At 38.9% G+C, this 72,089-nt stretch overlaps 3 protein-coding genes across 3 annotated transcripts; all 3 read left to right on the top strand.

Annotated features, from left to right (window-relative positions):
* Nucleotides 1-2,661: 2,661 nt before the first annotated feature.
* On the top strand, nucleotides 2,662-3,691 carry LOC112853447 (olfactory receptor 2B8-like). Its single transcript, XM_025916983.2, has one exon. It carries the CDS (start codon nucleotides 2,753-2,755, stop codon nucleotides 3,689-3,691), a length of 939 nt encoding a protein of 312 aa, XP_025772768.1. The 5' UTR covers nucleotides 2,662-2,752.
* Nucleotides 3,692-24,394: 20,703 nt separating this feature from the next.
* LOC147580585 (olfactory receptor 2B8-like) lies at nucleotides 24,395-25,336 on the top strand. The gene has a single exon (XM_086705985.1). It carries the CDS (start codon nucleotides 24,395-24,397, stop codon nucleotides 25,334-25,336), a length of 942 nt encoding a protein of 313 aa, XP_086562111.1.
* A 12,859-nt stretch (nucleotides 25,337-38,195) lies between these two features.
* Nucleotides 38,196-39,331, top strand: LOC112853452 (olfactory receptor 2B8-like). The gene has a single exon (XM_025916987.2). It carries the CDS (start codon nucleotides 38,393-38,395, stop codon nucleotides 39,329-39,331), a length of 939 nt encoding a protein of 312 aa, XP_025772772.2. The 5' UTR covers nucleotides 38,196-38,392.
* The last annotated feature ends 32,758 nt before the right edge of the window (nucleotides 39,332-72,089 follow it).

The following is a 72,089-nucleotide window of genomic DNA, read 5'->3' on the forward strand; positions in this document are numbered from 1 at the left end:
CTTTGTGGCTAAGTTGGTTAAGCCTCCGACACTTGATTTTGGCTCAGGTAATGGTCTCAGAGGTGTGAGGTTGGGCTCTGTGCTGACAGTGAGGAGCTTGCTTGGGATTATCTTTCTGGGTCTCTCCATCTCTCCCTCTACATCTCACTCTGTCCCTCCCCTGCTTGTGCTCACTCTCTCTCACACAAAATAATAAATAAACTGAAAAAATTAAAGCAATAAAAATGTGTCAGCAATGTGTTTCAGATGGATGTATGTATATTTGTGCACGTGTGCATGAGAACAAACCATGGTTTGTTTTTATTTGCTCTTCTGAGAACGTGTGAGTGTGGGGATATTCCCCGTTGTTGCACATTTAGACTGTCCCTGATACATTTATAATTAATTCTATTAAGAAATTGTTGGTGCATAGATTTTGTTTTGTGGATACCACTGGTCACATCTTCATAGGAAATCAAAGGAGGTATAAAACAGTGTGAGTTACCGCATCCTTTATTCCATTGCTATCAACATTTATTTTATGCCAGATTTGTACCCGTTTCTTTCACACATTGGTTTGAAAGAAACTTGCGTCATATATTAAATCTCTTGGAAGAGTTAAAAATGTGCTGGATGCCTACCCTTCTGAATATGATAGAACTGAAATACTCGTGTCCTGATGTCTCGTTCGTTGGTATGTTACTATGCTCATTCAGTACTGCGCAGCTGGATGGAAATGGTCATCAGACGAGCCTTAGAGCCTTAGAGCTGGCATTGTGTTTGATCTAGAGTGACTGTCTCTGCAGGCTACCTTCCAGAATGGTGATCATTCATATAATATACATGGGTGTTGGAGAGTTTGTATACTACCGATATATCCTTTCCTTTAGGCCTTTTCTTGTACTACATTAAGGTTAGCATTATAGCTCTGCGACTTGTCATGGCTTTGAGAATGTATCTGTGTTTATCTCTATATATTTACCCAAGTAATTATTTTATCCTAGGAAGTGATGCAAATCATTACATTTTGTACATAGATTACCCATTTGGATAATGCTCTAAAAAGTTCTGATTAGAATGGTGATATGGAGTAATCCTACCTCTTTGAGGAATTTTATGAAGGTTGGTGTAATTACTCTAATGGAGTAATGTGTGAAACACAAATCTGCAGAAGGAAGAGTTAAGTGTTGGTCCCTGGATTTTAGAGTTCTGATTCCAAAGGACTCTGCACAGCCGATGAATTTTTAGAGTTCCTGTTAAATTGACATGGTAATTTTAAGCATCTTTGGGGTTAACGTTAAGCACTGTTTGAATGGTGTTGTTCTCAGGTTTTCTTTCATTGAGTATTTGTTTTACTACCACACACACACACACAGAAACCTGACATTTGTTTGTATGCAGAACTAGTAGCAATGTGTTGAATGTAACTGAATTCTTTGTAGAAATATATTCCAGGGCATAGATTCGTATAACTGAATTTATTTTCGAGATCATGTTGTATCATGACCTGTGCCATGTGTGGTGTGTGTGTTCCAGTTGTGTGCAATTATGAGATACATATGAAAAATAATGAATCTGGGGTGCCTGGGTGGCTCAGTCGGTGAAGGGTCTGACTTCGGCTCTGGTCAAGATCTCACTGTTCGTGAGTTCAAGCTCCATGTTGGGCTCTGTGCTGACAGCTAGGAGCCTGGAGCCTGGTTCAGTTCTGTGTCTTCTTCTCTCCCCCATTTCCCCACTTGCACTCTGCCTTTGTCTCTCTCTCAAAGATAAATAAACATTAGAAAAAATTTTAAAAATGCTGACTATCACTCTGTGTGCATCAATTTCCTATTCTTTCTGATTTCCCTCCCTCTTTTCCCTTATCCCCATTTTCTCTGAAATGCACACATATTTTTATTTTATTTAATTTATTTTATTGATTTTAAATTCTCTTTTTTATTTTTTTGAATTTACATCCAAATTAGTTAGCATATAGTGCAACAATGATTTCAGGAGTAGATTCCTTAAGCCCCTTACCCATTTAGCCCTTCCCCCTCCCACAATCCCTCCAGCAACCCTGTTTGTTCTCTGTATTTAAGAGTCTCTTATGTTTTGTCCCCCTCCCTGTTTTTATATTATTTTTGCTTCCCTTCCCTTATGTTCATCTGTTTTGTCTCTTAAAGTCCTCATATGAGTGAAGTCATATGATTTTTGTCTTTCTCTGACTAATTTCATTTAGCATAATACCCCCCAGTTCCATCCACGTAGTTGCAAATGGCACGATTTCTTTTTTTTTGATTGCTGAGTAATACTCCGTTGTGTGTGTGTGTGTGTGTGTGTGTGTGTGTGTGTGTGTATATATATATATATATATATACACAATTCTTTACCCATTCATCCATTGGTGGACATATGGGCTCTTTCCATACTTTGGCTATTGTTGATAGTGCTGCTATAAACATGGGGTGCACACACATATTTTTATAGTACTTTCAGCCTCCTAGGCTGAGAATGAATTACATTTTGTACCTATGACTGATGCAGACACAGGTCAATTATTTGATTTTTCTTACATTAAATATTATAATTTTCTTTTGTGACAATATAGAATTAATAGGTATGACCTATGACAATTTCATGAGTTCATGATTTATTCAAAGAGTTACTTGTACAATGCCATGCCCTGTCTTATAACATGCTAAATTCACATCCTGCCAACATTTTATTGCTTTGAAGATTGTTTTTAAAAATTGCTAAATACTTGCTGTTGACAGGAAACATGTGGTAAGAAAGGATGGACCCGAAAAATGGAAGTTCTTTCACTGGCTTTATCCTGCTGGGTTTCTCTGACCGGCCTCAGCTGGAGCGAGTCCTCTTTGTGGTTCTTCTGATCTTCTATCTGCTCACCCTGCTGGGAAACACAACCATCATTGCGTTGTCCCGCCTGGACCCACACCTGCAGACTCCCATGTACTTTTTCCTGTCCAACCTAAGCTTTCTGGACCTGTGTTACACGACCAGCACTATTCCTCAACTGCTGGTTCATCTCAGGGGAGCAGACAAGTCTATCTCCTTTGCTGGCTGTGTAGCTCAGCTGTTCATTGCTCTAGGGTTGGGATGCACAGAATGCATTCTGTTAGGGGTGATGGCATTTGACCGCTACGCAGCCATCTGCAGGCCCCTGCACTACACAGTGATCATGCACCCCCGTCTCTGTGCCCTGATGGCCTCTGCATCATGGTTCACGGGTTTTGCCTACTCCTCATTGCAGACGGTGCTCATTTTTCTTGTACCACTTTGTGGGAAGAATAAAATAGACCACTTCTTTTGTGAGGTCCCCCCATTGCTCAAGCTTGCCTGTGTTGACACCACTGTGTATGAGTCTGAGATCTTATTTTTCAGTATGATCTTTCTTTTCATACCTGTGGCATTAATCACATTCTCCTATGGTCAAATCATCAGAGCAGTGTTAGGAATAAAGTCAGCCGCAGGACAGAGGAAAGTGTTTGGCACATGTGGGTCCCACCTCACCGTGGTCTCCCTGTTCTATGGCACGGCCATCTATGCTTACCTGCAGCCCAGCAACAACCACTCCCAGGATCAGGGCAAGTTCATTTCTCTCTTCTACACCATTGTCACCCCCACAGTCAACCCCTTCATATATACCCTGCGGAACAAAGATGTGACGGGTGCAATGAAGAAGGTGTTCTGTTGGGACTATGACTCCAGATGACTGGGGTGAAGACTCTTTGATGGAACACTTTGAAAGTCAGAGGCTTTATGATTGTGTGTCCTTTACGTGTCGTCCAACATTTCCCCTGACAACTCTCAAGGGAATTTCCTTACCTCATTCTTGTTTTTAAGTAACATTTTCTGTTTTAAAACTTTTAAAAAAAAGTTTATTTATTGAGAGAGAGAAAGAGAGAGAGAGAGAGAAAGAGAGAGGAAGAGAGAGTGGAGGAGGAACAGAGACAGAGGGAGAGAAAGAGAGAGAATCCCAGTCAGGGTCTGCATTGTTAGTAGAAAACCTGATGCAGGGCTTAAACTCATGAAGTGTGAGATCATGATCAGAGCCAAAATCAAGTGTTGAATGCTGAACAAATTGAGCTAACCCAGTTTCCCCCTTACCTCATTCTTTTATGCAATGAATGTTCAAAATCCAAGCTCACGGATTCATTGCAAGCTCCAGAGAGGCTGATTTAGTGTCCCAGTGCATCTCCATCATATTAACATTTTAAAAATCTGCACAGGTTTTTCTTATTTCATCCCCTTTTGCGTGTACTATTCTAATTGCCAAAGACATTTAGGTCCATAGCATAAAAGGCGTAGTTAAAATAAGAATAGGAACCACAAAAACAGTGTAAGAAATATTAACATTTTAGCACTTTCTAGCAATTTCCGGAGGCATATCACTTATTCTTGCATTTGATCATGGCTCTGTTAGAAGGTCTGTAAGTTGACTGTATCACAGCTTCTTCACAGAATTGGTGGGCAACCACGGGATAGATGAAATTTAGCTCAGAGGAAATCCTGGGAACACCAATCCTGACACAGTCATTCAGATATTAGGCCCCAGTGTGACCATACCTGTGTGACAGTAATTTTACATAGACTTCATGGCATAGGGGGCGATGGCATGATGCACTCATCCCAGGGACAATGGGAGCATCAGGTAGCAATACAGCAGGCGGTGCTTATGTGTAATGTGTGTAATGCTGTGCGATGTGAGGTGTGCACCTCGCTTGAATTTATGATGAGCCACGTCATTCATTAAAAATGACTTTTGAGTGGGCACCTGGGTGGCTCAGTCGGTTGGGTGTCTGACTTCTGTCCAGGTCATTATCTCATGGTTCGTGGGTTCAAGCCCTGCTTGGGCTTTGTTCTGTCAGCTCAGCCTGGAGCCTGCTTCAGATTCTGTGTCTCCCTCCCCTGCTCATATGATCTCTCTCTCTCTCAAAAATGAATAAACATTAAAAAAATGAGTTTTGAACACATCGAATGACAAAAGTACTGTTTTATATTCTACTTTTTTTTAAACCTACAGTAATGCAGCAAATGTTTCAAAGGTAAAATATATTTAGATCCTTTCTTCATACCAATTTACAAATTGATCCAGGCATGAAGTGATTAAGGCTTTTGTATCTCACATCTGCCAAAGATTCCATACAATTTGAATGCAGGGATATATTATAAAAATATGAAAAATGACCTCCATTTTCCAGGAAATCCCATGTTCTTTGGAGCTTGTTTAGATTCACCAGGAGAAAATTTAAGGAATGAATAGAATGTATATTAAGTGTTAAAAATCTCAATATGTCTAAGCTTTACATATAGCCATCGCATTATGAAATAACATACAGTTCTGAATGATGAATAATAAATATAAACATCTCATAACAAGTGAATGTGACATTGTAGCCTTTAGATCTTAATTAAAGCTCAGTTTGCATATAAATATGTTTTGTGTTATGGATCTGAGTTTTTGTACATATTATTGTCATGAACAGTACATTTTTTGTGGTTCCAAACAAATTTTAGGATTGTTTGCTCTAGCTTTGAGGAAAATGCTGGTGCAATTGTGATTGGGATTGCACTGAATGTGTAGATTGCTTTAGGTAGTATTGACATTTTAACAATATTTATTCTTCCAATCCATGAGCATGGAATGTTTTTCCATTTCTTTTTATCTTCTTCAATAACTTGGTTATTGATGATATGCTGCCATATAAACATTGGGGTGCATGTGTCCCCCTAGAATCAGCGTTTTTGTATCTTTTGGATACATACCTAGTAATGCAATGGCTGGGACATAAGGTCTATTTTTAATTTTTTTGAGGAACCTACATACTGTTTTCGAGTGGCTGCACCAGTTTGTATTCCCACCAATAGTGTAACAGGGTCGCCTTTCTCCCCATTCTTGTCAACAACTGTTGTTTTCTGAGTTGTTCACTTTAGCCATTCTGACAGGGGTGAGGTGGTATCTCATTGTGGTTTGGATTTGTATTTCCTTGATGAGATGTTGAGCATCTTTTCATGTGTCTATTAGTCATCTGATTGTCTTCTTTGGAAAGGTGTCTATTCAGGTCTTCTGCCAATTTCTTTTCTGGATTATTTGTTTCTTGGGTTTATTATTTGAGTTTGATAAGTTCTTTAGAGATTTTGTATACTATCCTTTTATCTGATATGTCATGTGAAAATATCCCTTCCAGTTTTCAGAAGCTTTTTAATTTTGTTTATTGTTTCCTTTGCTGTGCAGAAGCGTTTTATCTTGATGAGGCCCCAATAGTTCATTTTTGCTTTTGTTTCCCTTGACTCCAGAGACGTGTCTAGTAAGAAGTTCCAGCCGAGTTCAAAGGGGTTGCTGTTTGTGTTCCCCTCTAGGATTTTGACGGTCCCTGCCTTACATTTTGGTGTTTCATCCATTTTGAGTTTATTTTTTAGCATGGTGTAAGAAAGTGGTCCAGGGTCATTCTTCTGCATGTCACTGTCCAGTTTTCCCAACACCATTTGTTGAAGAGAATGTCTTTTTTCCATTGGATATTCTTTCCTGCTTTGTCAAATATTAGTTGGCCATACACTTGTGGGTCCATTTCTGGTTTTCTGTTTTGTTCCATTGATCTACATTTCTGTTCATTATGGCAGTACCATACTGTACTCACGACTACAACTTTGTAATATAGCTTGAGTCTATAATCATGATACCTCCAGCTTTGCTTTTCTTTCTCAGGATTGCTTTGACACATCTGAGTCTTTATGGTTCCATAGCAATTTTAGGATTGTTCTAGCTCTGTGAAAAATGCTGGTGATATATTTATAGGGGTTGCATTAAATGTGTATGTTGCTTTTGGTGGTGTGGATATTTAACAATATTTGTTCTTCCAATCTATGAGCATGAAACGTTGTTCCCTTTCTTTGTGTCTTTCTTTCATTTCTTTCGTAAGTGTTCTATAGTTTTCAGGGTACAGATCTTTTACCTCTTTAGTTAGGTTTATTCCTAGGTTATCTTATGGTTTTTGGTGCAATTGTAAATGGGATCCATTCCTTGATTTCTTTTTCTGCTACTTCCTTATTGGTGTGTAGAAATGCAACAGATTCTTGTATGTTGATTTTCTATGCTGTGACTTTCCTGAATTCAGGATTAGTTCCACTAGCTTTTGTTGGAGTGTTTTTCAGGTTTCTACATAGAATATCATGTCATCTGCAAATAGTGAACTTTTGACTCCTCCCTTGCTGATCTGTATACCCTTTATTTCTTTTTGTTGTATGTTGCTGAGGCTAAAAGTTCCTGTCCTGTGTTAACTCGTAATGTTGGGACTGAGTATCCTTGTCTTATTCCTGTCTGTAGAAGAATGGCTCTCAGTTTTACCCCATAAAGGATGATATTAGCTGTGGGTCTTTCATATATGGCCTTCATAATGTTGAGGTATGTCCCATCTATTCCTATGTGGTTGATGGTTTTTATTAAGAATGGATGCTGGTGCTTTCAACAATAGGTAAACTATGGAAAGAGCCTAAATGTCCATCAACTGAGGAATGGATAAAGAAGATATGGTGTATATATACAATGGAATACTACTTGGCAATGAGAAAGAATGAAATCCTGATATTTGCCGCAATGTGGATGGAACTGGAGTGTATTATCCTAAGTGAAATAAGTCAGTCAGAGAAAGATATATGTTTTCACTCCTATGTGGAAGTTGAGAAACTTAACAGAAGACCATGGGGGAAGGGAATGGGAAAAAATAGGTACAAATAGAGAGATATGGAGGCAAACTGTAAGAGACTCTTAAGTACAGAGAACAAACTGAGGGTAATGGCGGGGGATGGTTGGGGGAGAGAGGAAAATTGGTGATGGGCATTGAGGAGGGCACTTGTGGGATAAGCAGTGGGTAAGTGATGAATCACGGGAATCTATCCCCCATATCAAGAGCACACTACACACAGTATATTAGCCAACTTGACAATAGATTATATTAAACAGAAGATGTGGGTATATATATATATATATATATATATATATATATATATATGCCATGGAATATTACTCAGCCATCAAAAAGAGTAAAATCTTGCCATTTGCAATGATGTGGATAGAGCTAGAATGTATTCTGCTAAGTGAAATAAGTCAATCAGAGAAAGACAAATACCATATGATATTACTCATATGTGGAATTTAAGACACAAAACAGATGAACATATGGGAAGTGTTGGGAGAGAGAAGACGGGAAATTAATCACAAGACACTCTTAATGATAGGGAACAAACTGAGGGTTGGTGGAGAGAGTTGGGTGGGAGATGGGCTAGATGGGTGATGGGTACTAAGGAGGGCACTTGTTTTGATGAGCACTGGGTGTTGTATGAAAGTGATGAATCACTAAATTCTATTACTGAAACCAGTATTGCACTGTATGTTCACTAACTAAAATTTAAATTAAAAAAATGTGGATGCATGTACGAAGTATAAAGCTAAGTGAAATAAAGACAGAGAAAAACATATAACATTTGATTTCACTCATATGTGGAATTTAATAAACAAAACAAAAGAACAAAATAAAAAGAGGCAAATCAAAAGAAACCCGACTGTTAAATATTAAGAATAAACTGATAGTTACCAAGGGGTAGGTGGGTGGGGGGAGGGTGAAATAGGTGAAGGGGATTGAGTACACTTACCATGAGGAACACTGAGTAATGTATAGAATTGTTGAATAGTAATCTTGTATACCTGAAAGTCATACCACACTGTATGTTAATTACTGGAATTAAAATTTGCATGTAAAAGTAAATAAAATAAATATAGTTTTCCTCATCCCCCATCAAAAAAAGGATGGATGCTGTATTTTGTCAAATGTGTTTCTGCATCGGTTGACGGGATCATATGGTTCCTATCCTTTCTTTGATTAGTGTAGTATATCGTGTTGATTGACATGTGCATAGTGGATGGCTATGCAAATAGTGAACCAGCCCTGCAGCCCAGGAATAAATCACACTTGATCTTGGTGAATAATTCCTTTAATTTACTGTTGAATTCGTTTTGCTATATCTATCTGGTTGAGAATTTTTGCATCCAGGTCATCAGGGATACTGACCTGTTATTCTCCTTCTTAGGGGACAGGGGGTTCTTTGTCTGCTTTTGGAATCAAGGTAATGCTGGCTTCATGGGATGAGATTGGAAGCCCTCCTTCAATTTCTGTTTTTTTACAACAGTTTGAGAAGAATAGGTATTAACTGTTCCTTAAATGTCTGGTAGAATTCCCCTGGGAGGCCATCTGACCCAGGACTCTTGTTTGTTGGGAGATTTATGATTACGAATTCCATTTCTTTGCTGGTTATGGTCTGTTAAAATTTTCTATGTGTTCCCATTTCTGTTTTGGTAGTTTGTGAGTTTCTAGGAATTTGTCAGTATCTTCCTGAAGGCCAGTTTGTTGGCATATCATTTTTTATGGCATTCTCTTATAATTGTATTTCTACAATGTTGGTTGTGATCTCTCATCTTTAATTCATGATTTATTTATTTGGTTCCTCTGTCTTCTTTTTGATAAGTCTGGCTTGAGGTTTGTCAATTTTGTTTATTCTTCCAAAGAACCAGCTCTTAGTTTCAGTGAGCTGGTCTACTGTGTTTTGTTTGTTTCTTTCGATATCATTTATTTCTGCTCTAATCTTTATTATTTCCCTTCTGCTGGCCTTAGGCTTTTTTAAATTTTAACATTTTTATTTTTAAATATATATTAATTTACATTCAAGTTAGTTATCCTATAGTGCAACAATGATTTCACGAGTCGATTCCTTAATGCCCCTTACCCATTTAGCCCATCCCCCTCCCGAAATCCTCCAGTAACCCTCTGTTTGTTCTCCATATTTAAGTGTCTCTTATGTTATGTCCCCCTCCCTGTTTTTATATTATTTTTGCTTCCTTTCCCTTATGTTCATCTGTTTTGTATCTTAAAGTACTCATATGAGTGAAATTATATGATATTCGTGTTTCACTGACTGACTAATTTCACTTAGAATAAAACCATCTAGTTGCATCCACATAGGTGTAAATGGCAAAATTTCATTCTTTTTTTTTTAAAACTTTTTTTTTTTTTCAACGTTTTTTTTTTTATTTATTTATGGGACAGACAGAGACAGAGCATGAACGGGGGAGGGGCAGAGAGAGGGAGACACAGAATCGGAAACAGGCTCCAGGCTCCGAGCCATCAGCCCAGAGCCTGATGTGGGGCTCGAACTCACAGACCGTGAGATCGTGACCTGGCTGAAGTCGGACGCTTAACTGACTGTGCCACCCAGGCGCCCCAAAATTTCATTCTTTTTGATGGCTGAGTAGTACTCCATTGTGTGTGTGCATGTGTGTGTGCATGTGTGTATATATATATATATACATACATACACACACACACACCACATCTTCTTTATTCATTCTTCCATCGATGGACATTTGGACTCTTTCCATACTTTGGCTATTGTTGATAGCTCTGCTATGAACATTGGGGTGCATGTGTCCCTTTGAAACAGCATACCTGTATGCCTTGGGTAAATACCTAATAGAGCAATTGCTGGGTCATAGGGTAGTTCAATTTCAATTTTTTGAAGAACCTCCATACTGTTTTCCAGAGTAGCTGCACCAGTTTGCATTCCCACTAGCAATGCAACAGAAATCCCCTTTCTCCACATCCTTGCTAACATCTGTCATTGCCTGAGTTGTTAATGTTAACCATTCTGACAGGCGTGAGGTGGTATCTCATTGTGGTTTTGATTTGTATCTCCCTGATGATGAGTGTTGTTGAATATTTTCTAATGTGTCAATTGACCATCTGGTTGTCTTCTTTGAAGAAGTGTCTATTCATGTCTGTTGCTCATTTCTTCACTGTATTATTTGTTTTTTGGGCGTTGAGTTTGATAAGTTCTTTACAGAACTTTGGATACTAACCCTTTATCTGATATGTCGTTTCTTCCTCCATTCCCTTGGTTGCCTTTTAGTTTTGCTGATTGTTTCCTTCACTGTGCAGAAGGTTTTTATTTTGATGAGGTCCCAGTAGTTCATTTTTGTTTTTGTTTCCCTAGCCTACAGAGATGTGTTGGGTAAGAATTTGCTGTGGCCAAGGTCGAGGAGGTTTTTACTGCTTTCCCTCTAGGATTTTGATGGCTTCCTGTCTTACATTTAGGACTTTCCTCCATTTTGAGTTTATTTTTGTGTGTGGTGTAAGAAAGTGGTCCAGGTTCATTTTTCTGCATGTTGCTGTCCAGTTTTCCCAGCACCACTTGCTGAAGAGACTGTCTTTATTCCATTGGATATTCTTCCCTGCTTTGTCAAAGATTAGTTGCCCATAGGTTTGTGGGTCCATTTCTGGGTTCTTTATTCTGATCCATTGATCTGAGTGTCTGTTTTTGTGCCAGTACCGTACTGTCTTGAAAATTAAAGCTTTGTAATCAGCTTGAAGTCTGGGATTGTGATGCCTCCAGTTTTGGTTTTCTTTTCAAGATTGCTTTGGCTATTCGGGGTCTTTTCTGGTTCCATACAAATTTTAGAATTGTTTTTTCTAGCTCTGTGAAGAATGCTGTTGTTATTTTGATAGGTATTGCATCGAATACATAGATAGCTTTGGGTAGTATTGACATTTTAGCAATATTTTTTCTTCTTATCCAGGAGTATGGAATATTTTTCCATTTTTTGGTGTCTTGAATTTCTTTCATAATCTTTCCATAGTTTTCAGCATATGGATTTTTCACCTCTTTGGTTAGGTTTATTCCTAGGTATTTTATGGTTTTTGGTGTAATTGTAAATGGGATCGATTCCTTGATTTCTCTTTCTGTCGCTTCATTGATGGTGTATAGGAATGCAACCGATTTCTGTGCATTGATTTTATATCCTGCAACTTTGCTGAATTCATGGGTCAGTTGTAGCAGTTTTTTGGTGGAATCTTTTGGGTTTTCCATATAAAGTATCATGTCACCTGCAAAGAGTGAAAGTTTGATCTCCATCTGGCCAATTTGGATGCCTTTTATTTCTTTGTGTTGTCTGATTGCTGAGGCTAAGACTTCCAATACTCTGTTGAATAACAGTGGTGAGAGTGGACATCTCTGTCTTGTTCCTGCCCTTAGGGAGAAAGCTTTCAGTTTTCCCCCATTGAAGATATTAGCATTGGGTCCTTCATATATGGCTTTTATGATCTCAAGGTATGCTCCTTCTATCCCTACTTTCTTGAGGGTTTTTGTCAAGAAAGGATGCTGTATTTTGTCAAATGCTTGCTTGGCATCCATTGAGAGGATCATATGGTTCTTGTCCTTTCTTTTATTGATGTGATGAATCACACTGATTGTTTTGTGGATATTGAACTAGCCTGCATCCCAGGTATAAATCCCACTTGGTCGCAGTGAATAATTTTTTAAATGTATTGTTGGATCCACTTGGCTCCTATCTTGTTGAGGATTTTTGCGTCCATGTTCATCAGGGAAATTTGTCTATACTTGTCCTTTTTAGTGGGGTCTTTGTCTGGTTGTGGAATTAAGGTAATGCTGGCTTCATAGAAAGAGTTTGGACGTTTTCCTTCAATTTCTATTTTTTGGTACAGTTTCAAGAGAATAGGTGTTAACTCTTCCTTAAATATTTGGTATAATTCTCCTGGAAAGCCATCTGGCCCTGGACTCTTGTTTTTTTGGGAGTTTTTGATTAATAATTCGATTTCTTTACTGGTTATGTGTCTGTTCAAACTTTCTGTTTCTTCCTGTGTCAGTTTTAGTGGTTTATATGTTTGTAGGAATTTGTCCACTACTTCTAGATTGCCCATTTTATTGGCATATAATTGTTCATAATATTCTCTTATTATTGTTTTTATTTCTGTTGTGTTGGTTGTGATCTCTCCTCTTTCATTCTTGACTTTATTTGTTTGGGTCATTTCCTTTTTCTTCTTGATCAAACTGGCTATAGGTTGATCAATTTTGTTAATTCTTTCAAAGAACCAACTTCTGGTGTCATTGATCTGTTCTATGGTTTTTTTTCTTTTGGTTTCAATAGCATCTGTTTCTGCTCTGATCTTTATTATTTCCCATCTTCTGCTGGTTTAGGGTTTCTGTTCTTTTTCCAGCTCTTTAACGTGTACGATTAGGTTGTGTATCTGAGACCTGTCTTCCTTCTTTAGGAAGGCCTTGTTTCCTATATACTTCCCTCTTATGTCTGCCTTTCTCTGTTCCAGAGATTTTGAGCTGTGGTGTTATCATTTTCATTGTCTTCCGTGTACTTGTTAATTTCCTCTTTAACTTCTTGGTTAGCCCATTCATTCTTTAGTAGGATGTTCTTTAGTCTCTAAGTGTTTGTTATCTTTCCAAATTTGTTCTTGTGGTTGAATTCAAGTTTCACAGTGTTGTGGTCTGAAAATACACACGGTATGATCTTGATCTTTTTGTACTAGTTGATGACTGATTTGTGTTTTAGTATGTGATCTATTCTGGAGAGCTTTCCATGTGCACTAGAGAAGAATATATATTCCACTGCTTGAGGATGAAATGTTCTGAATATATCTCTCTAGTCCATCTCTTCCAATGTGTCATTCAAAGCTATTGTTTTCTTGTTGATTTTCTGTTTATATGATCTGTCCATTGTTGTAAGAGGGGTGTTGAAGTCCCCTACTATTATGTTATTATTATCAATGAGTTTCTTTATGTTTGTGATTAACTGATATATATTTTTGGGTGCTATCATATTTGGAGCATAACTATTTACAATTGTTAAGTCTTCTTGGTGGATAGACCCCTTAATTATGATATATGTCCTACTTCATTTTTTGTTGCAGCCTTTATTTTAATGTATAGATTGTCTGATGTAAGTATGGTTACTCCAGCTTTCTTTTGTTGACCATTAGCATGATAGATGGTTCTCCATCCCCTTACCTTTAATCTGAATGTGTCTTTAGGTCTAAAGTGGGTCTCTTGTAAACAGCATATAGATGGATCTTGTCTTCTTATCCATAATGTTTCCCTCTGTCTTTTGATTGAAGCATTTAGTCCATTGACATTTAGAGTGAGTACTGAAAGGTATGAATTTATTGTCATTATGTTGCTTGTAGAGTTGGAGTTTATGGTGGTGTTCTCTGGTACTTTCTAGTCTTTGTTGCTTTTGGCCTCCCACCCCCTCCATCTTTTCTCCCCTCAGAGAGTCCCCCTGAAAGTTTCTTGCAGGGCTGGTTTAGTGACCATGAATTCCTTTAATTTTTGTTTGTCTGGGAAACTTTTTATTTCTCCTTCTATTTTGAATGACGGCCTTGCTGGATAAAGAATTCTTGGCTGCATATTTTTCTGATTCAGCACACTGAATATATCCTGCCACTCATTTCTGGCCTGTCAAGTTTCTGTGGATCCGTCTTCTGCAAACATGATCTGTGTTCCCTTGCAGGTTAAGGACTTTTTTTTATTTCCCTTGCTGCTTTCATGATTCTCTCCTTGCCTGGGTATTTTGTGAACTTGACTATGATATGCCTTGTTGATGCTCGGTTTTTGTTGCATCTAATAGGAGTCCTCTGTGCTTCCTGGATTTTGGTGACTGTGTCTTTCCTCAGGTTAGGAAAGTTTTCTGCTATGATTTGGGGAAGGGTTATCACATAACTCTTCTACCCCTTTTTTTTCTCTCTTCATTTTCTGGGACCCCTATGATTTTGATGTTCCTTTTTAATGAGTCATTGATTTTATAATTCTTAAATTGTGCTCTTTTGCCATAGTCTTCCTCTTTTTTTCTGCTTCATTATTCTCCATAAGTTTGTCCTCTATATTGGTGATACTCTGGTCTGACTAATCCATCCTTACTGCCTTGGCATCTATTCAAGACTGCAGCTCAGTTAGAGCATTTTTGATTTCATCCTGACTAGCTTGTACGTCTTTTACCTATGCAGAGAGGGATTCTAATCTGTTTTCAACCCTAGCTAGTATTCTTACTATTGTGATTCTAAATTGTGGTTCAGACATCTTGCTTGTACCTGTGTTGATTAAGTTCCTGGCTGTCGTTTCTTCCTGCTCTTTCACTTGGGGTGAATTCATTCCCCCCCCCCATCATTTTGAAGGGAGAAAAGGAACTAGTAAGGTAAAGAAAAATTAAAATTAAAATTAAAAATTAAAAACAACACACACAGACACAAAAATCCAATAAATGATGCTTGATCCTATGTGTGTTTTGGTCTGGTTGTTGAAAGGAGCTTGATAGATTAGAGAAAAAGGGGAAGGAAGAAAAAGGAAAACATTTGAAAATTTGAAAAAATGAATACAATGAAATAGAATAAAATGAAATGATGGAAGTAAAATAGAATTTGAAAAATTTACAAAAATGTACAAAATATAGTAGAAAAAGCTAAGTAAAATATTTTTAATAAAACTTCAAAATAAAAATAAAATTTTCTGTTTCTGTGTTCAAGAAAAAGAAATCAAAAAGAGAAAAAAAAAAAGGAAGAAAATTGAATAGATGGACCAGCCAATAGACTGAAATACGATTGAAATTATATCGTTTTCCCCTAGAAGTCAGACTATGAAGTAATTTGTAGTCCATAAACTAAGCTGGCAGAGATATTTGTGTTCCTGAAGAGGGAGGTTGCTCAAATTGGATGGGGTTTATTGTAATGGCTCTGTTCTACACTAGATGGTGCTACTTAGCTGACTGGGGTGGATTCTTTTGGCACCTGTAGGTACGTATGCACATGCATGGGAGGGGTGAAAATGGCATCACCCAGCTACCCAGCCTCTGATATCGGAACTCTGTTCTCCTGGATCAGCAATCACACACCCGTCCTTTGTCTCTGGCTTCCATCCACTCCTGGCTTCTACACTGTCCGTGAACAAGCTGTCAGGCTGCCAGGTGACACCTTCCTCTTGAGTTTTATCTTGACCTGCTCAGATCCTCTCTGGGAGGGGCTTGCTGAGCAATGGTCAGGTGCTGGCCCACCCCCAAGAATGTTTGTGAGACCGCGCTGCTGCCAATGCCCAGAGACTGCCTCTGGGTGCCAGCCCACCCCAGAAAATGTTCCCGTGATTGTGTAGCAGCAGCGTTTCAGGGATTATGAAAAATCACAACACACATCTGGCACCAGGCTTCACCCTTAAGGACCTTGTTCTAGTACCAGCAAATGTGGTTGTTCTCCCAGAGTCCACTGGGACCAGGTGGCTGCACAGCCTCTACCGAATGTCCTTCCAGCTGGGGGACTGCTTCTCCCCATGTGGCTCAGACCCGACTCTGCTCCTGGGGATTCGCCCTTCCCACCAGAGCACCTCCAGGTATCGAGCTGTGGAGTTTCAGACTCTGTGCCCCACCGTGTTTATAGAGTCTTAATGGAATTTAAACCGTCTCCTTTCTCCTTTCTCCCTTTTTAGTTCAGTTGCTCGGCTGTTTCCACTTTCTCTCCAGTTGCTTTGGGGGGTGTTTTTCCTGTACTCTGCCCTCAACTCCGTCCTCTCTCCACACACAAAAATGGCTCCCTGCCCTTCGCAGCTTCTCTCTCCCCCAGTTCACTTCTCTGCGTTGTGTACCTGCCAAGTTCTGTGGTTCAGGTGGTGCAGATTGTTGTGTTAATCCTCAAATCAGTTTTTCAGGTGTGTAGTTGATTTAATGTTGATCTGGCTGCATTTCAGAGACGCGAGATGCCAAAAAAACCTTCCATGCTGTTCTACCATTTGGCTCCTGGCCTTAGGTTTTATGCTGTTCTTTTTCTAGCTTCTTTAGGTACAAGGTTAGATTGTGTATTTGGGACTTTTCTTCCTCTTGAGTGAGGCCTGAGAAGAAAAGCATAATAGCAGGGTTGTAATTCTTTCCCTCCTCAGGATGCCCAGAGTGTCAGTTCTCCACATAACTATCAGGATGGGATCCTCCTGGAATGTGAATAACTGAGAAAATCCAAGCCTAAGAATCTTTTTAGAAGGAGATAGTTTATCCCTCAGAATATGCTAAAGGAAACTGGAAGTTACGGATCTTTGAGAAACAGCAACAAAGTACCCATCAACTTCCCTCCATTTTTCTTATTGATTATTTGTAAGTCTCCTGATGAACTCATAATCAATTTGAACTTAAATACAAAGACTAGTTTAATTTAAATAAACCATGTACTTGGGGCGCCTGGGTGGCGCAGTCGGTTAAGCGTCCGACTTCAGCCAGGTCACGATCTCGCGGTCCGTGAGTTCGAGCCCCGTGTCAGGCTCTGGGCTGATGGCTCAGAGCCTGGAGCCTGTTTCCAATTCTGTGTCTCCCTCTCTCTCTGCCCCTCCCCCATTCATGCTCTGTCTCTCTCTGTCCCAAAAATAAATAAACGTTGAAAAAAAAAATAAATAAACCATGTACATTTTATTAACAACAAGATAATATTTTAAATTATTTGAGGACACCATTAAAACCAATGGCTATTAACTGTACAGTGTTTCAAAGGATTTGAGGTTTTTCTCCCCCATCCACATTAGAAGTTTGGTAGAATTTGGTGGCCCTCATTTATATTCACACTAAAGATTAGAATGTGCCTAATTATTAGCTCTGTGATTCCATAAAATTGGTTATGAATGAAATTAAATGAAGAACGTATTTACATATTTACATTTAATATTAAGCAAGTGAATGCATTCTTTTTTTTCACTTTAGCAATAATTTATTACAGCCAGCATGAGTTACTTGGTAAATATGCTCTCATATGTTTTTATTTTTTATTTATTTAGTTTTTAATGAAATTTATTGTCAAATTGGTTTCCATACAACACCCAGGGCTCATCCCAACAGGTGCCCTCCTCAATACCCATCATTCACCCTCTCCTCCCTCCCACCCCCCATCAACCCTCAGTTGATTCTCAGTTTTTAAGAGTCTCTTATGCTTTGGCTCTCTCCCTCTCTAACTTCTTTTTTTTTCTTCCCCTCCCCCATAGACTTCTGTTAAGTTTCTCAGGGTCCACATAAGAGTGAAAACATATGGTATCTGTCCTTCTTTGTATGACTTACTTCACTTAGTATAACACTCTCCGCTTCCATCCATGTTGCTACAAAAGGCCATATTTCTTTCTTTCTCATTGCCACATAGTATTCCATTGTGTATGTAAACCACGATTTCTTTATCCATTCATCAGCTGATGAACATTTAGGCTCTTTCCATAATTTGGCTATTGTTGAGAGTGCTGCCATAAACATTGGGGTACAAGTGCCCCTATGCATCAGTACTCCTGTATCCCTTGGGCAAATTCCTAGCAGTGCTACTGCTGGGTCATAGGGTAGGTCTATTTTTAATTTTGTGAGGAACCTCCACACTGTTTTCCAGAGTGGCTTCACCAGTTTGCATTCCCACCAACAGTGCAAGAGGGTTCCCATTTCTCCACATCCTCTCCAGCATCTATAGTCTCCTGATTTGTTCATTTTAGCCGCTCTGACTGGTGTGAGGTGATATGAGTGTGGTTTTGATTTGTATTTCCATGATGAGGAGCGACGTTGAGCATTTTTTCATGTGCCTGTTGGTCATCTGGATGTCTTCTTTAGAGAAGTGTCTATTCATGTTTTCTGCCCCTTTCTTCACTGGGTTATTTGTTTTTCAGGTGTGGAGTTTGGTGAGCTCTTTATAGATTTTGGATACTAGCCTTTTGTCCGAGATGTCATTTGCAAATATCTTTTCCCATTCCGTTGGTTGCCTTTTAGTTTTGTTGGTTGTTTCCTTTGCTGTGCAGAAGCTTTTTAGGTATGTATCTTTTTGTAATGTTTATGTATTTATTTTTGAGAGAGAGTGTGTGACTGGGGGAAGGGCAGAGAGAGAGGAAGACAGAATCCCAAGCAGGCTCCACACTGTGTGCAGAACCCAATGTGGGGCTCAAACTCACAAACTGTGAGATCATGACCTGAGCCCAAATCAAGAGTTGGACTCCTAACTGACTGAGCCACCCAGAAGCCCCTCATTATTTTATTCTTACGGTGTGTTTATGAGATGGAAACATGGTTTGTTTCTATTCCCTTTTCTGACCAGGTGTGAGTTAGGGGATATTCAGGTTGTATATATAGAGAAAATGTTATTAGGTAAAATAAAAATAAACAGAATATACAAAACAAAAAAATGCCATTTTCTATACTAATTACCATCAAAAAAGAACATAATTGAAGTGACATCTCACAAAATACTATTTGACAGTAATAAGTGAGAGAACAGGCATCCAATGTGAGAGGTTGTTGCACATTGAGACTGTATAAAATACCATATTAATTCACTGTATTAGGAATGATTTTGTGCTAGACTTCAAAAGTCTTAGGGGCATTAAAAATGTCCCCATTAAATGGATAAAGAAATTGTGGTTTATATACACAATGGAGTACTATGTGGCAATGAGAAATAATGAAATATGGCCCTTTGTAACAACATGGATGGAACTGGAGAGTGTTATGCTAAGTGAAATAAGCCATACAGAGAAAGACAGATACCATATGTTTTCACTCTTAAGTGGATCCTGAGAAATTTAACAGAAACCCATGGGGTAGCAAAAGGAAAAAACAACAACAACAAAAAAGAGGTTAGAGTGGGAGAGAGCCAAAGCATAAGAGACTCTTAAAAACTGAGAACAAACTGAGAGCTGATGGGGGGTGGGAGGGAGGGGAGGGTGGGTGATGGGTATTGAGGAGGGCACCTTTTGGGATGAGCATTGGGTGTTGTATGGAAACCAATTTGACAATAAATTAAAAAAAAATAAAATGGATCAATATAAAAAATTAAAAAATAAATGGATCAATATAAAACAAAAAAAAAAAAAGTCCCCATAAACTGGTACTTTTAAGCATCTGTGGGTCAAAAGGGAAGCACTGTCACTCAACGGTGGTGTTTTCAGCGTGTCTCTGATTGATTTTTACTTGTTTTACTACCATAACAGCAACAGCAACAACAACAAGGAAGAAGAAGAAAGACCTGGTGTAGCTTTCACAAATACAATCCTTTAGTTACAGAGGCAATGTTGCCGAAATGTTTATTTGCAGAACTAGTAGTGAGATTTTGAATGTAACTGAATTCTTCGAATAAGTGTATTCTAGGTCATAAACCCTTATATCTGAATGCATTTTGGAGATTCTGTTGTACTATATTTTAAAACACGTAAGATGTGTGCAAATCCAGTGGTGTGGAATCATGAGGTACGTATTTCTAAGAACGTCTCTCCCTCTCTGCTCCTCTTTCTGATGGCTCTAGCTCTTTTCCCTCATTCCCTGATTTCACGAATAGAATTTCATGATTCATCACCTACTTATAACTTATAACCCAGTGCTCACCCCAACAAGTCCCCTCCTTTATGCCCATCAGCCATCTAGCCATCCCCTGCCCACCTCCCATTCCGGCAACCCTCAGTTTGCTCTCTGTATTTTAAGTCACTTATGGTTTGCCTCCCTCTCTGTTTTTATCTTAGTTTTCCTTCCTATGTTCATCTGTTGTGTTCCTTAAATTCCACATATGAGTGAAATCATAGTATTTTTCTTTGACCAGCTTATTGTGCTTAGCATAATGCTCTCTATTTCTATCCGTGTTCTTGCATATGGCAAGATTTCATTCTTGTTGATCTCTGAGTAATATTCCATTGTATATATATATTCCACATCTCCTTTATCCATTCATCAGTTGGTGGACATTTGGGCTCTCTCTACACCCTGGCTATTGTCGATAGTGCTGCTATACACATTGGGGTGCATGTGCCCTTTGGAATCAGCACTTTTGGAGAGCATTTGGATAGATGCCCTCATAAGGTAATTCTATTTTTAATTTTTTGAGGAATCTCCAATTGTTTTCCAGGGTGGCTGCAAACAGTTTGCATTTCCTCCAGTGGTGCAAAAGAGTTCCTCTTCCTCCACATCGTCGCCAACATCTGTTGTTGCCTGAGTTGTTAATTTTAGCCATTCTCACGGTCGTGAGATGTATCTCATTGTGGATTGGATTTGTACTTCCCTGATGATGTGTGATGTTGAGCATCTTTTCATGTGTCTCTGAGCCATATGGATGTCTTCCTTGGAAAAGCGTCTATTCCTGTCTTCTGCCCGTTTCTTCACTGGATCATTTGATTTTGGAGTGTTGAGTTTCCTACGTTCTTTATAGATTTTGGATACTAACCCTTTATCTGATCTGTCATTTGCAAATATCTTCTCCCATTCCATCTGTTGCCTTTTAGTTTTGATGATTGTTTCCCTTGCTGTGCAGGACCTTTTTGTCTTGATGAGGTCCCAATAGTTCATTTTTGCTTTGGTTTCCCTTGCCTCTGGAGACATGTCCAGAAAGAAGTTGCTGTGGCCAAAATCAGAGAGGTTTTGCCTGCGTTCTCCTTGAGGATTTTGATGGCTTCCTGTCTTAAGTGTAGGTCTTTCATCCATTTAGAGTTCATTTTTGTGTGTGGTGTAAGAAAGTGGTCCAGTTTCATTTTTCTGCATGTCTCTGTGTAGTTTTCCCAACACCATTTGCTGAAGAGACTGTCTTTATTCCATTGCATCTTCTTTCCTACTTTGTCAAAGATTCGGTGGCCATATCTAATGGTTTGTGGGTCTCTTTCTGGGTTCTCTCTTCTGTTCTGTGGATATATGTGTTTGTATTCATGCCGGTGCCATACTGTCTTGTTGAATACAGTTTGGTAATACAGCTCAAGGTCCAGAATTGTGATGCTTCCACTTTTGGGTTTTTTTTTCAACATGACTTTGGCAATTCAGGGTGTTTGTGGTTCTATACAAACTTTAGAATTGTTTGTTCTAGTTCTGTCAGGAATACTGGTGTTATTTGAGAGGGATTGCATTAAATGCGTAGGTTTCTTTGGGTAGTATCGACATTTTAGTGATATTTGTTCTTCCTACCCAGGAGCCTAGAATGTTTTCCATTTCTTTGTGTCTTCTTCAATTTTGTTCATAAGCTTTCTACAGTTTTCAGCATATAGATCTTTCACCTCTTTGGCTAGGTTTATTCCTAGGTATTTTAAGGGGTTTGGTGCAATTGTAAATAACATTTACTTCTTTATTTCTCTTTCTGCTCCTTCATTATTGGTGTATAGAAATGCAACCGATTTCTGTACATTGATTTTATATCCTGTGACTTTGCTGAACTCATGTATCAGTTCTAGCCGTTTTTTGGTGGAATCTGTTGGGTTTTCCATGTAGAGTATCATGTCATCTGCGACGAGTAAACTCTTGACTTCCTCCTTGCCTATTTGAATGCCCTTTATTTCTTTTTGTTGTCTGATTGCTGAGGCTAGGACTTCCAACACTATGCTGAATAAGAGTGGAGAGAGTGGACATCCCCACCGTGTTCCTGACCTTAGGGGAAAAGCCCTCAGTTTCTCCCCATTGGGGATCATAGTAACTGTGAGTTTTTTGCATATGGCCTCTATGATCTTGAGGTCTATTCCTTCAATCCTTACTTTCTTTTTCTGCATGTATTGTGAGGATCATAGGGTTCTTATCCTTCTTGTATTAATGTGATGTATCACATTGATTTATTTGTGGGCAGTGAACCAGCCCTGCATCCCAGGTATAAATCCCACGTGATAGTGGTGCAGAATTCTTTTAATGTATTGTTGGATCCAGTTTGCTGGTATCTTTTTGAGAACTTTTGCATCCATGTTCATTAGGGAAATTGGTCTGTAATTCTCCTTTTTAGTGGGGCCTTTATCTGGTTTTGGAATCAAGGTACTGCTTACCTCATAGAATGAGTTTGGAAGTTTTCCTTCCATTTCTATTTTTTGGAGCAGCTTCAAAAAAGTAGGTGTTAACTCTTCCTTAAATGTTTGCTAGAATTCCCTAGGAAAGCCATCCCACCCTAGACTTGTTTGGGAAGATTTTTGATTACTGATTCAAGTGTTTTACAGATTATGGGTGTGTTCACATTTTCTATTTCCTCCTGGTTCAGTTTTGGTAGTTCATAGGTTCCTAGGAATTTGTCCATTTCTTCCAGATTGCCCATTATATTGGGGTATAATTGCTCATCATATTCTCTTATTATTGTTTGTATTTATGCTGTGTTGGTTGTGACCGCTCCTCTTTCATTCATGATTTAGTTGAGTCCTTTCCTTTTTTTTTTCCCTCAGTCTGTCTAGGGGCTTATTGATTTCATTAATTCTTTCACATAACGAGGTCCTCATCTCATTGATCTGTTCTACTGGTTTTCTTATTTTGATATCATTGATTTCTGCCCTCATCTTTATTATTTCCTGTCTTCTGGTGGTTTGAGGCTTTATTTTCTGTTCTTCTTCCAACTCGCTTAGGTGTAAGATTAGGTTGTGTATTTGAGGTCTTTCTTCCTTCTTTAGGAAGGCCTAGATTGCTATATACTCCCTCTTATGACCACCCTTGCTACATCCCAGAGGATTGGACAGTCATGTTTTCACTTTCATTGTGTTCCATATACTTTTTAATTTCCTCCTTAAATTCTTGGTTACCCCTTTCATTCTTTAGTAGGATGTTCTTTAATCCCCAAGTATGCTTGGTCTTTGCAAATTTTTCCTTCTGGTTGGTTTCAAGTTTCATAGCATTGTACTTCGAAAATATGTATGGTATGATCTTGATATTTTTGTGCTTGTTGAGGGCTGATGTGACCCAGCATCTGATCCATTCCAGAGAATGATTCATGTGCACTGGAGAAGAATGCATATTCTGCTGCTATAGGATGAAATGTTCTGAACATATCTGTTAACTCCATCTGGTCCAGTGTGTCACTCAAAGCCATTGTTTCCTTGTTGATGTTATGCTTAGATGATCTGTCCTTTGCTGTAATTGGGGTACTGAAGTCCCCTAGTATTATGACATTATTATCAATGAGTTTCTTTTTGTTTGTGATTAAGTGATTTATATATTTGGGTGTCTAATGTTGGGGGCATAAATATTTACAATCGTTAGGTCTTCGTGATGGGTAGACCCCTTAATTATAATATAATGCCCTTCTTTCATCCCTTGTGGCAGTCTTTGTTTTAAAATCTAGTTTGTCTGATACAAGTATGGCTACTCCAGCTTTCTTTTGACATCCAGTAGCATGATAGATTGTTCTCCATCCCCTTCCTTTCAACTTGTATGTGTCTTTAGATGTAAAATGAGTCTTTGTAAGCAGCATATGATGGGACTTGTTTTCTTATCCATTCTGATACCCTAAGTCTTTTCATTCGAGAATTAACTCCATTTACATTTAGTGAGATGTATGTACATTTTACAGTACTAGTAAGCATAGACTGAAAGACTGTATTTCCTATGACTGATACAAACACAGGTCCATTATTTGATTTTTTTTTATCTTAAAAACTAATGATTTACTTTTTGTGACAATGTGGAACTAAATTGATAAAACTATGGAAATTTCATGGGTACATAATTTATTCAAAGAGTTTTGATAAAATGTCATGGCCATGTCTTTTTATATGATCAATATACCCCCACCAACAGTTGTTTTTTTTTTTAGATATTGTATAAATTGCTAAATGCTTGGTCTTGACAGGAAACACGTGGTAAGAAAGGATGGACCCGAAAAATGGAAGTTCTTTCACGGGCTTTATCCTGCTGGGTTTCTCTGACCGGCCTCAGCTGGAGCGAGTCCTCTTTGTGGTTCTTCTGATCTTCTATCTGCTCACCCTGCTGGGAAACACAACCATCATTGCATTGTCCCTCCTGGACCCACACCTGCAGACTCCCATGTACTTTTTCCTGTCCAACCTAAGCTTTCTGGACCTGTGTTACACGACCAGCACAGTTCCTCAGCTGCTGGTACATCTCAGGGGAGCAGACAAATCTATCTCCTTCGCTGTCTGTGTAGCTCAACTGTTTGTCTATCTAGGGTTGGGAGGCACAGAATGTATTCTGTTAGGGGTGATGGCATTTGACCACTACGCAGCCATCTGTATGCCCCTGCACTACACAGTGATCATGCACCCCTGCTTCTGTGCCCTGATGGCTTCTGCATCATGGTTCATTGGTTTTGTCAACTCCTCATTGCAGATGGTGCTCCCCTTCCATGTACCACTATGTGGGAGAAATAAAATAGAGCACTTCTTTTGTGAGATCCCCCCACTGCTCAAGCTTGCCTGTGTTGACACCACTGTGAATGAGTCTGAGCTCTTCTCTCTCAGTGTGATCATTGTCCTCATACCTATGGCATTAATCACATTCTCCTATGGTCAGATTGTCAGGGCAATGTTAAGAATAAAGTCAGTTTTGGGGCAGAGGAAAGCTTTTGGGACATGTGGGTCCCACCTCACCGTGGTCTCCCTGTTCTATGGCACAGGCATCTACATTTACCTTCAGCCCAGCAACAACTACTCCCAGGATCAGGGCAAGTTCATTTCTCTCTTCTACACCATCGTCACCCCTATGGTCAACCCCTCTATATATACCCTGAGGAACAAGGATGTGACAGGAGCAATGAGGAAGGTGTGTGTAGGGGCTATGACTCCAGATGACTGAGGGGAAGACCCTTTCATGGAAGACTTTGAATGCCAGAGTCTTTATGATTTCTGTGTCCTCAACATTTCCCCTGACAACTCTCAAGGGAACTTTCTTAATTTCTTCTTTTATGCAAGTGAGTGTTCAAACTCTAAGTTCATGGACGCAGTGCAGCCTTCAGAGATGCTGAGTTTGTGTACCTAGACCATCTGCAGCATATTAATATTGTAAAAAGTTCCACATGATTTTCTTAGTTCACCCCCATTTGGGAACACTATTCCGTTTCTAATTGCAAGACAGTGACACACACACCATGAAAGCATACCAATATAAGAATAAAAACCACCAGAACTTGGTATTCAATATTTATATTGCAGCAGATTCTAGGAATTGCTGGAGGCTATTGCTTCTTCTTGCAGTCAGATCACTGCTCTATTACAACGTCTGTGACCTGACTGGATCACATCTTTTTCCCTGAAGTAGGAGGACAACTGTGGGAAAAACAAATTTTAGCTGAGAGAAAACATGCCAACATCTATTCTGATAGAGCTATTCAGATATCAAGCTATGGTGTAATGTTGCTATTGTGATACTGTTTTCATTTTGAAACAAAATTCTTTGTTTTTCAAAAAAATTTTATCTTTAGAATTGCTTTTTATTATTTTAGTTTTCAATTAAATTTTTATTGTTAAAATTATTAATGGAATAATATTATTTATTTTTATTGTTTTATTCTTTTTTATTGTTTTATTTATTAATTATTGTTAAAATTATTAATGGAATGCCATTAGAGTTAACCTACAGTGTTATATTCCTTTCTGGTGTACAATATAGTGATTCCACATTTCCATCATCACCTGTACTCTCTTTAATCTCCATCACCTATTTAAACCCATCCCCCCAGGCCCTTCCCTGTGGCACCAGTGACCCCAAAGATTGGAAGGGAGATGCTCAGTTACATTCGTCCCTACCTTCGTAGCCCTGTCCTGGCCTTAGGGCTGTCACACGTTAGCATAACGGCAGGGTGTGCAGTGTAGGGTGACTGCACTCTGAACACGCCCTCTGCATCCTGCTAAACTCACTCCTGGATCAGTCATCAGAGTGCAGTCACTGCCGTAAGACCCTCCTGTACCTTCTAGTCTGCACATTTCACAGCTACTGTTTGCCAGAGTCCTGCTCTGACCAGGCTCACGGAGGAGGCAGGAGCAGGTCACAGACCCCTGGCAACTCCCCACTTTGCAGGCGACTGCTTTTTGTATGCTTGTTTTGTGGCACAGGTGAGATTTCTTTCACTTCGTGGTGTTATGGCATGTTTGAGATCTGATGGTGCAGACTGGGAACCACTTTGCATGGATACGTGGTTCACCGGGAAGGGGGGCTGGGTGTAAATGCAGAAAAGAGAGGGTAAATGACTGGAGGTCAGAGGATCAGGGGAAGGGGTCCCTGAGGTGACCTTAGGGACCGGACACTGGTTTTGGTTAGGAGACATTTCCTTTCTTCCCCAAGGTTCTTCTAGCTGTTTTGGAATTAAAGTGACATGAGGAAGTAAAAGGAGAAAAGCACCCAGAATTTTAGTACCTGATGGAATCTTGAACCACTCAAGAGCTCCATGGAACAGACTCACCCCATTTTGATGTCATTATACATACACACAAGGTAAACATTTAGAAATGCCATCTTTCAGTGTCTGCATTGAAATTTGGATCACAAATGAGAGGGCTGCGTTTGTAGATGGGATAATGAAAGAACATGTTCATTTATCAACTTTGTAGGGAGATTTTTGTATTAAATAGCTATAAAATATGACCTTAGGAGAGGAAGTTTAAGTGTGATAAAAGAAATGAATGATATCTCTTGTGGTTATTTATTTTTTCTTAGATAAACTAAGATACGACAGATGCAGAACACTCAGCAAACTTAAGAAGTACAAATGTGAATATATATATATATATATATAATGAAATTATTGCCACCATTGTGTTAGCTAACACCTCTATCACATTATGTTATTACCTGCCATAGACTCTAAGTCTAAAGTTCTCTTTTGGCTGGCAAAAGAGAGGATGCGGGATTAAAAGGAGAGATGGCTAATGTCTGGGGAAAAGGACAAGAGCCCTGAATAAGGGTCCTTGCCCCATATTTGTTCAGATCAGAAGGCTTACAAATGTGATGGGCATGTACAAAGAGACAAAGAAACTGTGAACACTAACTTGAGGACGTGAGGGGGAAAAGGGGGTCTTGAAGATACATGCTGTTTGGGGTTTGGGTCAATAGAAAACAAAATCCAGGCACCAGGCAGATAGATAGATGGTTGTTAACAGCAGACAGGAGGCGCCGTGCCTGTTTATTTTTGCCAGCCTAGGGGATGAGACAAATAGGGGGAATAACCTCAGGGTTGACAAGACACCTTTTCTTTTGTCAACCATCTCCATTCCAGGCTGCTTTGCCTGCAGCGCAGCGGTCCATAGTCCAATTCACCAATTTACCTAACCTGGCCCTATTTTCCTATGAAAGCAGCTTTCTGCTGTAGTACTAAACTTGGGGTGCTTTCACCCTGAATATCTAATCTTGTTATTCCTGTGTATTGTGCACCTTTGTTCCGATTCTATTTCAGGCCATTGCTTCTCTCTCTCTACTTTTGGGGGTTCGGCACTCTATTTGGGGGTGCCTTTGTACCTCTCTATTCTTGGCACCTTTGTGCCTCCCTATTCTTAGAGCGCCAATCTGTTTTCCCCAAACTCAGGTGTGAGCATTTTATGACTTTGTGTTTCTTTATGCCTTGTTAACCCATCGGTGTAGCCCCCGGGGGATTCCTAATTTTATCCCCCACAATTACCATTTGTTCTTCATGGTGAGAACATTTGAGATATACTCTTCTAGCCACTTTCAAGTTGATAATACAATAATATTAATCATAATCACCATGCTGGACGTTAGATGCTCAGGACTTATTCATCTTATGACTGGTGTTTGTACCTTTTGTCCAACATCTCCCACTTCCCATACCCCTTAGTCTCTGGTAACCACCATTCTACTGCCTGTATATACAAGCTATGCTTTCCTGGTTTCCACAAATATGTGAGATCACACAGTCCTTGTCTTTCTCTTCTGACTGGTTTCACTCAGGATAATGCCCTCAAGACCCATCCATTTTGTTGCAAAAGGCAGGATTTCCTTCTTTCTCATGGCTGAATAATAATCCTTTAGATACATATGCCACATCTTCTTTGTTTAATTTATTATTTAAGTTCATGTTAGTTAACTTATAGTGTAGTATTGATTTCAGGAGTAGAACCCACTTACATATGATACATCACTTACGTATGATACCCAGTGCTCATCCTGACAAGTGCCGTATTATGCCCATCACCCATTGAGCCCATCTCTCCATGCACCTCCCCTCCAGCAACTCTCAGTTTTAACTCTGTATTTAAGAGTCTCTTATGGTTTGTCTCCTTCTCTGTTTTTATCTTATTTTTCCTTCCCTTCCCCTGTGTTCATCTGTTGTGTTTCTTAAATTCCACATATGAGTATAATCATGTATTTGTCTTTCTCTGCATGACTTATTTTTAGCATGATACACTCTAGTTCTATCCACATTTGTTGTTGCAAATGGAAAGATTTCATTCTATTCTATCTCGAGTAGTATTCCCTTGTAACAATATACAACATCTTCTTTATCACTTCATCTGTCGGTGGGCATTTGGGCTCTTTTTATCATTTGGCTATTGTGCATAATGCTGCTATAAACATTGGGGTGCACGTGCCCCTTCAAATCAGCATTTTTGTATCTTTTGCATATATACCCAGTAGTGCAATTGCTGGGTCATAGTGTAGTACTATTTTTAATTTTTTGAGGAACATACATATTGTTTTCCAGAGTGGTTGTGCCAGTTTGTATTTCTACCAACAGTGCAAGAGGGTTCCCTTTCTCCCTGTCCTCAACAACATCTATTATTTTTTGAGTTGTTCATTTTAGCCATTCTGACAGGTGTGAGGTGGTATCTCATTGTGGTTTGGATTTGTATTTCCTTGATGTGATGTTGAGCATCTTTTCATGTGTCTGTTAGTCATCTGGATGTCTTCTTTGGCAAAGTGTCTATTCATGTCTTCTGCCAACTTCTTCCCTGGTTTATTTGTTTTTTGGGGGGTTTATTATTTGAGTTTCATAAGTTCTTTAGAGATTTTAGATACTATCCCTTTATCTGATATGTTTTGCAGGTATCTCTCCCATTTGTTGGATGCCTTTTAATTTTGTTGATTGTTTCCTTCACTCTCCAGAAGCTTTTTATCCTGATGAGGTCCCAGTAGTTTGTTTTTGCTTTTGTTTCCCTTGACTCCGAGGCATGTCTAGTAAGAAGTTGCTGAGGTCAAGATCAAAGAGGTTTTTGCCTGCTTTCTCCCAGAGGATTTTGATGGCTTCCTGTCTTACATTTAGGTCTTTCATCCATTTTGAGTTTATTTTTGTGTATGGTGTAAGGAAGTGATCCAGGTTCATCCTTCTGCATGTCACCGTCCAGTTTGCCCAGCACCATTTGCTGAAGAGACTGCCTTTTTCCCATTGGATATTCTTTCTTGCATTGTCAAAGATTAGTTGGCCATACTCTTGTGGGTCCACTTCTGGGTTTTCTATTCTGTTACATTGATCTACATGTCTGTTTATTATGCCAGTACCATACTGCCTTGGTGACTACAGCTTTGTAATAGAGTTTGATTCTGGAATCATGATACCTCCAGCTTTGATTTTCTTTCTCAGGATTGCTTTGGCACATTTGAGTCTTTATTGTTCCATAGAAATTTTAGGATTGTTGGTCTAGCTCTGTGAAAAATGTTGGTGATATTTTGGTCTAGCTCTGTGAAAAATGTTGGTGATATTTTGATAGGGTTGCATTAAATGTTAGGTTGCTTTGGGTGGTATAGATATTTAGCAATATTTGTTCTTCTAATCCATGAGCTTGGAAGGTTGATCGCTTTCTTTGTGTCCTCTTTAGTTTCTTTCATAAGTGTTCTATAGTTTTCAAGGTACAGATCTTTTACCTCTTTAGTTAAGTTAATTTCTAGGTGAAATTATGTTTTTTTTGGTGCAATTGTAAATAGGATCCATTCCTTGATTTATTTTTCTGCTGCTTCATTATTGGTGTATGAAAATGCAACAGATGTTTGTATGTTCATTTTATACCCTGTGACTTTGCTGAATTCATGTATTAGTTCCAGTGGGTTTTTGGTAGAGTCTTTCAGGTTTTGACATAGAGCATCATGTCATCTGCAAATAGGGAAAGTTTGACTCCTTCCTTGCCGATTTGTATGCCCTTTATTTCTTTTTGATGTATGTGGTTGATGCTAAAACTTCCTGTCCTATGTTAACTAGTATTGGTGAGACTGGGCATCCTTGTCTTATTCCTGAGTGTAGAAGAAAAGCTCTCAGTTTTACCCCATAGAGGATGATATTACCTGTGGGTCTTTCATATACGGTCTTTATGATGTTGAGGTATATCCCATCTATTCCCATGTGGTTGAGGGTGTTTACCAAGAATGGATGCTGCATTTTGTCAAATGCTTTTTATGCATCTCTTGACAGGATCTTATGCTTCTTATCCTTTCTTGATTAATGTAGTATATCACGTTGATTGCTAAGTGAATAGTGGATTGATATGTGAATATTGAATCAGCCCTGCAGCCCAGGAATAAATCACACTTGGTTGTGATGAATAATTCCTTTATTGTGCTGTTGAATTTGATTTGCTATGTGTTGTTGAGCATTTTTCATCCATGTTCATCAGGGACTGGCCTATAATTCTCCTTTTTAGTGGGATAATTGTCTGATTTTGGTATCAAGGTAATGCTGGATTCATAGGATGAGATTGGAAGCTTTCCTTCCATTTTTGTTTTTTTGCAAAAGTTTGAGATGAATAGGTATTAACTCTTCCTTAAATGTTGGGTAGAATTCCTGTGGGAGGCCATCTGACCCAGGACTCTTGTTTGTTGGGAGACTTGTGGTTACTAATTCCATTTTTTTGTTTTTTGTTTTTTGGGTTTTTTTTTTTGCTGGTTATGGGTATGTTCACATTTTCTACGTCTTACTGTTTTTGTTTTGGTAGTTTGTGAGTTTCTAGAAATTTGTCAATATCGTCTAGATGGCCTGTTTGTTGGCGTATAATTTTTCAAAGTATTCCCTTATAATTGTTTGTATTTCTCTGATGTTTGTTGTGACCTGTCCTCTTTCATTCATGATTTTATTTATTTGGTTCCTCTCTCTCCTTTTTGAGAAGTCTGGCTAGAAGTTTACCAATTTTGTTTATTCTTACAAAGAACCAGCTCTCAGTTTCGTTGGTCTGTTCTACCGTTTTTTGTTGTTTGTTTCTATATAGTTTATTTTTGCTCTAATCTTTATTATTTCCCTTCCTCTGCTGCTCTTAGGCTTTATTTGCTGTTCCTTTTCTAGCTCCTTTAGGTGTAACATTAGATTGCATATTTGGGACCTTTCTTGCTTCTCGAGTGAGGCCTGGGGAGAAGAGCATTAATAGCAGATCTGTAATTCCCTCCCACTCCAGGACACCCAGAGGGTGTTGTCTTTGTCAGTTCTCCCCCCTTAACTTTGAAGATGGAATCTATTGGGTATGGAAATAACAGATAATTCAAATCTAAGCATGTTTCTAACAGGAGGTAGTTTATCTCTTTAGGCTGAAAATGATAAAGGAAACTAAGTTATAGATCTTCGAGAAATAGCCACAAAGTACCCATCTACTTCCTTCCATGTCTCTTGTTGTTTATTTAGAAGTCTCCTGATAAACTCAGAATCAATTTGAACTTAAATGCAAAGACTAGCTGAGTTTAAATAAACCATATGCATTTCATTAAAAACACAGGTAATTTTTTTTTTTCAACGTTTATTTATTTTTGGGACAGAGAGAGACAGAGCATGAACGGGGGAGGGGCAGAGAGAGAGGGAGACACAGAATCGGAAACAGGCTCCAGGCTCTGAGCCATCAGCCCAGAGCGTGACGCGGGGCTCGAACTCACGGACCGCGAGATCGTGACCTGGCTGAAGTCGGACGCTCAACCGACTGCGCCACCCAGGCGCCCCTAAAAACACAGGTAATTTTTAAAATTGTTTGAGTACATCATTAAAACCTATAGCTATAGACTCAATAGTGGTTTAGAAGATTTGAGATTTTTTTCCCCTTTAACCACAATAGAAGTTTGGTAGAATTTTGTTGCCCTCTTTTATATTCGTGCTAAAAGTTAGAATGTGCCTAGTTAATAGCTTTGTGATCCATATAATTTGGTATGAATGAAATTAAATGAGGAATTTATTTACATATTTACATTTGGAATTAAGTAAGTGAATGGATTCTTCCTTATGTATTTATATGTAAATATTTTGGGCAGTTGTGAGGAAAAAATCTTAAATGTTTTGTAAAACTACTAGGTCATTCACAGATGGGAGCTAAGGTAGCTGGGAGGGCTAGCGAGATACTTGTCCTCTGTGAGATATGTGAACTAATAGAAGAGACAGATTAGGTCTCCTCTGACTTTGTCCTCCATAGTCATTGTCCCTGAGGATTGCCATATCTGGGCAGCTCAGTGACAAGGGCTCATTAAGAGTGTGGGGCATCCGTTCCCCAGAGATGTCAGCAGGGGAAGGGACTTGGTTCTGTGTGCCAGCCCAGCCCCAGCTCAGAGTCAAAGCACCCTCTCACCTGCTCATAAGGGTCTCACAGTCACATGGGCAGGTCATTGTATTCAGGAACGATACTGAGAGTTTGTGACTGCCTTCATCTTCTACCACTGAGAGCCAACGTGCAGATCTCTGGTACCACATGAGGATCTGTGAAGTCATCCTGAGAAAGTGTCCTTTTGCTTAAGAAAAATGTATGGATGACTCAGTGCTGGTATAGTCAGCCTTTGCATTTACTGCAGATACTGATTCTCCATGTCCATGTTCCTATCCCCAGAACTGTATTTAGGCAGTAACTTGGAATGGATTTAGGGAGATAGCTTTGAATCCACAGGGAGAGTAAATAAAGGTGAGTGAAATATAATTTGGTCTCTGTGTTACTCTAGGAATTGTCAAGTTAGTTTATTTCCAGTTACTATTGTTCTTGAAACAAAAAAGCTAAATAGTTTGCATATATGATCAATTGCCTAAAGTAACAAACTGTGGAAGTTCACCAAATATAAGAATTAAATGTAATTGTTCATTATGAATGCCAGCAAGTCATTCCTAGACATTTGATTCTATGTAGTACATGCATCGCACCTGTGTATACACATGTGGAATATAATTAAATATGGCTGTGTACTGGGAATAAAATATTCCCTTCAAAAATAGAATAATACAGTATACATATATGTAAAACTATTAGATATATGCATCTATGTTTTTCCATTGTTCCATGTTGTCTGTGTAATTAGATTATATTTCCTCTCTATGCTAAAAATTATTGTCAGTATTTGTCATCTTAAATATTTAATTTCTCCCTTAACAGTTACCAAAATATCTAAAATATGCATGGAGTTTTAAAATTGCTATGTTGAAAATTACAACAGGGAAGTTTTCTGAATATTTTCATTTTGTGAATATCATGTCAATGCATCTATGTTTTGACTTTATTGTTAGCAAGAAAAGCTGATCCTTTTAAGTGAGTACAAATAGCAATATGATGAAGAAAAAGGTAGTAAGAAACCTGAATGTTTACTTAATTGATGAATTAGAGAAATGAAAAGTTGGGTGTGCATGTGTATGTATGTGTGTGTGTGTGTGTGTGATTGCACAGTGGTGTGTAAAGTACACTAGGTCCCATCCTTCTATCCTTGCACACGAAAATGAACGGACTCTTGTCTGGATGCTGTTGGTGACCTGCCCAGACGCTCTTTACCTGCTGGGGCTCCAATCCAAACCCTAGTTGGTATGAGTGTGGGCTCCAAGTTTCACAGCCATTCCCTTCATGACAGAATTGCCCTCAGCTGAAAGGGAGCCACATTGTCAGGCGGTCTGGGGAACATGGTAGGGGCAGCTCACAGACAGTGACACACTATGGGATGTACAAAAGGTCCCAACGCCAAGGCAGGACTGAATCTGATGCAATCCATGCTCCAGAGTCATGCTGTCCAATACTTTAGTAAGTAGCCACAGGAAGCTAATTCAGTTTAAATTCATTAAAATTAAATAGAGTTTAAAATCCAGTTTCTTGTGGCACCTGGGTGACTCTGTTGGTAAGCGTCTGTCTTTGGCTCAAGTCATGATCTCACATTTCATGAGTTTGAGGGCTACTGTGGGGGTCTGTGCTGACAATTCAGAGTCTGGAGCCTACGTTGGATTCTGTGTATCCCTCTCTCTACCTCTCTCCCACTCACACTCTTTCTCTCTTGAAAATCAAAAATGATAAAATAAGATATAATAAAATAAAATTCAGTTTCTTAGCTAGGACATTTAAAATTTTTTAATGTTTATTTTTTAGAGAGAGAAAGAGAGAGCATGAATAGGGTAGGGCGGAGAGAGAGACACACACACACAGAATCTGAAGCAGGCTCCGATGAAGGGCTCGAACCTTGTGAACTGTGAAATCATGACCTGAGCCAAAATTGGACACTTAACTGACTGAGCCACCCAGGCACCCCTTAGATAGGACATTTTAAATGCTCAAGTATGACAGGTGGAGAGTGGGCATAGGATTGGACAGTGAGGAGAGAGTATTTCTACCTTCACAGATGGATGCTTCTATTGGAGAGTTCTGTCCAGCATCTCATGGGATCAGGCTCCTGCTCTGTTCCACTGGAGACCACATCCTTGCTTAGGAACATTCTCTGCTGTTTTCCTTCCCTCACCCCGTTTATCCCGAGAGCATTCCCTGAATAAACAACTTGCAATGGAAACCCTACCTCATCATCTTCTTCCATGGTACCTACCCTACAGCCTTGTCAGTGTTCATCACATCTGTCATTTCCTATGTAGTGATGGCTGTATCCCTCATTTTCTCATCCTCCATCGTCATCAGGGGCCTGTTCTCATATGTCTGAGGTCAGCTCAGACCCATGGGACAGAAGCATCATGAAAGCGACAATAGCGATTCAGTTGTAGCACTGAGGCTGCGCAAATCTTGCCCCCATGTTTTCAGGATTTATTCAGGAACTGGATACGGCAGAGTGTGTAGGTCAAATATATCTGTGAATGTTATATATTTGAATTATCTTAAATAGAGACATTGTATTGAGATCTTTTGTCTTTTTTTTTTTTAATTTTTTTTTCAACGTTTATTTATTTTTGTGACAGAGAGAGACAGAGCATGAACGGGGGAGGGGCAGAGAGAGAGGGAGACACAGAATCGGAAACAGGCTCCAGGCTCTGAGCCATCAGCCCAGAGCGTGACGCGGGGCTCGAACTCACGGACCGCGAGATCGTGACCTGGCTGAAGTCGGACGCTTAACCGACTGCGCCACCCAGGCGCCCCAAGATCTTTTGTCTTTAAAATGTGTAGTGTGCACACTGAGTATCCAGTGTGAAAATGTGTACTCTTGCACTAAAATTTTAGAGTTTTGTGTCAGTGTTGAACAATTACTCAAACTGTCAGCTACTACTCTATCACTTATGTGTGTCAGTACTAAGCCTTTAACCTCTTTCATTGCTGCCTGATCTCTTAATTATTATTGTAAAATTGTGTTCTTGTGAGATGTCATTTCAATTGTATACTTTTTTTGGTGGTAATCGTTACATAGAATGCCACTTGTTTTATAGAATCTTTTTTTAATATTTTTCCCTTTCTATATATAATGTGTGCCCTTTTCAAGTGTTTTTTTTTTGTATGTAAAGTAATAATTTATGTATAATTTTTAAAACTGATTTTTTCTGTATCATAATTTCATGACGTGTGGTCCACATTCTTTATATATATTTGTATTGAAACCCACACATACACATATAATCCTGTAGAGCAGCAAGAAAGTTGTACCAGTTCCTTTCTCCAGGGATTTATCTTTTCTCACCTGTCTTCCTAGTCCTTATCGGTATGATAATGTTAAAATGTATCATTATTTGTTTCTAATGGTGCAGTATTATATTGGTGTTTGTTTGGATCAGTTAGCATTTTATGTTTGGCCTCCTTCACTTTGGTGAGTGTTTCCTTTATCAGTCACATTTAAAAACTTTTCAGCTTGGTGGCTCCGTCGGTTAAGCCTCCAACTCTTGATTTCGGCTCAGGTCATGATGTCACAGGTGTGAGGTCGGGCTCTGCACTGACAGTGAGGAGCCTGCTTGGGATTCTCTCTCTGTGTCTATCTCCGTCTCTCCCTCTCCATCTCTTTTGCGCCTCTTCTGCTTCTGCTCACTCTACTCTCTCTCTCTCTCTCTCACAAATAAATAAACTTTAAAATATGAAAAAATAAAAATTTGTCAGCAGTATGCTTCAGGTGGATGTATGTATATTTGTGCAGGTGTGCATGAGACTGAACCATGGTTTGTTTTATTTTCTCCTCTGAGAAGGTGTGAGGGAAGGGATATTCCCTGTTGATGCACTGGGACTGTCCCTGATACCTTTATAATTAATTCTATTAAGAAATTGTTGGCGCATAGATTTTGTTTTGTGGATACCACTGCTCAATCTTAATAGGAAATCAAAGAGGCATAAAAAGTGCAAAATACTACATCTTTTATTCAGTTTTTATGCCAGTTTTGTACCAATTTTGTTCACACATCAATGGGTCTAGCCCCAAACTTGGTTCAGATTTTAAAACTCATGGAAGAATTAAAAATGTACTGGATGCCTACCCTTCTGAATAGGATAGAACTGAAATACTCATGTCCTGATGCCTCTTTCGTTGGTATGTTACTATGCTCATTCAGTTCTGCGCAGCTGGGTGGAAATGGTCATCAGACGAGCCTTAGAGCCTTAGAGCTGGCATTGTGTTTGATCTAGTGTGACTAACTCTGCAAGCTAGCTTCCGGAATGGTGATCTTTAATATAATAAAATTGGGTGTTGGGGATTTTGTACAATACCAATATATCCTTTCCTTTAGGCCTTTCCTTGTACTACATTAAGTTTTGCATTATAGCTCTTTGACTTGTCATGGCTTTGAGAATGTATCTGTGTTTATCCCTATATATTTACCCAAGTAATTATTTTATCCTAGGAAATGATGCAAAGCATTACATTTTGTACATAGGTTACACGTTTGGATAACGCTTTAAAATGTTCTGATTAGAATGTTGATAGGGAATAATCCTACTTCTTTCAGGAATTTTATGAACTCTAGTTGGTAATGTGTGAAACAGAAATCTGCAGGAGGAAAAGGAAAGTGTTGGCCATTGGATTTTAGACTTCTGATTCCAAAGGAGTCTGCACAGCCACTGAATTTTTGGAGTCCCTGTGAAATTGGAATGGTAATTTTCACCATCTTTCGGGCCAAAGTTAAACACTGTTTGAATGGTGGTGTTGTCAATTTCTCTGACTGAGTATTTAATTGTTTTACTACCCCCCCCCCAAACCCGATGTATGTTTATATGCAGAACTAGTAGTGATAGGCTGATGGTAATTGAATTCTTTGTACAAGTATATTCCAAGTCATAAATTTCTATAACTGAATTTAATTTCGAGGTCATGTTGTATTATCATCTCTGATGTATGGTGTGTGCATTTCAGTTGTGTGGAATGATGAGATACATATGAAAGATAATGAATCTCCCTCTGTCTGTATCTCTTTCCTATTCTTTCTGATTTCCCTTCCTCTTTTCCCTCATCCCCATTTTCTCTGAAATGTACAAATATTTTTGTAGTACTTTAAGCCTACTAAACTGAGACTGAAAGACCTTCTGTACCTATGACTGATGCAGACACAGGTCCATTATTTGATTTTTCTTACATTAAATATTAATGATTTACTTTTTATGGTAATGTGGAACTAAATTGGAAGTAATTGATCAATTTCATGGGTGCATCATTTATTCAAATGGTTACTTAAAATGTCATGACCTGTGTTATAACATGATAAATTCACCTCCTGCCAGCTTTGTATTTTTTTGAAGATTTCTTTTAAAAATTGCTAAATGCTTGATCTTGACAGGAAACATGTGATAAGAAAGAATGGACCCGAAAAATGGAAGTTCTTTCACTGGCTTTATCCTGCTGGGTTTCTCTGACCGGCCTCAGCTGGAGCGAGTCCTCTTTGTGGTTCTTCTGATCTTCTATCTGCTCACCCTGCTGGGAAACACAACCATCATTGCGTTGTCCCACCTGGACCCACACCTGCAGACTCCCATGTACTTTTTCCTCTCCAACCTAAGCTTTCTGGACCTGTGTTACACGACCAGCACTGTTCCTCAGCTGCTGGTTCATCTCAGGGGACCAGACAAGTCTATCTCCTTCGCTGGCTGTGTAGCTCAGCTGTTCATTGCTCTAGGGTTGGGATGCACAGAATGCATTCTGTTAGGGGTGATGGCATTTGACCGCTACGCAGCCGTCTGCAGGCCCCTGCACTACACAGTGATCATGCACCCCCGTCTCTGTGTCCTGATGGCTTCTGCATCATGGTTCATTGGTTTTGTCAACTCCTCATTGCAGACGGTGCTCATCTTCCTTGTACCACTTTGTGGGAGAAATAAAATAGACCACTTCTTTTGTGAGATCCCCCCACTGCTCAAGCTTGCCTGTGTTGACACCACTCTGAATGAATCTGAGGCCTTCTTTGCCAGTATGATCATTCTCCTCATACCTGTGGCACTAATCACATTCTCCTATAGTCGGATTGTCAAGGTGGTCTTAGCAATAAAGTCAGCTTCAGGGCAGAGGAAAGCATTTGGGACATGTGGGTCCCACCTCACGGTGGTCTCCCTGTTCTATGGCTCAGCCATCTATGCTTACCTCCAGCCCAGCAACAACCATTCCCAGGATCAGGGCAAGTTCGTTTCTCTTTTCTACACCATTGTCACCCCCATGGCCAACCCCTTCATATATACCCTGCGGAACAAGGATGTGATGGGAGCAATGAAAAAAGTGTTCTGTAGGAGCTTTGACTCCAGATGACTGGGATGAGGACCATTTGATGGAAGACCCTGAATGTTAGAGGCTTTAAAATTTTGTGTCCTGCAGGTGTCATGCAACATTTCCCCTGATGACTCTTCAAGAGAATTTCCTTACCTCATTCTTTTATGCAAGTGAGAGTTCAAGTACTGAATTCATGATTCATTGTAACTTCCGGAGATGCTGATTTACTGTTCCTATAGCATCTACATCATATTAGTATTTCAACAACCCCCACAAATGTTTCTTATTTCACCCCGTTGGGAGTACTATTGCATTTCTAATTGCAAAAAGCCATCTACACACACAGGAAAAAACCACAGCAAAATAAGAATATGAACCATTGTATAAAAATCAGAAATATTAATATATTAAATTTGTTTTATGTTTATTTATTTATTTTCAGAGAGAGACAGAGAGCAGGAGCAGGAGAGGGGCAGAGAGAGTGGGAGAGAGAGAATCCCAAGCAGGCTCCATGCTGCCAGCACAGAGCCCAACATGGGCCTCAAACTTACAAACTGTGGAATTGTGACCGGAGCTGAAAGCAAGAATTAGATGCCTAACTGATTGAGCCTCCCAGGTTTCCAAGAAATATTAATATTTTAGTATATTTTAGCAATTGCAGGAGGCATATCACTTTTTCTTGCATTTCAGTCATGGCTCTGATAGAAGGTCCATAAGTTGACTGTATCACCATTTTTTTCACAGAAGGATGTGGGCAACAGTGTAAAAAACTTTTAGGTCAAACAAAAATCTACTAACGTCAATGCTCATAAAGCCATTCAGATATCAGGCCCCAGTGTGACCTCACAGGTATGACAATGGTTTTATGTAGCCTTCATGTCGTGGAGGGGGAGGATGTGATGCATATCTGCCAGTGACACTGGGAACTTGAGCTGGTAACACACCAGGTGGTGCTCACGTGTCATTATGTGCAAAGTCAGAGACGCACCAATGTGAGGTGTGCACGTTGGTGAGATTTAGTGTGTGAGCCAACCCATTCATTAGAAATGACATTTGGGGACATTATCATAGAGGAACAATGTGACCCAAGTCCTATTTTATATTCTACATGTTTTATGTATAGTAATGCAGGAAAAGTTTTAAAGGGTAAAATATACTTAGATTCTCTCTTCATACCATTTTACAAGTTCTTTTATCCAGGCTTCAAGTGATCAAGGCTTTTATATCTCACACCATCCAAGGTCCCCATATATTTGAATGCAGTGATATATCCAAAAAAAAAGGGAAATGAATACTATTTCCCAGGAAATCCCATGTTCTGTGCAGATTGCTCGGATGCACCAGGAGGAAACTCAAACAAAAGATAAAATTTGTATGTTTATTATTAAAAATCTCCATATGTCTTCTCTTTGCAAGCAGCCATCTCATTATGAAATAACTGTTATACAATTCTGAATGATGAGTAAGAAATAGAAACATCCCATAACAAGTGAATGTGACATTGTAGTCTTTATTTTATTTTTTTAATTTCTTAATTTTAAAAAAAATTTACATCCAAGTCAGTTAGCATATAGTGCAGTAATGATTTAAGGCATAGAATCCAGTGATTCATCCCATACATATAACACCCAGTGCTCATGCCAACAAGTGTCGTCCTTAATGACCCTTGCCCAATTAGCCAATCCCCCCACCAAAACCCTCCAGCAACTTCAGTTTGTTCTCTGTATTTAAGAGTCTCTTATGTTTTGTCCCCCTCAACGTTTTCATATTATTTTTGCTTCCTTTCCTTACATTTACCTGTTTTGTATCTTAAATTCCAAATATGAGTGAAGTCGTATATTGTCTTTCTCTGACTGCTAATTTTGCTTAGCATATTGTCGCAATGTTTGCTTCACATTGTCGCAAATAGCAGGATTTCATGTTTTTTTGATTGCCGAGTAATACTCCATTGTATATATATATACCACATCTTCTTTATCCTTTCATCCATCGGTGGACATTTGGGCTCTTTCCATACTTTGGCTATTGTCGATAGCACTGCTATGAACATTGGGGTGCATATACTCCTTCACAACAACATACTTGTATCCTTTGGATAAATACCTAGTAGTGTAATTGCTGGGTCATAAAGTAGTCTCTTTTTAATTTTTTTGAGGAACCTCCATACTGTTTTCTAGAGAGGCTACCCCAGTTAGCATTCCCACCAGCAGTGCAAAAGAGTTCCCCTTTCTCCACATCTTTGCCAACGTCTGTTATTTCCTGAGTCATTAATGTTAGCTATCTTGCAGGTGTGAAGTGTTATCTCATTGTGGTTTTGATTTGTATTTCCCTGATGATGAGTGATGTTGAGCATCTTTTCAATGTCTGTTAGCCATCTGGATATCTTCTTTGGAAAAGTGTCTGTTCATGTCTTTTGCCCATGTCTTCACTGGATTATTTATTTTTGGATGTTGAGTTTGATAAGTTCCTTATAGATTTTGGAGACTAACCTTTATCTGATATGTCATTTGCAAATATCTTCTCCCATTCCATCAGTTGCCTTCTCGTTTTGCACTGTGCAGAAGCTTTTTATTTTGATGAGAACCCAATAGTTCATTTTTGCTTTGGTTTCCCTAGCTTACGGAGATGTGTTGAGTAAGAAGTGGCTGCGGCTGAGGTCAAAGTGGTTTTTGTCTCCTTTCTCTTCTAGGATTTTGATGGTTTCCTGTCTTAAATTCAGGTATTTCATCCATTTTGAGTTTTTTTGTATATGGTATAAGAAAGTGGTCCAGGTTCATTCTTCTATATGTCGCTGTCCAGTTTTCCCAGCACCACTTGCTGAAGAGACTGTCTTTATTCCATTGGATAGTCTTTCCTCCTTTGTCAAAGATTAGTTGTCCATTCGTTTTTGGGTGTATTTCTGGGTTCTCTATTCTGTTCCATTGATCTGTTTGTTTTTGTTCCACTACTATACTGTCTTGATGATTACAGCTTTGTAATACATCTTGAAGTCTTGGATTGTGATGCCTCCGGTTTTGGTTTTCTTTTTTCAGGATTGCTTTGGCTATTTGGGGTGTTTTGTGATTACATACAAATTTCAGGATTGTTTGTTCTAGCTCTGTGAAGAATGCTGGTGTTATTTTGATAGGGATTGCATTGAATGTCTAGATTGCTTTGGGTAGTATCACCATTTTAACAACATTTGTTCTTCTAATCCATGAGCATGGAATGTTTTGCCCCCTTTTTCGTGTCTTCTTCAATTTCTTCCAAAAGCTTTCTTATGGTTTATAGTGTATAGATATTTCATCTGTTTAGTTCAGTTTATTCCTAGGTGTTTTATGGGTTTTGGTGCAATTGTAAATGCGATTGATTCCTTGATTTCTCTTTCTGTTGCTTCATTATTGGTGTATAGAAATACCACTGATTTCTGTGCATTGATTTTATATCCTGTGACTTTGCTGAAATCATGGATCAGCTCTAGCAGTTTTTTGGTGGAAGCTTTTGGGTTTTCCATCTAGTGTATCATGTCATCTGTGAAGAGTGAAAGTTTGACTTCCTCTTCGCCAATGTGGTTGCCTTTTATTTTTATTTTTTACATTTATTTATTTTTGAGAGACAGAGTGAGACAGAGAGTGAGAGGGGGAGGGGAAGAGAGAGAAGGAGACAAGGAATCAGAAGAAGGCTTCAGGCTTTGAGCTGTCAGCACAGAGCCCGATGTGGGGCTCGAAACCATGCATGATGAGATCATGACCTGAGCTGAAGTTGGACACTTATCCAACTGAGCCACCCTGGTTGCCTTTTATTTCTTTGTGTTGTCTGATTGCTGAGGCTAAGACTTCCAACACTATGTTGAATAACAGTGTCAAGAGTGGACATCCCTGTCATATTCCTGACCTTAGGGGGAAAGCTCTCATTTTTTCCCCATTGAGGATGATAGTAGCAGTGGGTCTTCCATGTATGACTTTTATGGTCTTGAGGTATGATCCTTCTGTCCCTACTTTCTTGAGGGTTTTTATCATGAAAGGATTCTGTATTTTGTCAAATGCTTTCTCTGCATCTATTGAGAGGATCAAGAGGTTCTTGTCCTCTCTTTTATTGCTGTGATGTATCACATTGACTGTTGCATATATTGAACCAGCCCTGCATCCCAGTTATAAATCCCATTTGGAGACTTATTCGTGGAGAATAATTTTTTAATGCATTGTTGGATTTGGTTGGGTAGTATTTTGTTGAGAATTTTGCATCCATGTTCATCAGGGAAATTCGTCTGTAGTTCTACTTTTTAGTGGGGTCTTTGGCTTGGGAGTCGAGGTAATGCTGGCCTCATAGAATGAGTTTGGAAGTTTTCCTTCCATTTGTATTTTTGGAATGGCTTCAAAAGAATGGAATGTTAACTCTTCTTTAAATATTTGGTAGAACTCCCCTGGAAAGCCATCTGGCCCTGGACTCTTATGTTGGGGAGATTTTTAATTACAAATTTGATTTCTTTACTGGTTATGGGTGTGTTCAAATTTTCTATTTCTTCATGTTACAGTATTGGTAGCTTATGTGTTTCTAGGAATTTGCCCATTTCTTCCAGATTACCCATTTCATTGGCATATAATTGCTCCTAATATTCTCTTATTATTTGTATTTCTTCTGTGTCTTTTGTGTTCTCTCCCCTTTCATTCTTGATTTTATTTATTTGGGTCCCTTCCTTTTTCTTTTTGAGCAAACTGGCTAGGGGTTTATCAATTTTGTTAATTCTTTCAAAGAACCAGCTCCTGGTTTCATTGATCTGTTCTACTGTTTTTTTCTTTCTCTCTTTCTTTTTTTTCCTTTTTTGGTTTCCTTAGCATTGATTTATCGTCTTATCTTTATTATTTCCTGTCTTCTGCTGTTTTGGAGTTTTATTTGCTGTTCTTTTTCCAGCCCTTTAAGGTGTAAGGTTAGGTTGTGTATCTGAGACATTTCTTCCTTCTTTCAGAAGGCCTGGATTGATATATACTTCCCTCTTATGACCACACCTTTGTTGCGTCCCATAGCTTTTGGGATGTGGTGATATAATTTTCATTGGCTTCCATGTACTTTTTAATTTCCTCTTTGATTTCTTGGTTACCCCATTAATTCTTTAGTAGGATGGTCTTTAGTCTCCTAGTATTTGTTACCTTTCCAATATTTTTCTTGTCGTTGATTTTGAGTTTCATAGCATTGTCGTCTGAAAATATGATCTTGATCTTTTTGTACTTTTTTAGGGCTGTATTGTGTCCCAGTATGATCCATTCTGGAGAATGTTCCATGTGCACTTGAGAAGAATGTGTATTCCGCTGCTGTAGAAGGAAACATTCCATATCCGTCTGTTAAGTCCATCTGGTCCAGTGTGTTATTCAAAGCCATCGTTTCTTTACTAATTTTCTGTGTAGATGATCTGTCCATTGCTGTAAGCGGGATGATGAATTTCCACTACTTTGATGGTATTTTTATCAATGAGTTTCTTTATGTTTGTGATGAATTGCTCTATATATTTGGATGCTCTCACATTTGGAGCATAAATGTTTACAATTGTGAGATCTTCTTGGAGGAGAGACTCCTTAATTATGATATAATGACCTTCTTCATCTCTGGTTACAGTCTTTATTTTAAAATCTAGAGTATCTGATATAAGCATGGTTACTCTGGCTTTCTTTTGGCATCCCAAAGCATGGTAGATCTTTCTCCATCCCTTTATTTTCAATGTGAAGACGTCTTTAGGTCTAAAGTGCGTCTCTTGTAAACAGAATATAGATAGATCTTGTTTTCTTATCCATTCCGTTTCCCTATGTCTTTTGACTGGAGCATGTAGTCCATTGACGTTTAGAGTCAGTAGTGAAAGATATGAATTTATTGCCATTATGTTGCTTGTAGAGTTGGAGTTTCTGGTGGTATTCTCTCATCCTTTCTATTCTTTGTTGATTTTGGAATTTTTTCCCCATCTTTTCTCCCCTCAGAGAGTCCCCATTTCAGGACTGCTTTAGTGGTCATGAACTCCTTTAATTTTTTGTTTGTCTGGGAAACTTTTTATCTCTCCTTCTATTTTGAATGGAAACCTTGCTGGATAAAGAATTCTTGGCTGCATATTTTTCCGATTCAGCACATTGAATATATCATGCCACTCCTTTCTGGCCTGCCACGTTTCTGGGGTCAGGTCTGCTGTGAATGTGATCTGTCTTCCCTTGTAGGTTAAGGACTTTTTTTTTCCCCTTGCTGCTTTCACGATTCTTTCCTTGCCTGAGTATTTTGTGAATTTGACTATGATATGCCTTGTTGATGGTTGGTTTTTGTTGAATCTAATGGATGTTCTCTGTGCTTCCTGGATTTTGATGTCTGTGTCTTTCCCCAGGTTAAGAAAGCTTTTGCTATGATTTGCTCACATAACCTCCTATCCCCTTTTCTCTCTCTTCCTCTTCTGGGACCTCTATGATTCAGATATTATTCCTTTTTAATGAGTCACTGAGCTCTCTAATTCTTATATTGTGCTCTCTTGCCTTAGTCTCCTTTTCTTCTGCTTCATTATTCTCCATAAGTTTGTCCTCTGTATCACTGATTTGCTCCTTGCTTGCTTCATCCATCTTTGCCACTGTGGTGTCCATAGAGATTGCAACTCAATTATAGCATTTTTGAAATCATCCTGAATAGCTTTTACTTTTTTTAATCTCCACAGAAAGGGATTCTAATCTTTTTTCAACCCCAGTTAGTATTCCTATTATTGTGATTCTGAATTCTGGTTCAGATGTCTTGCTTGTATCTATGTTGATTGAGTCCCTGGCTATCATTTCTTCCTGTTCTTCCTTTTGGGGCAAATTCCTTCAGTTTGTAATTTAGAGCGGACAATGGGGTCTGTCGTGAAACACCAATTGGAATCTGTGAATTCTGTGGAATCTACCCATGAATAAAAGGGCTAATATTGTATCTGGGAGATAGTTTTATAAGCCACCAAGGTCAAAGTACATGCTCTTGGTACTGAAGATGTGTGTATTTTTAGGGCCCCAGGAGGATCCTGCTTCATGTAACTCATTGGCCTCAGATGGATCATTCAGTTTGGCTCCCCAGAGGCAGCCAAAGAGGAAGGAAGGCTCTGGAGGGGTGAGATGAACAGGTAGTCAATCTTTTGTCTCTACTTCCACTTACCAATACTATTTACTAGTATTGGCTACAACATTTTCTCTAGTCTTTAAATTCCTTTTTTAATTTGAGATACAGTTTTCATATAACGTTTTAGATTTCGACCTACAACATAATGATTCAATATTTGTGTATATTGTGGAATGATCACCATAATAAATCTAGTTAACATGTGTTGCTGAACATAGTCACCCTTTTGTGTGTGTCTGTGAGGAGAACTTTTAAGATCTATCCTTCTAGCAATTTTCAAGTATACAATATAGTACATCACAAATTCTGCCTTTAAATCTGGCTCAGCTCATGGAGCTTGAGGGCAGTATAAGAGGAGCCAGCATATGATAAATGACTATAGTGGAATTAGCAGGGAATCAACAGTATCATTAAGGATGCCAGTCAGGGACTGAGAGGTCAGTTGGTCCCTTTGTCAGAAGTAGAGAGGCAATAGGAAAAGCTCCTGTTTGGGTTGAATTGTGCCACCCCCCCCACCCCCCGCACATATGTTCATAATCTAACACCTGGTGCATATGAAGGTGACTTTATTTGAAAATAGGGTCTTTACAGATGTGACCAAATTCATATGAGGTCTTCCATGAATAAGATGGCTTTGATCCAGAATGGACTGTTTCCTTAGAGTAAGAAGAGAAAACAGATAGAGACACAGACACAGGGAGAAGGCCAGGTGACCATAGAGGCTGAGTTGGAACAATGTTCAGTCTACAACCAAGGATGCCAAGGACTTCTGGCAAGAGCAGAAGCTCTAGGAAAGACATAGAACACATTGTACTTCAGAACCTTCAAGGAGAGAATGTTCCAGATGACACCTGATTTTGGACTGACCTCCAGAGCCATGAGAGAATAAGTGTCTTGTTTAAAGTCCCCAGTATTGGTACTTTTTATGGCAACTAACGGGAATGGGTATAGCTAGTTTGGGTGGGGAGACATATGAATTGTAAACATCCAAGTAGATATGTCAGGATGGGCAATGGGCAGTATGAGATTGTACTTGGAGAGAGGACCAGGATCTTGATATACTGGTGCAATTATCTCTGGTGGTTCAGTTGAAGTGTTATTATTTTTTATTTTATTTTTTTAACTTTTAAAAAAATGTTTATTTTATTTACCTTCAGGGGGAGTGGGAGAGTAGAAGCAGGGGATGGGCAGAGAGAGAGAGGGAGGGAGAGAATACCATGTAGGGTTCGTCTCATCAGCACAGAGTGCAACACTGGGTTGGAACCCACAAACTGTGAGATCATGACTTGAGCTGAAATCAAGAGTCTAACGCTTAACTGACTGAATCACCCAGGTGCCCCATTATTTTTTAAATTAATTTGTTTGTTTAAAAAAATTTTAAATTTATATCGAGAGAGAGAGACAGAGAGAGAGAGAGAGAGAAAGAGAGCAAGAGCGAGCAGGGAGGGTCTGGGAGAGGGTGAGAGAATCCCAGGGAGACTCCACTGTCAGCACAGAGCCTAATGTGGGGCTGAAACTCACAAAGAGAGATCACGACCTGAGGCTAAACCATGTGTCAGCTGCTCAACCAACTGAACCACCCATGAGCCCTGAAGTATCATTATTTTTTAAAGGGGAAATGGGTAAAAAGAAAATTAAAGGTAAAGGATTTTTGGTTTTAGAAGAATCAGAAAAGTAATGGTCACTGACATGTGAGACTATTAGGCTGGATAATGTCATAAAAGCTGCATGAAGGAGATTTTAGTAGAGAGTGACTGATAGCAAAGTTCGATGGAGGGTGACTGGGAAAATTGACTGAGAAAAAAATGTGACTTTAGCCAGAACTGCTAGTAGTTCTTTGCATTTACAGAGTGCTTTATAATTTTTCATGAATGTTAACATTCTCTAGCTTATTCATTTCCTACAGCACCAAGAGGCAACAGTATCCTTACTTATGGCTAAGCACATTCTGGAACAGAGAGATTAAATTCTTACTTGAAATGACACAATTTACATCAATGGAGTCAAGATATGAACCTAGAAATACAGACTGAAATTATTTGTTCTTTCCATGGCACTTGGGAATATTTTTTAAATTGCTTCAAATAAGGTTTCATTCTTACCAGGTGGAGACTACAGGTTAAAAGGTCATGATCACTTGTTCTTAATGTTTAATCAGTTTGCTGAGCTTTCAAAAATTTCCCCGCTGTGATTATATATTTCATTTTTAAGGATTTAATAATGTTCATATTTAATTCTTACACAAGAATTGTACAGTTGGTCCCCAATGAGCCAAAGATAAAAATTTTAATGTATTAAAATAGAAACTTGTTTAAATTGTTCTAAGTATTATGTATTCAGTAGCTTGAACATGGGTTTGTTTGTTAGTGAAATATTCTAGTAAGGCAGAGTGAACCATATTTTAGAAGCTTCCTAATGCACATGATTTGTGCGCGTGGACGTGACTGTGTGTTTTGGGTGTGGAGGGATGTGCTGGATGACAGCAACGTAGCAAGTGACCTATGGCTTCTTTCCACATGTCTGGGCCTCTAGTGATCACAGTTCCTTCCTCGTCAGAATCATAGACCCAGTTGGTTTAGGTTCCAGGAAATTCCCACCAAGGTGAACTGGTTTGGGAGGACCCCCCCCCCACCCCAGAACCTCTAGGAAGCAATGGAGTGTCCAGCTCCAGCCTGGGAGCACTGCTCCCCCAGGGCCTCCGGAGTCCCACCTTGTGCAAGAGAGGGCACAGGGCTGTGTGTGTGCCGAACAGGGAGCCACCAGGTGTTATTCCCGCTGACTCTGGGAAGACATGTGGGTGCACAGTGCACGACATCACACCTTTTGTGTGAGACGTCCTTGGGGGTGACAGTACCTTCAGGAATGAGCTCCTTCTCAGTGTGAAACCATGACACCAGATGCCTGCTTTGTAGTCTGGCCCTGTGTTACCGCACTTGTGATTATTTCAACCCTTTCTGAGCTTCTGGAACTTTGAGACTGTCTTGCCCATCAATTTATTGTTTTCGCTGCCATTTTCCTTCTGTTTTCACTTTTAGTGAGCATTCTCTGTTCTCTGATGAACTTGAGTCTCTGTCTCTTTCAGCTTCTGTTATGTTTCATTCTAGATTTGTCTTCTCTCTCTTTCACTTTTTTTTTTGGAGGTTTTCCTTATCCCTTCCCATACCCAGGCTCCTTTTTTGTTTGTTTTAACATTTCCTAATTTATTTTTTCAATTTTTATTTGATTTTATTTTTTTAATGTGTATTGTATTATTGAGAGACAGAGACAGAGCATGAGCTGGGCCGAGAGAGAGAGAGAGGGAGACACAGAATCTGCAAAAGGCTCCAGGCTCCGAGCTGTTCGCACAGAGCTGTTTGCATGGGGCTCAAACTCACAAACTGCAAGATCATGACCTAAGCTGAAGTCGGGTGCTTAACAGACTGAGCCACCCAGGCGCCCCTTAATTTTATTTTGGAGAGAGAGACAGAGAGAGCGAGAGAGCCCCTGCAGGGGAGTGACAGAGAGAGAATCACAAGCAGGCTCTGTGCTGCTTTATCTTTTATCCAGTGGTGACCACACAAATCCCAAAAAAGGGCAGCAGTGCAGGGCGGTAGTGTCTCCCTTAGGAAGTTCAGACTGTTCCTGCTACTTCCTCAGATGGAGGATGATGGTGAGGAAGAGGGTAAGATGGCCAGGACGATTCAGAGACCAGAAACGGCCTGTTTGAGAATGTACTGAGCTGGTGGAAATTAGGATCTTTCTGATGAAAGACTGTTGTCACCCTTCCAGCTTCACAGATGGATGGTGTCAGGACCCTGCTGGAGAAGCTTTCCTGCTCCTTCCTTTTTCTATTATGTTGCCCTCATATAAAATCATATATTGACTTGTATTGCTTTTACTCCACACATCTGAATGCTTACAAATCCCTAATAATGTTTCTGTTTTACCTAAGTTTAACTTTTCCAAATGTGATTTTATCAGCCTATTTCATCCTTTTACAAAATATTCTTGATCACATAACTGTATACTTTTAAAGTTTATTTATCTATTTTGAGAGAGAGGGAGCAAGGAAGAGAGACAGAGAGAGCAAGAGAGAGAATCCCAAGCAGGCAGTGCACCATCAGTATAGAGACTGATGTGGGGCTTGAACTCATGAGCTGTAAGATCCTGACCTGATCCAAAGTCACATGCCCAACTGACTGAGCCACCCAGGTGCCCCCAAAAGACAGAATTCTTAAATTATTTGAATACATCATTAAAACCAATGGATATAAACTGAACAGTGTTTGAGAAGACTTGAGACTTTTTTCCCCTAGCCACTTTAGAAGTTTGGTAGAATTTGGTTGCCTTCCTTTATATTCATCTTAAAGATTAGAAGATGTCTAATAGCTCTGTGATCCCTCATAAGTTGGTTATGAAAGAAACTAAATAAAGAGTTTATTTACATATTTGCATTTAAAAAAAAGTAACTGAATGCTTCTTTCTTATGTATTTATGTTTAAATATTTGGGCAATTGTGAGAGAAAAATCTTAAGTGTTGTAAAACATGTAGGTCATTCACAGATGGGAGCTAAGGTAGACCTGGGGAGGTCTAGGGAGTTATTGTCCTCTGTCAGATATGTGAACTAATAGGAGAGACATATTAGGTCTCCTCTGGCTTTGTTCTCCATAGTCATTGTACCTGAGGATTGCAATTTCTATACAGCTCAGTGGCAAGGGCTCATTAAGAGTGTGGGGCATCCTTTTCCCAGAGATGTCAGCAGGGGAAGGGACTTCATTCTCTGTGCCAGCCCAGCCACAGCTCAGAGTCACGGCACCTTCTCACCTACTCATAAGGGTCTCAGTATCATACAGGCAGGTAGGTCACTGTACTTGGGAAACGCTACTGAAACTTTGCAATTGCCTTTATCTTTTACCTCCGATAGGCAAGGTTCTCTGGTACCACATGAAGACCTGTGAAGTCATTGTGAGAAAGTGCCCTTTGCATAAGAAAAAGTTATGGATGACCCAGTGCTGGTATAGTCAGCCTTTGCATTTCCTGCAGACACTGATTCTGCATGTCCGTGTTCCTATCCCCCGAACTGTATTCAGGCAGTAACTTGGAATAGAGGTAGGGGAATAGCTTAGATCCAATAGAGAAGGTGAGAAAAGGTGAGTAAAATGGAGCTTGGTCTCTGTATTGCTTTTGGAATTGGCAAGTTAGTTTATTTCCAGTTGCAATTGTTCTTGAAACAAAAACACTGCATTGGTTTGCAAGTATGGTCCATTGTGAAAGGGAACAGACAATGGAAATTGACCAAATAGAAGAACTAAATTTAATTGTTTATTGTAGATGCCAAAGGGTTGTTCCTAGACCTTTCGTTCTATTCTGGTATATTCATTATACCTCTGTATGCATGTGTGGAAATAATTATTCATATTTAGTGGTAATAAAATAAGTCCTTTATGCATAAGTGTAAAAGTATTAGATTACATGCTTCCATGTTTTCCCTTTGGTTCCTTATTGTCTGCAAAATGAGACAATATTTATTCTCTATGCATAAACTCATTGTCAGTTTATATTTTTAAATGCTCATTCTCTCCCTTACAAGTTACCAAAATATCTAATATATATGGATTTTAAAAAATGCTATGTTGAAAATTACAAGAGGGAAGTTACATTTAGTGACTACTGGATCAATTCATATTTATTTTGACTTTCTTGTTAACAAGAAATGATAATCTTTTTTTTTTTTTTTTTTAATTTTTTTTTTTTCAACGTTTATTTATTTTGGGGACAGAGAGAGACAGAGCATGAACGGGGGAGGGGCAGAGAGAGAGGGAGACACAGAATCTGAAACAGGCTCCAGGCTCCGAGCCATCAGCCCAGAGCCCGACGCGGGGCTCGAACTCACGGACCGCGAGATCGTGACCTGGCTGAAGTCGGACGCTTAACCGACTGCGCCACCCAGGCGCCCCAAGAAATGATAATCTTATGAATACATATAGCAATCTGAAGAAGACAAAGGTAGAAGGAAATCTGAATGTTTACTTAATTGATGAATTAGGCAGTTGATAAGTTGTGTGTGCATGTGTGTGTGCGCGCGCGCGTGTGTGTGTTTGTGACTGCACTGAGGTGATGTGTGAAGTACACTAGGTTCCATCCTTTATCTTTGCATATGATCATGAATGGACTCTCATGTGAACGCTGTTGGTGACCTGCTCAGATGCTCTTTACCTGCTGGGGCTCCAATCCAAACCCTCTCTGTTATGTGTGGGCTCCAAGGTTCACAGCCATTCCCTTCTTGAGAGGATTGCCCTCAGCTGAAAAGGAGCCACATTGCCAGGTGGTCTGGGGAACATGGTGGGAGCAGCTCACAGCCAGTGACAGACTTATGGGATGTACAAAAGGTGCCAAGACCAAGGCAGGCCTGAATCTGATGCAATTCATGTTCCAGAGCATTGGTGTCCAACACTGTAGGAAGTATCCAAAGGAAGTTGTTTAAATTTAAGTTATTAAAGTTAAATAAAATGTAAAATTCAGTTTCTTAGCGAGGACATTTAAAATGCTCAGGTATGACAGGTGAAGGGTGGGTATAGTATTGGACAGTGAGGACAGAGTATTTCTACCATCATAGATGGATAGTTCTACTGGAGAGTTTTGTTCAGCATCTCATGGGATCAGGCTCCTGCTCTGTTCCACTGGAGACCACATCCTTGCTTAGCAACATTCTCTGCTGTCTTCCTTCCCTCACCCCGTTTATCCTGAGAGCATTCCCTGAATAAACAACATGCAGTGGAAATCCTACTTCATCATCTTCTTCCATAGAACCTGCCCTACAGCCCTGTCAGTGTTTATTACACCTGTCATTTTCTATGTAGTGATGGCTGTATCCTCTCATTTGCTCATCCTCCCTCGTCATCAGGGGCCTATTCTCATATGTTTGAGGTCAGCCCAGACCCATGAGACAGAAGCATCAAGAAAGCAATAGCGATTCAGTCGTAACACTGAAGCTGGGAAATCTTGCCTGCACTTTTTCAGGATTCATTCAGGAATTGGATAGGGCAGTATGTATATGTCAAATATATCAGCGAATGTTATATATTTGAAATATCTTAAATAGAGACATTGTATTGAGATCTTTTGTCTTTAAAATATTTGGTTTGCATACTGAGCATCTAGTGGTGTGGAAATATGTATTCTTGCACTAACATTTTAGAGTTTTGTGTTGGCATTCAACAGTTATGGTAATCATTCTATCTCCTTATTTGTGTCAAGAGTAAGCATTTGATCTCTTTAATTTGATGCCTGTTATCTTATTTATTATTGTAAAGTTGTGCTCTTGTGAGATATCATTTCAATTATATTCTTTTTTGGTGTCATTTAGAATGTCAATGTTTTCATTTTGTCTCCCCATATATAATCTGTGCTTTTTCCAAGTATCTGTCTTTTTGTATGCAAAGTAATAATATATGTGTGAATTTATAACTTGACTTTCCTGTACTATGTCATATCTAGATAGTTTAAGGCTCACCGATCTTTGCTCGGTGTGTTCAGTAGGATGGATGTGTTCAGTATTACTAGCCAGTATTATTTACATAGTTTGTCTCAGATGACTCAATCTCTGTTAGTGCATTCAGTCATTTGATGCTTACCAAATATAGATGATGGTTCTTAGTCTGATGACACCATTGTTTCAATGTGGTAAGAAGGAAATTAAATGAAATTTCTCTAACTTTAGACAAATATGTCCTTTCTCTTGGAAGATTGCCTGTGTGGTGCACAAGCTTTAAGAGGAGTGGATGTGGAGAAGGGGAGGAGGAAGGAACAAAGGGACTAAGATCAGCAGATTGTACTTTTTTTTTTTTTTTTAGATTTTTTAAATGTTATTTTTGAGAGAGAGAGACAGAGTGTGAGTTGTGGAGGGGAAGAGAGAGACAGAGACACAATCTGAAGCAGGCTCCAGGCTCTGAGCTGTCAACACAGAGCCTGATGTGGGGCTTGAACCCTTGAACCCTGAGATCATGACCTGAGCTGAAGTCAGATGCTTAGCTGACTGAGCCACCCAAGTGCCCTGGCAGGTCATATACTTGCGAATTGATGGGAGAGTGCATTTCTCAGCCTGAATTTCCCATGTCTGGTGTCACTAAAGGATAATATTTTTCCTGAATTGTAATGAGAACAATAGCAGAAGATGGTAGACTATGATATGAGTCCTGTAGTTCCCTCCCCGCGTGCTCTCCTCAAGACACTGGGAGCAATTGTACCACAGGGATGAGGACATTCTTGTGTCTGCTTCAGTGCGCATCTCCTTTGTCTAATATTTTATTTTTCAACTGAAATTATAATCATTTTTATATCTGTCATGTAGGTAGTCATTCCGCATCTTTTATACATACATACATACACACACACACAAAATCCTGTAAAGCAGCAAATCTTTTGTAGAAGTTTATCTCACCAAAGTTGTACCTTTTCTTAATGATCCTCCTAGTCCTTATTGAGAGGATAATATTAAATATATCATTATTGTATTCTAACGGTGCTTTATTATATTGGTGTTTTCTTGGGAGGTGTTAGCATTTTATTTTCCTCTCTTTCACTTTGCTGACTGCTTCAATTCTTAGTCGCATTTAAAAATTTGCCACAGTTTATTTCAGAAGTGTATGTATATGTTTGTGTGTGTGTGAGACTGAACCATAAGACTGTTTTTATTTGCTTTCTGAGCGGGTGTGGGTCAGAGATATACCCTGTTGTTGCACTGTTCAGTATCTTCACTTGATCTTAGCCAAAAGGCCGAGAAGCGATGCACTGTTCAGTATCTTTAAAATTAATTTTTTTGTTTTAAATGTTTTTTATTTTTTCTTTCCATGTAGTTGACACTCTATGTTACTTTGGTTAAATCAAACAACATAGTGATTCACACCTGTATCTATTATGCTATGGTCATCACAAGTCAGCTATCAGGGTCACCATGAAGGCACTATTAAAATAATAATGACTATATTCCCTATGCTGTCCCTTTCACACCTGTGACTTATTCATTCCATGACTGGAAGCTTGCATTTCCCAGTCCTGGTCACCCATTTTGCCCAACACCCCACTCAACACACCTTCTAGCAATCTGTCAGTTTCTTCCTCTATTTTTTTTTTTAATTTACATCCAAATTAGTTAGCATATAGTGCGACAATGATTTCAGGAGTGGATTCCTTAGTGCCCCTTACCCATTTAGCCCACCCCTCCCACAACCCCTCCAGTAACCCTCAGTTTGTTCTCCATGTTTATGAGTCTCTTCTGTTTTGTCCCCCTCCCTGTTTTTATATTATTTTTGCTTCCCTTCCCTTATGTTCATCTGTTTTGTCTCTTAAAGTCTTCATATGAGTGAAGTCATATGATATTTGTCTTTCTCTGGCTGAATGACTAATTTCATTTAGCATAATACCAGTTCCATCCGTGTAGTTGCAAATGGCAAGATTTCGTTCTTTTTGATTGCCAAGTAATACTCCATTGTATATATATATACCACATTTTCCTTATCCATTCATGTATTGATGGACATTTGTGCTCTTTCCATACTTTGGTTATTGTTGATAGTGCTGCTATAAACATGGGGGTGCATGTGTCCCTTCTAAACACCACACCTGCATCCCTTGGATAAATACCTAGTAGTGCAATTGCTGGGTCATAGGGTAGTTTTATTTTTAGTTTTTTGAGGAACCTCCATAGTGTTTTCCAGAGTGGCTGCACCAGTTTGCATTGCCACCAACAATGCAAAAGAGATCCTCTTTCTCCGCATCCTCGCCAACATCTGTTGTTGCCTTAGTCGTTAATGTGAGTCATTCTGACAGGTGTCAGGTGGTATCTTGTTGTGGTTTTGCTTTGTATTTCCCTGATAATGAGTGATGTTGAGCATTTTTTCATGTGTCAGTTGGCCATCTGGATGTCTTCTTTGGAGAAACATCTATTCATGTCTTTTGCCCATTTCTTCACTGGATTATTTGTTTTTCGGGTGTTAAGTTTGATAAGTTCTTTGTAGATTTTGGATTCTAACCTTTTATGTGATATGTCATTTGCAAATATCTTCTCCCATTCTGCTGGTTGCCTTTTAGTTTTGCTGATTGTTTCCTTCGCTGTGCAGAAGCTTGTTATATTCATGAGGTCCCAGTAGTTCATTTTTGCTTTTGTTTCTATTCCCTCTGGAGATGTGTTGAGTAAGAAGTTGCTGTGGGTAAGATCAAAGAGGTTTTTGCCTGCTTTCTCCTCGAGGATTTTGATGGCTTCCTGTCTTCCATTGAGGTCTTTCCTCCATTTTGTGTTTATTTTTGTGTGTGGTGTAAGAAAGTTGTCCAGGTTCATTCTTCTGCATGTCGCTGTCCAGTTTTCCCAGCACCACTTGCTGAAGAGACTGTCTTTATTCCATTGGATATTCTTTCCTGCTTTGTCAAAGATTGGTTGGCCATACATTTGTGGGCCCATTTCTGGGTTCTCTATTCTTTTCTATTGATCTGAGTATCTGCTCTTGTGCCAGTACCAAACTGTCTTGATGATTACAGCTTTGTAGTAGAGCTTGAAATCTGGGATTGTGTTGCATCCTGCTTTGGCTTTATTTTTCAAGATCGCTTTGGCTATTCGGGGTCTTTTGTGGTTCCATACAAATTTTACGATTATTTGTTCTAGGTCTGTGAAGAATGCTGGTGTTATTTTGATCAGGATTGCATTGGATATATAGATTGCTTTGGGTAGTATTGACATTTTAACAATATTTGTTCTTCCTATCCAGGAGCATGGAATCTTATTCTGTTTTTTTGTGTCTTCTTCAATTTCTTTCATCAGCTTTCTACAGTTTTCAGTGTATAGATTTTTGACCTCTTTTGTTAAATTTATTTATAGTTATTTTATGGTTTTTTGTGCAACTGTAAATGGGATTGATTCCTGATTTCTCTTTCTCTCACTTCATTGATGGTGTATAGGAATGCAACCGAATTCTGTGTGTTGATTTTATATCCTGCAACTTTGCTGAATTCATGAATCAATTCTAGCACGTTTTTGTGGAATGTTTAGGGTTTTCCATATAAAGTAAGATGTCATCTGCGAAGAGTGTAAGTGTGACCTCTTCCTCGGCGATTTGGATGCGTTTTATTTCTTTGTGTTGTCTGATTGTAGAGGCGAAGACTCCCAATACTATGTTGAATAACAGTGGCGAGAGTGGACATCACTGTCTTGTTCCTGACCTTAGAGGGAAAGCTTTCAGTTTTTCCCCATTGAGGATGATATTAGCATTGTGCCGTTCTTATATGGCTTTTATGATCTCGAGGTATGATCCTTCTATCCCTACTTTCTTGAGGGTTTTTATCAAGAAAAGATGCTGTGTTTTGTCAAATGCTTTCTCTGCATGTATCGAAAGGATCATATGTTTTTGTCATTTCTTTTGTTGATGTGATGAATCACATTAATTGTGTTGAGGATATTGAACCAGCCCTGCATCCCAGATATAAATCCCACTTGGTCGTGGTGAATAATTTTTTTAATGTATTGTTGGATCCAGTTGGTTAGTATCTTGTTGAGGATTTTTGCGTCCATGTTCATCAGGGAAATTGGTCTCTAGTTCTCCTTTTTAGTGGGGTCTCTGTCTGGTTTTGGAATCAAGGTAATGCTGGCTTCATAGAGTTTGGAAGTTTTCCTTCCATTTCTATTTTTTGGAACAGTTTCAAGAGAATAGGTGTTAACTCTTCTTTAAATGTTTGGTAGAATTTCCCTGGAAAGCCATCTGGCCCTGGACTCTTGTTTTTTGACAGATTTTTGATTACTAATTCGATTTCCTTACTGGTTATGGGTCTGTTCAAATTTTCTATTTCTTCCTGTTTCAGTTTTGGTAGTGTATGTGTTTCTAGGAATTTGTCCATTTTTTCCAGGTTGCCCAATGTATTGGTGTATAATTGCTCATAATATTCTCTTATTATTGTTGAGTTGGTTGTGATCTCTTTCATTCTTGATTTTATTTTATTTATTTTATTTATTTGGGTCCTTTCCTTTTTCTTTTTGATCAAATTGGCTAGTGGTTTATCAATTTTATTAATTCTTTCAAAGAACCAGCTTCTGGTTTCATTGATCTGTTATACTGTTTTGTTTTTTTTTTGGTTTTTTTTTTTTTTGTTTGTTTTTGGTTTTGATAGAACTGATTTCTGCTCTAATCTTTATTATTTACTGTCTTCTGCTGGTTTTGGGTTTTATTTGCTATTCTTTTCCCAGCTCTTTAAGGCATAAGGTTAGGTTGTGTATCTGAGATCTTTCTTCCTTCTTTTATTTTATTTTATTTTATTTTATTTTATTTTATTTTTTTATATATGAAATTTATTGTCAAATTGGTTTCCATACAACACCCAGTGCTCATCCCAAAAGGTGCCCTCCTCAATACCCATCACCCACCCTCTCCTCCCTCCCACCCCCCATCAACCCTTATTTGTTCTCAGTTCTCAACAGTCTCTTATGCTTTGGCTCTCTCCCACTCTAACCTCTTTTTTTTTTTTTTTTCCTTCCCCTCCCCCATGGGTTCCTGTTAAGTTTCTCAGGATCCACATAAGAGTGAAACCATATGGTATCTGTCTTTCTCTGTATGGCTTATTTCACTTAGCATCACACTCTCCAGTTCCATCCACGTTGCTACAAAAGGCCATATTTCATTTTTTCTCATTGCCACGTAGTATTCCATTGTGTATATAAACCACAATTTCTTTATCCATTCATCAGTTGATGGACATTTAGGCTCTTTCCATAATTTGGCTATTGTTGAGAGTGCTGCTATGAACATTGGGGTACAAGTGCCCCTATGCATCAGTACTCCTGTGTCCCTTGGATAAATTCCTAGCAGTGCTATTGCTGGGTCATAGGGTAGGTCTATTTTTAATTTTCTGAGGAACCTCCACACTGCTTTCCAGAGCGGCTGCACCAATTTGCATTCCCACCAACAGTTCTCTTTTTTTTTGTTAATGTGATGTATCACGTTGATTGATTTGCGAATGTTGAAACAGCCCTGCATCCCAGGCATGAATCCCACTTGATCATGGTGAATAATTCTTTTTATATGCCGTTGAATTCGATTTGCTGGTATCTTATTGAGATTTTTTGCATCCATATTCATCAGGGATATTGGCCTGTAGTTCTCTTTTTTTACTGGTTCTCTGTCTGGTTTAGGAATCAAAGTAATACTGGCTTCATAGAATGAGTCTGGAAGTTTTCCTTCCCTTTCTATTTCTTGGAATAGCTTGAGAAGGATAGGTATTATCTCTGCTTTAAACGTCTGGTAGAACTCCCCTGGGAAGCCATCTGGTCCTGGACTCTTATTTGTTGGGAGATTTTTGATAACCGATTCAATTTCTTCGCTGGTTATGGGTCTGTTCAAGCTTTCTATTTCCTTCTGATTGAGTTTTGGAAGAGTGTGGGTGTTCAGGAATTTGTCCATTTCTTCCAGGTTGTCCAATTTGTTGGCATATAATTTTTCATAGTATTCCCTGATAATTGTTTGTATCTCTGAGGGATTGGTTGTAATAATTCCATTTTCATTCATGATTTTATCTATTTGGGTCATCTCCCTTTTCTTTTTGAGAAGCCTGGCTAGAGGTTTGTCAATTTTATTTATTTTTTCAAAAAACCAACTCTTGGTTTCGTTGATCTGCTCTACAGTTTTTTTTAGAATCTCTTTCTTCCTTCTTTAGGAAGGCCTGGATTGTTATATGCTTTCCTCTTAGGACCGCTTTTGCTGCATCCCAGAGCTGTTGGGTTGCGGTGTTATCATTTTCATTGACTTCCATATACTTTTTAATTTCCTCTTTAACTGCTTGGTTAGCCCATTCATTCTTTAGTAGAATGTTCTTCAGTCTCCAAGTATTTGTTACCTTTCCCAATTTTTTCTTGTGGTTGATTTTGAGTTTCATAGCACTGTGGTCTGAAAATATGCACGGTGTGTTCTCGATCTTTTTGTACTTACTTAGGGCTGATTTGTGTCCCAGTGTATGGTGTATTCTGGAGAGCATTCCATGTGCACTGGAGAAGAATGTATACACTGCTGCTTTAGGATGAAATGTTCTGAATATATCTGTGAAGTCCATCTGGTCCAGTGTGTCACTCAAAGCCATTGTTCCCTTGTTGATTTTTTGATTAGATGATCTGTTCATTGTTGTGAGTGGGGTGTTGAAGTCTCCTCCTATGATGGCATTACTATCGGTGAGTTTCTTTATGTTTGTGATTCATTGCTTTATATATTTGTGTGCTTGCACATTTGGCGTATAAAAGTTTACAATTGTTAGGTCTTTTTGGTGGATAGACCCCATGATTATGATATAATACGCTTCTGCATCTCTTGATACAGTCTTTATTTTAAAGTCTATTTTGTCTGATATAAGTATGGCTACTCTGGCTTTCTTTTGTTGACCATTAGCATGATAGGTGGTTCTCCATCCCCTTATTTTCAATCTAAAGGCATGTTTAGGTCTAAAGTGTGTCTCTTGTAAATAGCATATAGATGGATCTTCTTTTATTATCCATTTTGTTACCCTATGTGTTTTGATTGGAGCATTGAGTCCATTGACGTTTAGAGTGAGTACTGAAAGATATGAATTTATTGCCATTTGATGCTTGTAGAGTTGGAGTTTGTGGTGGTGTTCTCTGGTCCTTTCTAATCTTTGTTGCTTTTGGTATTTATTTATTTATTTATTTATTTATTTATTTTTTCATTTTTTTCTCCCCTCAGAGAGTCCCCCTTGAAATTTCTTGCAGGGTTGGTTTAGTGGTCACAAACTCCTTTAATTTTTATTTGTCTGGGAAACTTTTAATCTCTCCTTCTATTTTGAATGACAGCCTTGCTGGATAAAGAATCTTAGCTGCATAGTTTTCTCATTCAGCACACTGAATATATCCTGCCACTCCTTTCTGGCCTGCCACGTTTCTGGGGATAGGTCGGCTACAAACCTTGTCTGGCATCCCTTGTAGGTTAAGGACTTTTTTTCCCTTGCTGCTTTCATTATTCTCTCCTTGCCTGGGTATTTTGTGAATTTGACCGTGATATGCCTTGTTGATGGTCGGTTTTTGTTGAATCTAATGGGGGTCCTCTGTGCTTCCTGGATTTTGATGTCTGTGTCTTTCCCCAGGTTAGGAAAGTTTTCCACTGTGATTTGCTCACATAACGCTTCTACCCCTATTTCTCTCTCTTCCTCTTCTGGGACCCCTATGATTGTGATGTTGTGCCTTTTTTTTTTTTTATTTTATTATTTTATTTTTTAAATTTTTTTTTCAACGTTTATTTATTTTTGGGACAGAGAGAGACAGAGCATGAACGGGGGAGGGTCAGAGAGAGAGGGAGACACAGAATCGGAAACAGGCTCCAGGCTCTGAGCCATCAGCCCAAAGCCTGACGCGGGGCTCGAACTCACGGACCGCGAGATCGTGACCTGGCTGAAGTCAGACGCTTAACCGACTGCGCCACCCAGGCGCCCCTGATGTTGTGCCTTTTTAATGAGTCACTGATTTGTCTAATTCTTAAATCGTGTTCCTTTGTCTTAATCTCCGTCTTTTTTTCTGCTTCATTATTCTCTATAACTGTGATATCCTCTATATCAGTGAATCTCTGTTCTGCTTCATCCATCCTTGCCGCTGCTGCATCCATCCGTGATTGCAGCTCAGTTATAGCATTTTTAATTTCATTCTGGCTATTGTTTACTTCTTTTATCTCTGCAGAAAGGGATTCAATCTATTTTTTACTCCAGATAGTATTCTTAATATCGTGATTCTAAATTCTGGTTCAGACATCTTGCTTGTATCTGTTTTGTTTAAATCCCTGGCTGTCATTTTTTTGTGTTCTTTCTTTTGGGGTGAATTTCTTCATTTTGTCATTTTGAAGGGAGAAAGGAATTAATGAGATAGAAAAATTGAAATTAAAAAATTAAAATAAAAAATTTATTAAAATTAAAAATTAACACACACACACATACACACACAGAAAACTCGAATAGATGGCACTCTATCCTAGGTATATTTTGGTCTGGGTGTTGAAAGTGGTTTGACAGATTAGTGAAAAAAAGGGGGGGGAGAAAAAAAAGAAAAATAAGGAAATTGGTTGAGAATTTGAAAAAATGAGTACACTGACATAGACTAAACTGAGATAATGTGGAAAAAATAGAATTTGAAAAAATATACAGAAAAATAAATAATATAGTAGAAAAAAATTAAAGAAAAATATTTTTAATGAAAATTGAAAATAAATATGAAGTTTTTCATTTTCTGTATTTAAGAAAAAGGAAAAGAAATGAAAAAGAAAAAAGAGAAAAAAAGAATCGTTTGAAAATTTGAAAAAGTGAATACATTTTAGTGGACTAAAATAAAATGATGTAAGTAAAATTTAATTTAAAAAATTTACATAAAAGCAAAAAATATACAATGGAAATTAAACAAAAATATTTTTAATAGAAATTGAAAGTAAAAATGAAGTTTTTCTCTTTCTGCATTCAAGAAAAAAGAATGAAAAAGAGAAAAAAGAAAATGAAGAAAAAAAATTGAAAATTTGAAAAGGTGAATACACTGATGAAGACTAAAATAAAACGATGGAAGTAAAGTAGAATTTGAAAAAAATTACACAAAAGTAAAAAATATACTAATAAATATTAAAGAAAGATATTTTTAATTAAAATTGAAAATAAAAATGAGTTTTTCTTTTTCTGTATTCACGAAAAAGGAAGTGTAAAAGAGAAAAAAAAAGAAAGAAAATTGAATAGATGAACCTGCTAACAGATTGAAGTAGGACTGAAATGGCTTCATTTTCCCCTAGAGGTCAGTCTATGTAGCACTTTTTAGTCCACAAACTAAGCTGGCACTGAAACTGGCGTTCTTGAAGAGCGAAATTGGGCCAGTTGGGCAGGGCTTAGTGTAACAACTCCACTCTCCACTAGATGGTGCTGCTAGCCTACCGGGGTGGACTGTTGTAGTGCTCGTAGGTGCATATTTGCATGCGCAAGAGTGGTGAAAATGGCGCCACCCAGCTACCCAGTCTGTTCTCCCGGAGCAGCAATCACACACCCATCCTCTGTCTTCAGCTCTCTTCTACTCCCCACTTTTTTACTCTCCGTGACCAGGCCCCAGGCAGCCCCTCTCTCCTGAGTTTTGTCTCAGATGCGGCTGTTTTCCCCGGCCCCTTACTTCCGAAGGACTGCGGCCTTGACCCGTTCTGCACCTCTGCAGGAGGGTCTCACTGAGCAATTGTTGAATGAGCAATGGCTGAATGAGCAGTGACCGAATGTTGGCTGCACCCAGGAATGCCCGCTGGACCCTGCTGTTGCTGGTGCCCCGAGACTGCGGCCAGGTGCCAGCCCGCCCCAAAAAAAGTTCACGAGATACTGTAGCAGCAGCATTTCAGGGATTATGGAAAACCACAACACACATCTGGCACCACACTTTACCTTCAACAACCTTGCCCTAGCACCAGCGAATGTAGCTGCCTTCCGGGTTCTGCTGGGACCAGGTAGCTTCAACAGTCTCTACCAAATGTCCTTCCAGCAGTGGAACTGCTTTTCCCTGTGTGGCCCGAGAACATCCCAGACCCTAGTCTGTTCCTGGGGATTCACCCTTCCCACCAGAGCATCGCCAGGTATTGAGCTGCGGAGTTGTAGCCTTTGCGCTCCCCTTGTTTACAGTCTTAATGAAATTTAAACCCTTTCCTTTCTCCTTTCTCCCTGTTTAGATTAGTCCCTGTGGCTGTTTCCCATTTTCCACTTTCTTTCCAGCTGCTTTTGGGGAGGGGTGCTTTTCCTCTATTCTACCCCCTTGCCCAGTCTCTGTCTTGTCTCTGCCCGCAAAAGCAGTTCCCTACCTTTTGGGGCTACTTGCTCCTGAAATTCACCTCTCCATTACGCCTACCTGCTGAGTTCTGTGGTTCAGGTTGTGCAGATGGTTGTGTTAATCCTCCAATCAGTTTTCTAGGTGTGTAGGATGGTTCAGTGTTGGTCTGGCTGTATTTCATGGATGTGATATACACAAAAGACTTCCATGCTGTTCTGCCATCTTGGCTCCTCTGCTCTAAGACCTTTATAAATTTCAATTCAAACCCATTATTGGATCTGTGATTTGTCAATATCTTCTCCCATTCAGTAGTTTTCTTTTAATTTTGAAAGAGGATTATTTTTTGAAATATTTTGAAATTATTTTATTGTAGTTTTTAAAAATATTTTTTTCTCATCTTTATCATAAATATCTTTCTTTTTTTTTTTTAATTTTTTTTTTCAACGTTTATTTATTTTTGGGACAGAGAGAGACAGAGCATGAACGGGGGAGGGGCAGAGAGAGAGGGAGACACAGAATCGGAAACAGGCTCCAGGCTCCGAGCCATCAGCCCAGAGCCCGACGCGGGGCTCGAACTCACGGACCGCGAGATCGTGACCTGGCTGAAGTCGGACGCTCAACCGACTGTGCCATCCAGGCGCCCCAATATCTTTCTTTTTTAACTAATTTTTTTTATTTCTTTGATTCACGTTAGTTAACAGATAGTGTAGTATTGGTTTGAGGAGTACAACCCAGAGATTCATCACTTACATATAAAGCCAAGTGCTTATCCCAACAAGTGCCCTCCTTAATACCCATCACCCATTTAGCCCATCCCGCACCTACCTTCCTTCCAACCACCCTCAGTTTGTTCTTTATATTTAAGTGTCTCTTATGATTTGTCTCCCTCCTTTTTTATCTTATTTTTACCTCCTTCCCTCAGTTCATCTGTGGCATTTTTTAAATTCCACATATACATGAAATTATATGAAATTTGTGTTTCTCTGATGGCCTTATTTCACTCAGCAAAATACACTCTACTTGTCTCTATGTCACTACAAATGGCATGATTTCATTCTTTTTGATGTGCAAGTAATACTCCATTGTATATATTTACCTCTTCTTTATCCATTAGTCGTGGATGGACATTTGGGCTCTTTCCATACCTTGGCTATTGTCGATAGTAGTGCTATAAACATTGGAGTGGAGGTGTTCCTTCAAACAGCACACCCATATCCCTTGGGTAAGTACCTAGTAGTGCAATTGATGGGTCATAGGGTAGTTCTGTTTTTAATTTTTTGAGGAACCTCCATGCTGTTTCCCAGAGTGGCTACACCAGTTTACATTCCCACCAGCACTGCAACAGAAATCCTCTTTCTCCGTATCCTCACCAACATCTGTTGTTGCCTGAGTTGTTAATGTTAACCATTGTGACAGTTATGAGGTGGTATCTCATTGTGGTTTTGATTTGTAGTTCTCTGGTGATAAGCGATTTTGAGCATTTTTTCATTTGTCTGTTTGCCATCTGTGTGTCTTCCTTGGAGAAGTGTCTATTCGTGTCTTTTGCCCACTTCTTCACTGTATTACTCATTTTTTTGGGTGTTGAGTTTGATAAGTTCTTTGTAGATTTTGGATACTAACCCTTTATCTGATATGTCATTTGCAAATGTCTTCTCCCATTCTGTTTGTTGCCTTTTAATTTGCTGATTGTTTCCTTCATTGTGAAGAAGGTTTTTATTTTTTTAAATTTTATTTTTTTTTAAATTTTCATCCATATTAGTTAGTATATAGTGTAACAATGATTTCAGGAGTAGATTTCCTACTGCCCCTTACCATTTAGCCCATTCCCTCTCCCACACCCCCTCCAGTAACCCTCAGTTTCTTCTCCATATTTATGAGTTTCTTATATTTTGTCCCCTCCCTGTTTTTATATTATTCTTGTTTCTTTTCCCTTATGTTCATCTGTTTTGTCTCTTAAAGTCCTCATATGAGTGAAGTCATATGATATTTGTCATTCTCTGACTGACTGACTTCACTTAGCATAATATCCTCTAGTTCCATCCACATAGTTGGAAATGGCAAGATTTCATTCTTTTTGATTGCCGAGTAATACTCCATTGTATATATATACCACATCTTCTTTATCCATTCATCCAACAGTGGACATTTGGGCTCTTTCCATACCTTGGCTATTGTTGATAGTGCTGCTATAAACATGGCGGTGCATGTATCCCTTCGAAACAGCACATCTGTATCCCTTGGATAAATACCAGGAGATTTTTATTTTGAAGTGGTCCTGATAGTTCATTTTTGCTGTGTTTCCCTTGCCTCTGGAAACGTACTGGATGAGAAGTTGCTGCTGCCAAAGTCAAAGGGGTTTTTATCTGCTTTCTCCTCTAGGATTTTGATGGCTTCCTATCTTACAGTTAGGTCCTTCATCTATTTTGAGTTTATTTTTGTGTATGGTGTAAGAAAGTGGTCCAGGTTCATTTTTCTGCATGTCGCTGTCCAGTTGTCACAGCACCATCTCCTGAAGAGACTGTCTTTATTCCACTGGATATCTTTTCCTGCTTTCTCAAAGATTCATTGGCCATATAATTGTGGGTCCATTTCTGGGTTCCATTCTGTTCCATTGATCTGAATGTCTGTTTTTGTGTCAGTACCATACCGTCTTGATGATTACAGTTTTGTAATACATCTTATTTTTTTTCCAGAAATGCTTTGCATGGTTTATTCATTCCCCAAAACAAGCCTGTGAGGCAGGTGCCATTAATTAGGGGATGATTCCTCTTTTGGCGTTGTAACAAGTGGGATGTTGGAGCACTGTAGAGAAATGGTAAGGGAGGAATCAAATCCCACATTCTAAGCCAGTTTGGAATTCTGCATTTGTCTTGTATTTGACTACTTGTTTTCACTAAATTTCTCTGAGCTTTGTTATCTTCATTGAAGATCTCTATTGTAATCCTTTTATCAAAAATCATATTGTACCCAGGCACCTGGGTGGCTCATTCAGTTACGCTATAATCCATTTTGAAATCCTGGATTGTGATGCCTCCAGCTTCGGTTTTCTTTTTCAAGATTGTTTTCGGAATTTGGGGTGTTTTCTGGTTCCATACAAATTTTAGGACATTTTGTTCTAGCTCTGTGAAGAATCCTGGTGTTGTTTTGATAGGGATTTCCTTGCATATTTAGATTGCTTTGGGGAGTATTGATGTTTTAACAATCTTTGTTCTTCCATTCCAGGAGCATGGAATATTTTTCCATTTCTTTGTTCTTCAATTTCTTAAGCTTTGTATAGTTTTCAGTGCATATTTTTTTCACCTCATGGTTAGGTGCATTTCTAGGTATTTAATGGTTTTTTGTGCACTTGTCAATGGGATCGATTCCTGATTTCTCTTACTGTTGCTTCACTATCGGTGTATAGGAATGCAACTGATTTCTGTGCAGTGATTTTATATCCTGTGACTTTGCTGAATTCATGGATCAGTTCTAGCAGTTTTTCAGTAGAATATGTTGTGTTTTCCACATAGAGTAATATGTCATTGCTAAGAGTGAAAGTTTGACTTCCTCCTGGCCATTTTGGATGCATTTTATTCCCTTGTGGTTTAGGATGCTGAGGCCAAAACTTCCAATAGCATGTTGAATAACAGTGGTGAGAGTGGACATCCCTGTCGTGTTCCTGAACTTAGGGGGAAAGGTCTTTCTTTTTCCCCATTGAGAAAGATATTAGCAATGGGTCTTTAATATATGGCTTTTTGAATCTTGAGGTATGAACTTTCTATCCCTACTTTCTTGAGGGTTTTTATCAACAAAGGGTGCCGTATTTTGTCAAATGGTTTCTCTGTGTCTTTCGAGATGATCATGTGGTTCTTGTCCTTTCTTTTATTGATGTCATGTATAACATTGATTTATACCTGCATCCCAGGTATAAATCACACTTGGTGTGGTGAATAATTCGTTTAATGCATTGTCTGATTTGGTTGGCTGGTATCTTGTTGAGGACTTTTGCATCCATATTCATCAGGGAAATTGTTCTGTAATTCTCCTTTTGAGTGGGTTCTTTGTCTGGTTTTGGAATCAAGGTAATGCTGGCTGCATAGAATCAGTTTGTAAGGTTTCCTTCCATTTCTATTTTTGGTATGGCTTCGAAAGAATAGGTGTTAAGTCTTCTTTAACTATTTGGTAGAATTCCCCTAAAGTCATCTGGCCCTGGACTCTTGTTTTTCTGGGAGACTTTTAATTACTAATTCGTTGTCTTTACTGGTTATGGGTGTGTTCAAATTTTCTGTTTCTTTCTGTTTCAGTTTTGTTAGTTTATGTTTCTGGGAATTTGTCCTTTTCTTCCAGGTTGCCCATTTCATTGATGTATAATTGCTCATAATATTCTCTTATTGTTTGTATTTCTGCTGTGTTGGTTGTGATCTGTCCTCTGTGATTCTTGATTTTTTCATTTGGGCCCTTTCCTTTTTCATCAAACTGGATATGGGTTATCAGTTTTGTTAATTCTTTCAAAGAACCACCTTCTAGTTTCATCAATCTATTCTACTGGTTTGTTTGCTTGTGTGTTTTTTGTTTTTGTTGTTTTGATAGTATTGATTTCTGCTCTTGTTTTTAGTATTTCCAATTTTCTGCTGTTTTTTGGTTTAATTTGCTGTTCTTTTTCCAGCTCTTTAAGGTGTCTGATCAGGTGTGTATCTGAGACCTTTTCTTCCTTCTTTGGGAAGGTTTGCATTGCTATATAGTTCCCTCTTATGAATATTTTTGCTCTATCCCAGAGGTTCTGGGCTGTGGTGTTATCATTTTCATTGGCTTCCATGTACTTTTCAATTTTCTCTTTAACTTCTTGGTTCACCCATTCAGTCTTTAGTAGGATATTCTTTACTGTCCAAATGTTTGTTATCTTTCCACAGTTTTTTCTTGTGGTTGGTTTGAGTTTCATAGTGTGGTCGTCTGAACATATGCACAGTATCATCTCGGTTGTTTTGTAGTTTTTGAGGGCTGATTTGTGTCCCATTATGTGATTTATTCTGGAGAATGTTTCATGTGCACTTGAGAAGAATGTGTATTCTGCTACGTTTGGATGAAATATTCTGACTATATCTGTTAAGTCCATCCGGTGTAGTGTGTCATTCATAACCATTGTTTCCTTTTTGATTTTCTGTCTAGATGATCTGTGCATTGCTGTCATTGGAGTGCTGAAGTTCCTTACTATTATGGTATTATTTTCAATGAGTTTGTGTTGTGATTAATTGCTTTATATATTTGAGTGCCCTCACATTTGGAGCATAAATATTTACAATTGTTAGATCTTCTTGATGGATAGATCCCTTAATTATGATATAATGCCTTTCTTCAACTCTTGTTACTGTCTTTATTTTAAAGTCTCGATTGTCTGATATAAGTATGGCTATTCTGGCTTTCTTTTTGTGACCATTAGAATGATAGATGTTTCTCCATCCCCTTACTTTCAATCTTAAGGTGTCTTTAAGTCTAAAATGGGTCTCTTGTAAACAATATATAAATGGATCTTGTTCTCTTATCCATTCTGTTATCCTATGTCTTTTGATTGGTGTCTTTAATCCAGTGATGTTTATAGTGAGTCCTGAAAGTTGAATTTATTGCCATTATGTTGCCTGTGGAGTTGGAATTTCTGGTGGTGTTATCTGTTCCTTTTTAGTCTTTGTTGCCTTTGGTCTTTTTGGTTTTTGTTTTGTCTGTTTGTTTGGTCTTTTTTCCCGTAGAGTGTCACCCTTAAAATTTCTTGCAGGGCTGGTTTAGTGGTCACATACTCCTTTAATGTTTGTTTGGCGGGAAACTTCTTATCTCTCCTTCTATTTTGCATAACAGTCTTGCTGGTACAAGAATTCTTGGCTGCATATTTTTCTCATTTAGCACATTGAATATATCCTGGCACCCCTTGCTGGACACCAAGTTTCTTTGGAGGAGTCTTCTATGACATGATTTGTCTTCCCTTGTAGGTTAAGGACTCTTTTTCCCTTTCTGCTTTCATCAATCTTTCCTTGCCTGAGTATTTTGTGAATTTGAGTATGATATGCCTTGTTGATGGTCGGTTTTTGTTGAATCTAATGGGAGTTCTTTGTGCTTCCTTTTTTTTATGTGTGTGTCTTTGTTTTTTTATGTCTCTGTCTTTCCCCAGTTTAGGAATGTTTTCTGCTATGATTTGCTCACATAAATTTCTATCCCTTTTTCTCTCTCTTCATCATCTGGGACTGCTATGATTCTGATGTTATTCCTTTTTCATGAGTCACTGAGTTCTCTAATTCTTATATTGTGCTCTTTTGCCATAGACTCCCTCTTTTTTTTCCTTCATTTTTTCTTCATAAGCTTGTCCTCTATATCAGTGATTCGCTGCTCTGATTCATCTATCTTTGTTGCCATGGCACACATTCAAGATTGCAGCTTATTTTTAGCATGTTTTGTTTCATCCTGACTACCTTTTACTTCTCTTATCTCCACAGAAAGGGATTCTAATATATTTTCAACCCCAGCTAGGATTCTTGTTATCGTGCTTCTAAATTCTGGTTGAGACATCTTGCTGGTATCTGTGTTGATTAAGTCCCTGGCTGTCATTTCTTCCTGTTCTTTCTTTTGGATTGAATTCCTTCATTTCATCTTTTTGAAGGAAGAAAATGAATTGATAATGTAACCAAAAAATTTAAAAAAACACAAAAACTTCAAATAAAAGATTCTGTGTCCTAAGTGTCTTTTGGTCTGGTTGTTGAAAGAAGCTTGATAGATTAGTGAAAACAGGGAAAGAGTAAAAGGAAAAAAATAGGAAAAAAAAGTGTGAAAATTTAAAAAATGGATACAATGATATAGAATAATATTAAGTAAAGTAAATTGAATTGAAAAATTTTTCAGAAAGTAAAATCTATAGTAGAAAAAGATTAAAGAAAAATCTTCTTAATAAAAATGTAAAATTAAAATAAAAATTTCTCCTCCTTTATTCAAGAATTTGCAAAGAAAAGAAAAAGGGAAATAAATGGAACACATGGACCAGTGAAGAGAATTAAATATGATTGAAATGACATGCACTTTCCCTATAAATTAAATTATGAAGCAGTTCATAGATCATAAACTAAGCAGGTGGAGATACTGGTTGTGTTCCTGAGGAGTGAGGTTGGCCCAGTTGGTCACGGTTTAGTGTAACGGCATTGTTGTCTACTAGATGGCGCTGCTTAGCTTCCTGGGGTGGATTGCTTTGGTGCGTGTAGGTGTGTATGTACATGCGCAAGAGAGGTGAAAATGGCGTCACCCAGCTACCCAGTCTTTAGTATCAGAATCTGTACTCTTCCCAACCAGCAATCAAATTCCCTCCTTGTTTCCAGTTTCTGCCCACTCCCTGCTTCTACACTGTCCATGACCAAGCTGTCAGGCTACCAGGTGGCACCTCACTCCAGAGTTTTATCACAGATGTGGCTGTGTTTTCCAACCCCTCACTTCTGAGCAACTGCAGCTTTCACCTATTCCAACCATCTGGGGGAGGGTCTCACCAGGCAATTGCCAGCCGGCTCCCTGGAATGTTTTTGAGACTGTGCTGCTGCTGATGCACTGTGCTGGAGACTGGCTGGGTCCCTACCCACCCCAGAAAGAGTTCACATGATTGTGTAGCAGCAGCGTTTCAGGGATTATGGAAAATCACAACACACAACTGGTGCCATGCTTCACCCTTCATGACCTTGTTCCAGCACCAGCTAATGTGGTTGTTCTCCAGGGTGCTATGGGAACTTTGCCTATGGGGTGGCCACACAGCCTCTACCCAATGTCCTCCCAGCAGGGGAACCTCCTCTCCCCATATGACCTGACGACCCTTGGACTTGCTCTCTGCTCCTGGGGTCACCCTTCCCACCAGAGCACAGCCAGGTCTTGAGCTGTGGAATTTCAGACTCTGCATTCCCTGTTTAGAAAGTCTTAATGGAATTTAA

This window comes from Puma concolor, chromosome B2 (assembly GCF_028749965.1).
Source record: "Puma concolor isolate L17-30 chromosome B2, mPumCon1.1.hap2, whole genome shotgun sequence".
In the NCBI taxonomy this organism is placed as follows: Eukaryota; Metazoa; Chordata; class Mammalia; order Carnivora; family Felidae; genus Puma; species Puma concolor.

Excerpts from the sequence above, each read along its gene's own strand:
- LOC147580585 (XM_086705985.1), top strand. The coding sequence starts at position 24,395 with ATGGACCCGAAAAATGGAAGTTCTTTCACGGGCTTTATCCTGCTGGGT.
- LOC112853452 (XM_025916987.2), top strand. The coding sequence starts at position 38,393 with ATGGACCCGAAAAATGGAAGTTCTTTCACTGGCTTTATCCTGCTGGGT.
- LOC112853447 (XM_025916983.2), top strand. The coding sequence starts at position 2,753 with ATGGACCCGAAAAATGGAAGTTCTTTCACTGGCTTTATCCTGCTGGGT.